This window comes from Quercus lobata, chromosome 8, assembly GCF_001633185.2.
Source record: "Quercus lobata isolate SW786 chromosome 8, ValleyOak3.0 Primary Assembly, whole genome shotgun sequence".
In the NCBI taxonomy this organism is placed as follows: domain Eukaryota; kingdom Viridiplantae; phylum Streptophyta; class Magnoliopsida; order Fagales; family Fagaceae; genus Quercus; species Quercus lobata.
In genome coordinates, this window is record NC_044911.1 from 1,609,118 (window position 1) to 1,670,727 (window position 61,610).

At 33.6% G+C, this 61,610-nt stretch overlaps 2 protein-coding genes, 2 long non-coding RNA genes and 2 other non-coding genes across 7 annotated transcripts; 5 read left to right on the top strand and 1 right to left on the bottom strand.

Annotated features, from left to right (window-relative positions):
• Positions 1 to 2,333: 2,333 nt before the first annotated feature.
• Positions 2,334 to 9,644, top strand: LOC115955819 (protein DNA-DAMAGE INDUCIBLE 1). Its single transcript, XM_031074180.1, has 15 exons — positions 2,334 to 2,606; positions 2,760 to 2,792; positions 3,108 to 3,235; positions 3,897 to 4,005; positions 4,392 to 4,508; positions 4,776 to 4,841; positions 5,786 to 5,848; positions 5,966 to 6,010; positions 6,788 to 6,849; positions 7,373 to 7,466; positions 8,186 to 8,278; positions 8,382 to 8,451; positions 8,632 to 8,702; positions 8,986 to 9,054; positions 9,320 to 9,644. The coding sequence occupies exons 1-15, from the start codon at positions 2,541 to 2,543 to the stop codon at positions 9,446 to 9,448; spliced, it is 1,215 nt and encodes a 404-aa protein (XP_030930040.1). The 5' UTR covers positions 2,334 to 2,540; the 3' UTR covers positions 9,449 to 9,644.
• A 1,878-nt stretch (positions 9,645 to 11,522) lies between these two features.
• LOC115955820 lies at positions 11,523 to 14,239 on the top strand. Of its 2 annotated transcripts, XR_004084199.1 has the most exons (4): positions 11,524 to 11,868; positions 12,003 to 13,314; positions 13,608 to 13,676; positions 13,931 to 14,239. It is a non-coding gene; the product is annotated as an uncharacterized LOC115955820 (long non-coding RNA). The 2 variants fall into 2 exon arrangements; XR_004084198.1 differs by having other exon boundaries at positions 11,523 to 13,314.
• On the top strand, positions 11,633 to 11,850 carry LOC115958719. The gene has a single exon (XR_004084641.1). It is a non-coding gene; the product is annotated as a small nucleolar RNA U3 (small nucleolar RNA).
• A 2,235-nt stretch (positions 14,240 to 16,474) lies between the features above and the next one.
• Positions 16,475 to 16,687, top strand: LOC115958721. Its single transcript, XR_004084643.1, has one exon. It is a non-coding gene; the product is annotated as a small nucleolar RNA U3 (small nucleolar RNA).
• On the top strand, positions 16,482 to 17,283 carry LOC115958360. Its single transcript, XR_004084514.1, has 3 exons — positions 16,482 to 16,705; positions 16,786 to 16,846; positions 17,081 to 17,283. It is a non-coding gene; the product is annotated as an uncharacterized LOC115958360 (long non-coding RNA).
• Positions 17,284 to 28,677: 11,394 nt separating this feature from the next.
• LOC115954528 (RNA-binding protein pno1) lies at positions 28,678 to 30,958 on the bottom strand. The gene is made up of 2 exons (XM_031072400.1): positions 30,829 to 30,958; positions 28,678 to 29,737 (listed from the first exon to the last, which is right to left on the bottom strand). The coding sequence occupies exon 2, from the start codon at positions 29,711 to 29,713 to the stop codon at positions 29,039 to 29,041; it is 675 nt and encodes a 224-aa protein (XP_030928260.1). The 5' UTR covers positions 29,714 to 29,737; positions 30,829 to 30,958; the 3' UTR covers positions 28,678 to 29,038.
• Between the last annotated feature and the right edge of the window lie 30,652 nt (positions 30,959 to 61,610).

The following is a 61,610-nucleotide window of genomic DNA, read 5'->3' on the forward strand; positions in this document are numbered from 1 at the left end:
TAGAGCCTAGTTTTCAAACCTATTCTTTACAAATTCATTGTATTGAGCTCTTTGGGCCTAAATCCTTTAACTCTTTGGGTTGAGGAACTGAATCTTTCCCTTACATTTTGTTATATTCCTGGACTTATTTTTTAGTTAAGTCAAATTTGGTGGGCAAAAATTCACTGTTTCATAGACAATTTTTTTTGTTTTGTTTTGTTTTTTTTATAATGCGTAGTTTAAAGTGGTTGTCCCAATTAAAAATCAATAACAATTTTCCATCTAGGATTTGTTGTGAAAATGTTGTGGATATAGCATTACTCTAAAATAAAATTATAAAATATCATATCAGGGCCAGCCATAGTTAACATAAAGGTTTTGAGAAAAATATCATGACATTTATTGTTCCTGACTTTTTTTTTTTTTTTTTTTTTTTTAGCCAATTTGTTGAGTCAAAATTCATAATTTTACAAATTGTTTTTTTGGGGTTTTTTTTTTTTTTTAACACATTGTTTAAAGTAAAAAAACACATAGGTTTACCAACAAAAAAAAAAAAATTTATAGAAAAAAAAAATACTTTCCTCCATTATGTTTGGAGTAGTTTCATCTCCCAACTTTAAAGTTGAGTAATTTCCTCATTTATATTTTGTACACAAGCATATAGTCCCATGCTGTTATCTCTTAGTTAAATCCTAACAAAATCTTATGATTTCTAGAATATTTCATTGTGCAATATCAAAAATGCCTCACTAAATTTTAATTTCCCAAAAAATTTCTTAGTGTATTTTGAGATTTATGTGTTAGTCATACTTAATATGAAAAAATGGTGATTTATGGTATTCTATTTGTTACCTAGAGAACACTAATTTAATAGAAGTTTAAATCTTCTAGATTTATAATTTTATCTAATAGAAACTTCAATGACATATGTCTTTTGTTATTTCTTAAAAAGGTGTTCATTAAAAATTAAGTAAGCTAAGTATCGTAGTTAAGCTCATAAAATAAAATAATAAAGAAGGTAGAATGTATAACAAAATATTCATTGCAAATGGTTGTAAATATTTAATTTGATGAAGAGTTTTAATTGTAGCATATATTATCATTTCTTGCGGAAATTTAAATATTGTGACAATTGTGGGGCCCAACAATTCGTGGACCAGGCCCATTTGCCCTTAGAGAGTCCGAGGGCCCAATCCGAGGAGAGCTGTGGCCCAAGTTCTATAACGCAGAGCACAAAACAATTCTGGGAGGCAGCCGAGGACAGTTTAGTCCTCGGCAGATCCATAATCCCGCCAGAATAAAGGGGTGAAACTGGTATAGGGACGAATTCGTAAGGAGATCCAAAATACCTTGGGGAGGTTATCCTTACTACCCTTCCAGATAAGACCCAGCGCCTGACAGAGCCGTACTCTGCAGCTTTATCAAACCATCCCCAACAATTCCGGGATTGGACTGATGGGACAAATGTCAGTGTTTGTAAAGACTGACCCTACACGTGGACGAAGGACAGCGAATGCAAGCGAGTATAAAATAAGGAAGTAAGTAAATCTGAAAGGGAGATCCCATCCCCAGAAAAAGAAAGACTACGTGGGGGAAACATCTCCACACCACCGGACCTCACGGAAGAAAGTCCGTCGTCGGGTAACCGGGATAAGACCTCAAAAGGTCCTCAGATCATCTCCGAGGAGCTCCACCCCACGGGGTACGACGCCTTAGAGCTTCCTCTAAAGCCATGACCGGGCATCGCCACTTGCCCAGCGGCTAGCTTTTCAAGCCCACTCTCTACAAATTATATTGTGAGGGACCCTTATTGCGTGAGCCCAAAAATGTTAGTGTGCCGCAAAGGAATCGTGTCCTTACAACAATATTTTATCAAAATTTAGTTGTTTATTGTTGGGAAATGATGACATTTGTTATTATTCTTAGTATAATTTTTTTTTTTTTTGTAAGTAAATATTGTCTTTAGTAAATAGGTTCTAAGAAATTATAATACTAAATAAATAGAGAGTCATATGTTAAATAACTATTCAAAATTAAAAACATGATTTGATTATACTTCAAAACAGATTCTATCTAAAATTTTTTCACTTAAGGGGTAACATGTGTCTTAAACGTGCAAGTGCAAGTTCAAGTTCAAGTGCAAGTGCAACCCTTAATAGTATTAATTAAATTCTAATTACATTGCACATGTTTAGTGACTATTCCTATGCGCTCTTGTGCCTTGATAGTGGATCCCTGTAATGAATGGTCCATGACATGCCACGTGTGCTCTCAAGTCTTCCCTATATCTAGCCGACTGCAGATACACCCTACCACAGAGAATCCCTATATCTCTTCCCTTAAACACAAAGTTGGGTTTTTTGGACTCTTCCATCTAATCTAAAACTTCGAATTCTATTACACTTCCACAAACGAAACCTCGTGGACTAAGTAACCAAACCAGACCCAACAAAGTTTGCATATAAAAACACCCACCTAAAGAAAAACAAAAACAAAATAACTCCGAGAGACAGAGACGCAGATCCATTCAGATAAGAAGAAGAAAGAAGAAGGAGAAGAAGATGAAGATCACTGTAATGACTGCAGATGAGCAAATCATTAGTCTTGACGTGGATCCTCATGAATCTGTAACTCTTCCAAAACACCATCTTATTATTCACATACGTGCATGCATACATGTGTGTGTATATTTATATACATGTGGTTGTAAATAATTCGATGGGTACTAATGTTTTTTTCTCTTTTTTTGGCTTTTTTGAAATCTGGGATTGTTTCAATAGGTTGAGAATGTGAAGGCTTTGCTTGAAGTGGAGGTGAGATCTCTTTAATTTGTTTTTTCTTGTGCTGTTTTGGTTGGTGGGGTAACTCAGGGAGGGAAGGGAATAGATTTAAGTTTTGAGCTTTTACTTTCTAGATTTCCTTCTGCTTCATCAATATTTTTTGCTCAATTTGAGTTTGATACTATTGGATTGTAAACTTTGATTGTGAAATTTAAATTTTTTATATGTATTTGGGGTCAGTTGGTTCTTAGTTGTCTGAGGAACGAAACGGGGTATTGAGGTCTGGAAAGTTAAATTTGAGTATGGATTTATGAACGTTAAATTTGATTTGGCTTTGTATTTGGGCAGACAAGTGTGCCTCTTCAGCAACAGCAGCTGCTGTATAATGGGAAGGAGATGAAGAATATTGAGAAATTGAGTGCATTGGGTGTGAAAGATGAAGATTTGGTGATGATGATTTCTGCTGCTGCATCAAGGTACTTATTTATTTATTCATAGTACATTATGTTGCTTTATTAGGCTATAATGTTGGGCAAACCCATATGACGATTTTTGCGATTTATAAGAATTTTTAAAGATTAGTTTTGTTTCAATAATTAATTCACTAGCGAGGAAGAGTTAATTATTCAAGTTGAGGGAACAAAGAATTGCCGAGGACCTATGTTGATTGAGAAAATTAATATGAGTTATTGTGTTTTAATGATTTAGCAGCCCAGCAACACCTCCTGGTCTTCATTCATGTTGGGTGTTTGTGATTGATGGTCTCAACATTACTAATTTGATATAGATTGATAGGTTGATAGAATAACTTCAGACACAATCTTTTGTGCTCTGAAAAATTATTTTTAATTTCCATGATTATGAGGAATTTAAGGGATGCCAAGATTATGTAGATCTAATACTCGGCAATCCAGTCTGCAAATTACAGTATGGTGACTTGAGATGTTAGATTGAGTTTTTTTTCTGAAAATGTTCCACTTATTCCCTATGCACATTTTAGATCCCAGGCAAAAGCAAATCACTGTCTCAAGATGAAGCACACTAAGATAACTTTTGTAATTTTATCTCAATAATTGTTATGTACTAAACAGGAATCTAAAGCTTTTTTCTGACTCTTATTATTTGAAATTATTTCAGTGCACCTACCAATAATTTGAGCTTCAATCCAGATGGGTCTGCTGTGAACCCTGGAGCTTTCCAGCAGCATATTCGAAGTGATTCTAATCTTATGGCTCAGTTGTTTCAGGTAAAACTGTGGTCTTTTTCTTCAAAGTTATTCTTTGCATTTCAAATTGGGGTTTGAAGCATGTAAATAGGGTTTTTCTGTTAAGAAGAAGTCTGGAATCAGATAAAGTCTGGAAACTTAACTACTTGAGTAATAGGTTGGTTCTAATATTATTTGCACTACCGTACCCTCATGGTGTTCTTGAGCTAGAGCCTATTTGGGAGATGATTTTGAAAATTGGATTATTATCTGAAAATGCCATGCCAATCAGTAGCAGTTGGCATAAAATTATATGTGAAAATAAAAATAAAAATGATTGGATTGTTTGTAATCCATTCTTGATTTCTATGATTTATTTTCTTAACTGGTGAGTTTCTAGCAATCTAAAATTTATGTTGAATTTACAGAATGATCCTGAACTAGCACAAGCTGTTCTAGGAAATGATCTAAATAAACTGCAAGACCTTTTACGAGAGCGTCATCGCCAAAAATCTGATTTACGACGTCAACAAGAAGAGGAGCTCGTAAGTTGCTTATCTGGTGGCTCTAACTCTTTCTCTTCCTTGGCCTTTATAGCTTATGTCATGGTGCTAAGTTTTTACTACATAAAGTACTTTTCAAGTTCTAATATATTGGCCTCTAATATATGTGTGTATTTACGTACTTACCATTAACTGATCAGATGTAGTTAAATTATAACCATTGAGTTTCTTACATAAATAATTTAATTTGATAATGATTATTAGATGGAGAAACTGATACATATACGTTCTTGTTATTGTGTGATATAGGCCCTTCTTTATGCAGATCCTTTTGATGTTGAAGCGCAAAAGAAGATTGAAGCTGCTATTCGCCAGGTCAGTGTTATTTCTTTGTCATATGTGGCATTGATGTATCAATAGAAGCCCTTTATCCCTGATGCTTTGGCTCAGGGGTTCAACAGGTAGGCTGGGTCAGGGTAGGTCATAGGTCTGGGTGTTGTTTAGCATTGGATAGAGGGGGAAAAAAGTGAAAGAAAGAACCTTTCTTTGTACTCTTGATTTTCTGTGTATTTTTCAGTCCATTGAAATCTTAAGTTCATTGTAATTATAGAATCTATAGTAATTTAATTTTTCATTGTGCAAAAATTCTAACCTTATAATGATGTTTGCAAGTGGCTTTGCTATCTTGAAACATCTGTTACTTCTCTTCGAAACTAATTTTTCATTTGTACAAATTCCTTGGACTGGTTAATACTTACTGGTGTGCATTAATAAGTAATAACTGAGAGACTTTTATGCCTTAGGATTCTTTTGTTATTTTAAGTTTCTTCATTGGATTTTTTTGTATGTACGCATTATATTTTCTGTGACCAATAGTAGGCATGGCCCTACATGCTAGAAACTGTGATTATAAATCTTTTCCTTGTAGGATGAATTCATTAAATTCTCAGAAGAGGATTGTGCATTTTGATTTATTGATTTTATTTTTGATGAGGAATGTGATTGCTGATGATAGAAAATGATATTGGACTGTCAAAAAGTGATTCTTTTACAATGTTTACTATAATGATTCATAATATTTGCATAAAATCTTATTCATTAATGTTTACGCCAACTAATTTATTACTTGCAACTTTGAAATTTCTTTCATCCTTTGATAGTTGTGGCATATCTCTTTTTTATTTATTTTTAATATAATCTTAGTACTATTGATATAATCATAAAATTGATTTTTTTTCGATTATCTTTTTTTCCACGCCAAGAAGGAAGATATATTAAATGGGTACTTCGTGTTGACAATACTTCTAAATTATTTGTAGAAAGGAATTGATGAAAATTGGGCCGCTGCCTTGGAACATAACCCTGAAGCTTTTGCAAGGGTGGTATGTATTATCTATTTATCTTCAACCCCAGCTATCACTATTACATACATACATATATATATATATATATATATATTTGTTTTTGTATTGATTTTAAAGTTTCTTATGCAACTTCAGGTTATGTTGTACGTGGACATGGAGGTTAATGGTTTCCCATTAAAGGTAACAACTAGATGGTGAAAAATATCTTAGGAAGAACTTATTCAGTTCAGCGTAATATGAAATTACTGAAGGGCTTATGACGCAGGACAACCAGAACAAAATTGAAATAACTGAAAAATAAAAGATATGACCTAGGAGTCAGCACCTAGGCCTTGCTTGGAGTCAGCACCAAGCGGGGAAACCACTAGGAGTCAGCACCTAGGGTAGACCTGGAGTCAGCACCAGACCAAAGAAAGACCAAACGGCCATTGTTTTCATTCCTCAAAATATCAACTATCTCCTCAAGGAGTACAATAGGTTGCTTATAAAGGATTACTAAACCCTAGTTCTAATTGGCTAGGAAACCCTAATTGCCTTATTACAAAAATACCCTTATTGGCTAGGAAACCCTAATTGCCTTATTACAAAAATACCCTTGCTTCTAAATTAAAATACTAATAACCCAATAAACTAATAAAACCTAAAACATAAAAATACAATTGACTAGCAAACATAAATAATACTAAATAATAATTTTCTTGCGTCTCCCGCATCAGCTTATAGGGTTTCTTGTGTCACTTTTGTGATCCTATATAAAACATCTTACACACTGGGACTGCCCTGGTTTAAAAACACATTTCAATGAGATTTGTGCAGGCATATGATATGCAACCAGATTAATATCCCCATCATTTTGAATTATGCATCCCTCTTTATATTTTATTGTTAGTTCCAGCCCCTCCTGATTGAGAACTAATCACATACACAGTCTGCCAACTAATTTTCACCATGTTTCAGGCATTTGTTGACAGTGGAGCCCAATCAACAATAATATCAAAAAGTTGTGCTGAGCGTTGTGGGTATGTACTGTTTTATATCTGATTGCCTGTTGTTTAATTCAGTCGGTGGTAATATCATTTTTCATTTTACTTGCTATTTGACATGGTTTAATAACTTAGAATATCAAAACCGGTAGATATGGGTATTACACTATTTATAAGTATTGGGGAGCAATTACATATGTGCACTCATACATAATTACCTTTATAGTCTCATGAAACATATGCAGCTTTGAGAAAGTTGATTGTGGATTGCACCAGGGAGAGGGGAGGTGGTTATAAAACCACCTCATACACTTGCTAGTTATTATTTTTAACCTTTACCAGTTTACCTACTCTTCAAATAAATTCTCCTGTTATTGGCATGATCACCCCCCCCCCCCCCTCCTCCTCCTCTCACTCAGATGGAAAGGACAATGTTATTGTTTGACCAAATTCCTAGTATCCTGTAGTTGTGTTTATTAGAAATATAGACCTTACATGCTTTAACATAAGAAGAGTTTGAAATGGGAAAGCCTCTTGTTGTGACTTTGGTGTCTTCCAGATTGTTGAGGCTTATGGATCAACGTTATAAGGGCATTGCTCAAGGAGTCGGTCAATCTGAGATATTGGGTCGCGTTCATGTAGCTCCAATCAAGGTAATATATCTAGCTTTCTAGTAATAGTTTTACACTGCTTGTTGTTGGTAATGTGTTCATGTGTTTGGAGATGCTAGTGTTTGCTTCTCAAATGTATTGGATGCCCTTGTTTGCATATCCATGTGCACTGCACCCATGTGTTTTGACGTATCATATACCTCCATTATATTAAGTTACATTCTGCTCATGAGAGATCAAACTTATCCAAGAAAAGAGACAAAAAGAAAAGACATTAGAGATCACAGTCAAAACCTCTTTATCTTTTATTGAGAAAATATGAACATCAAAGTGAGTAACAATCTTATGTCATGTTATGGGGTTTTTTTTGTCTTAGGTGGTCGACCTCTCTCCCTCTCTCTCCATAAATCTGTATTTATTTTTTTTCTTATAGATGTTTTTTCTGAAACAATGATCAAGAAAATTGGACATGCATCTCCTTCTAGTCACAAGGAGGCCTCCACCTCTGTGTCTCTGTGCCTCTTTGTGTGTGTTCATTTCTTGATGGTCATATGCTTGCTCTTTGTGTCTGCATTTGCTTATGTACATGCAAACTTTGGACTTTGCAGTCTCTTTCTTATTCTGCAGTAGAGTAAGTGTTCCATTGAGGATAAATTTGAATGCACTCTCTTGGGAATTAAACTTTGGTGACATACAAATTGTTTTCTTGATTAAAAAAATGTTGAGTGTAACTATTTTTGTTTAATTCTTTCTTCCTGTAGATTGGGAATATATTTTATCCTTGCTCATTCACAGTATTGGATTCTCCAAATATGGAATTCCTCTTTGGGCTTGATATGCTCCGGAAGCACCAGGTAGCATACTCTGTCTAATATCTGATGTACCTTTCCATTTTCTTGGTTCTAATTGATGTTATTTAGGTTTGTTATTCTTTTCTGACTTAGTCAATGTCCACAGTGCATTATAGATTTAAAGGATAATGTTTTGAGAGTTGGTGGTGGAGAAGTTTCTGTACCATTTTTGCAAGGTTGGCCTTCTAATCTCTCCATGTGCTTGATTGCATAAAATTACTGTTCAATAATTGACCAATTTCTGCAGTTATGCCTGAATTGCTTTATTTACAACTCACTAATTATCTAAATAGCTTTTATGGTCAACCTTTTTGATAAATAGAAAATTAACTAATTAAATTGTGCATTGTTTTCAGAAAAAGACATCCCATCACGCTTTCTTGATGAAGAAAGGTTGTCCAAGCAAGCATCCAGCTCAGGGACCCCAGTAAGTATACTTTTAATCAATTTACTTGTCCTAAAGAAACTTTCCTTGATGATGTACTTTTGACTAAGGATTTACAAGATCTACTATGCAAATGTCTTTATTCTGAATTGAACTGGTGCCTGGAATTTTATTTTCTCATGACTAACTAAAGTGTGTGCCACGTATGCATTGTTTTTTTTTTCTTTTTTATGTGTATATATATTGTATAGTGATGTATATCGGCAATGAGTAGATACCATTTTGCTTTCTGTATTTTTTGTTTTTATTGCTTGTTATTCTTTAGGTGACATCAGGAACAACAGATAGAAGCAATATTGTCCCAACAGGAGGGTCTCGTGGAGATATAAGCCAGGTAAATTTGTTATTAAGAACTAAAAAAAAAAAGTCTGCTGTATTGTGAAATTGGTTAAACTATTGAGAAGTGATTGACTTTTTGGGACTAAGGCTTGGTTGTTGCATTATCTTCACTGACAAGTTGTCACGGTTTGCCATCTTATTGATAGTTGACCCTGTCGATCTGGTCTTTTTAACCAATGGGTGTTACGTTGATTAACGAACAAGATTTGGTAATCGTATTTGATTGATCTGAAGATTTCATGTGATATCTATGGCTGCAGGGACCTGATTTTGAAGCCAAAGTGGCAAAGCTTGTTGAGCTAGGGTTTGGAAGGGAAGCAGTCATACAAGCTCTTAAATTATTCGAAGGAAATGAAGAGCAGGCAGCAGGGTTTCTTTTTGGGGGTTGAAGTTAACATTTATTCTTAGACTTCAATTTTTGTGGAATAATGTTTGGTTCAGTAATTTAATTGCAAATTAACAAATTGAAATTTGTGTACTTGATACTGATAGCATTCCTTTAAAGCTGAACCCTGAAATTGGTGGTGTAGCTTGCAATTCAAATGAGAGAAAGTAAACAAATTTCAAATTTGAGCTTTTAGACTTGGTGTGGTTCTCTTTAGTGTATAATTTCATTATTTTTTCCTTGCAATATATGCCTTTTTAAATTGAGCGCAGATAGAAGTAAGGCTTTTGTTATTATTATTTGGTGGTAATTTGTGAAAATATGACCTATGAATGATTCACCTAGATTTATCTTTATGCTTGATACTGAATATTAGGTTGTTAATAAGTACATGTTCTAAAAATAGGTAAGCACGAATACATAGAAATATAATATTTTAAATGAGGAAATTTGCTTAAAGAATAAAGATGGGGTGATCCTTATTGATGAAAAGATGAGAAAAAATTGCTTGAAATGGTCTAGTTATGCTTGAAATGGTTTAGTTATATCTACAACATTTTTACAACAAATCTTAAATAGAAAGTTGTTATTAATTGTTATTGTTGGGACAAAAAAGTAATCTTAGCGTTAGTTTGAAATTTAAACTAATAACAATTAACCACCTGTGATTTGTTGTAAAAATATTGTAGATGTAGCATCTCTCATTGATGAAAAGATGAGGAAAAATTGCTTGAAATGGTTCAGTTATGTTTAGAAGAGTAATTAATGCATCAATGAAAAAGAGTAGGTATGTTCATTTACCACCTCCACCCAGTTGCTTGCCTTGAAAAAAAAAAAAAAAAAACCATAGCTATAGGATCAAACCATGGTTCCTAGGTAATTAAGAGCCGTCAAAGTGGTCCAAGAATTCGAAGCATTATTACAAATTTTACAATTTTTTTTTTAAATTATATAATAAAATATGATCCCTATAGTTTCAATCATCTAATTAAGATGAAATTATTTTTTCCTCTTTTGTAATTAACTAGCCGGTATCCAGTGCAATGTGTGGTGTATTTTGACAAATTTTGTAAGAAATTATTTGTCTTATTGATTTTATGAATACTATTATTGATAATTTTTGTAAGAAATTATTTATGTTTTATAGATTTTATGAATATTATTATTGTTAGTCACAGTTAATCTATGAAACTTTCTACTAAAACTAAATTTAAACTAAATACATTGGGGGAAAATTCTTCTAATTCATGCAATCAAGAAATGTCATCAAATCACACGGTTCACATTGTCACCTGCAAATTTTAATTGAACTAAAAGCAGGCAAGAACAAATCCTTACCAAGTATATGCGTCATATGAAATATCCAAAATATAGATTGGCACATAATATGAAAAAATAAGCCTAAATACATTACAATGCTACATAAGTGAAAACATATACATAAAATTTAAACAAAATATTTAAAAAGAACATAATATTTTGAAAATTAACATACCTCTTAAAAAGAAAACCAAAGATATTTTGAGAAAAATTATGGAAGTTTAATTTCTAAGTCCAATGAAAATGAGGATTTATATTGGACAAATGTGGAGACAAATAATACTTACCTAATTCATTGAATTTGACTCTTGCAATTCTGCATTGTAGTTAGTTTTATGCACAAAATTGGAAAGTTTTTCTTAATTCTTATATTTCTCATGACTTTTTAGATCCATTTGTATCTATTTAAAGTAATAAGTTATAAAAATATAATTTTTTTTTTTTGCCTTTTCATAAAAAAAAAAAGTCTTTTTCCATTTTAAAAAAAAATTGAAGGGGTTTATCACTTGTTCCGCGACACTAATTGTTGCATACAGCTTGACATAAATGTATTTATCATTACTTAATAGTTTGACATAAATGCTAAACGTAAATAAGGTAGAAGCCTAAAAGAAAAAAATGTCATACAATGTGTCACTTGGTAGAACTTCATGCATTCTCACATAAGATCTCTGCTTTTATATATATATATATATATATATTGATATCAAAGGTGTATAATTTAAAGATTTTGTAGTAAAATTTATAGTATCTTTAGCAATATTAAATTATTCTTGGCACAATTTTACAAACCAAACGAGCTTGTCCCATATCGACCAGATAGTAAGCAAAACTTTACTTTATAATACGCAAAACCGAACCGTCGGTCACGACCTTACTTGAACAGGATCTGTTCTATCGGATCGTACCTCTGTATCCTTGCTCACTAAGGAGACAGGACCCCAAACCTGGTGGATGAACCATGGCCGTGCGATCAGAGCGTGATTAACGGCCTTGATCCTTCTGATAGATGGATCACACTGTAGAGGATCGTTCTCAGCTTGGGCTCGCCCAGCTTGGGATGGTCGTACGGCTGTCTGACAGGTTCCCAAAATCTTTTTGCTAGTGAGTGCAACATTTTTTTGAACACAAGTTGTTTGATAAAATTCCCAAGTGACGTTCTGTTCTTATTTCCATGTTCACAAGTTGTTTGTGTATTATTATTGGTGATTTTTTGTTGCAATTATATTGTGTTATAGACATTCTGCACCTGAGCTGAGCGTTGTGGGTATGTACTGTTTTATATCTGATTGCCTGTTGTTTAATTCAGGTAATATATCTAGTTTTCTAGTAATACTTTTACACTGCTTATTGTTGGCAATGTGTTCATGTGTTTGGAGATGCTAGTGTTTGCTTCTCAAATGTATTGGATGCCCTTGTTTACATATCCATTTGCATGTCTGCACCCATTTGTTTTGACGTATCATATACCTTCATTATATTGAGTTACATTCTGCACATGAGAGATCAAACTTATCCAAAAAAAGAGACAAAGAGAAATGACATTAGAGATCACAGTCAATACCTCTTTTATCTTTTATTGAGAAAAATATGAGCATCAAAGTGAGTAACAATCATATGTCATGCTATGGGGTTTCTTTGTCTTAGGTGGTCGACCTCTCTCCCTCTTTCCATAAATCTGTATTTATTTTGCTTCTTATAGATGTTTTTTTCTGGAACAATGATCAAGAACATTGGATATGCATCTCCTTCTAGTCACAAGGAGGCCTCCACCTGTGTCTCTCTGTGCCTCCCTCTGTCTGTGTTCACTTCTTGATGTTCATATGCTTGCTCTTATGTGTCTGCATTTGCTTATGTACATGCAAACTTTGGACTTTGCAGTCTCTTATTCTGCAGTAGAGTAAGTGTTCCATTGAGGATAAATTTAAATGCACTCTCTTGGGAATTAAACTTTGGTGATATACATATCGTTTTTATGATTAAAAAAATGTTTAGTGTAACTATTTTTGTCTAAATCTTTCTTCCTGCAGATTGGGAATATATTTTATCCTTGCTCATTCACAGTATTGGATTCTCCCAAACCCAATATGGAATTCCTCTTTGGGCTGGATATGCTCCGGAAGCACCAGGAAGCATACCCTTTCTAATAACTGATGAACCTTTTCGTTTTCTTAGTTCTAATTGATGTTATTTAGGTTTGTTATTCTTTTCTGACTTAATCAAAGTCTGCATTGCATTATAGATTTAAAGGATAATGTTTTGAGAGTTGGTTGGGGGGGGGGGGGGGGGGAGTTTCTGCACCATTTTCGCAAGGTTGGCCTTCTAATCTCTCCATGTGCTTACTGTTCAATAATTGAACAATTTCTGCAGTTATTCCTGAATTGCTTTATTTACAATTCACCAATTATCTAAATAACTTTTATGGACAACCTTTTTGATAAATAGAAAATTAACTAATTAAATAGTGCATTGTTTTCCGAAAAAGTCATCCCATTACACTTTCTTGATGAAGAAAGGTTGTCCAAGCAAGCATCCAGCTCAGGGACCCCAGTAAGTATACTTTTAATCAATTTGCTTATCCTAAAGAAACTTTCCTTGATGATGTACTTTTGACTAAGGATTTACAAGATCTACTATGAAAATGTCTTTATTCTGAATGGAACTGGTGCCTGGAATTTTATTTTCTCATGACTAACTAAAGCGTGTGCCACATATGCACTGTTTGTTTTCTTTTTTACGTATATATATATATATATATATATTATATAGTGATGTATATTGGTAATGAGTAGATACCATTTTGCTTTATGTAATTTTTGTTTTTATTGCTTGTTATTCTTTAGATGACATCAGGAACAACAGATAGAAGCCACATTGTCCCAACAGGGGGGTCTCATGGTGATACGAACCTGGTAAATTTGTTATTAAGAACTGTCTCAGCTTTCTGTTAGCTTCCTTGTAGGAAAAAAAAAATATTCTGTGCTGTATTGTGAAATTGGTTAAACCATTAGTGTGATTGCCAAGTTGTCATGGTTTGCCATCTTATTGATAGTTGACCCTGTCGATCTGGTCTTTTTAACCAATGGGTGTTACGTTGATTAACAAACAAGATTTAGTAATCGTATTTGATTGATCTGAGGATTTCATGTGATTTATATGGCTGCAGGGACCTGATTTTGAAGTCAAAGTGGCAAAGCTTGTTGAGCTAGGGTTTAGAAGGGAAGCTGTCATACAAGCTCTTAAATTATTTGATGGAAATGAAGATCAGGCAGCAAAGTTTCTTTTTGGGGGTTGAAGTTAACATTTATTTTTAGACTTCATTTTTTCTGGAATAATGTTTGGTTCGGTAATGTAATTACAAATTAACAAATTGAAATTTGTGTACTTGATACTGACAGCATTCCTTTAAAGCTATTTTGAACCCTGAAATTGGTGTTGTAACTTGCAATTCAAATGAGAGAGTAAACAAATTTCAAACTTGAGCTTCTAGACTTGGAGTGGTTCTCTTTGGTCTAATTTTTTTTTTTATCTTGCATTATATTTGTAAGGACACGATTTAGTAGCGAACCTGAACAGTATTGGGTTCGTACGTAAAAGGCCCAGACAATATTTTTAAAGCTATTTTGAACCCGTGGGAATGAGGTTAATTGGTGAACCCTCCTTTTGTAACTTGCTGAGATCTTCGCAACTACGTCCCGATCGTCCTCGGACGTTTAACGTTCTCGGACGCATACTGCCGAGGATTATAATGTCCTCGGACGGGCACGCGTCCTCGGATAGGCCACGGGCCCAACAATCTTGAAACAATTCTGAGCCCGACTGGCCCATTAATCGAACGGTCTCCACAATTAACCAAACTAGTGGTACTCTTCATCCATTGGTTCATGCCTTATATGGCATGAAGAGGGAAGCTTTCCTTCCAATGTGGGACAAGGGAATTCTAGCCAAGGCAAAGGCAAGACAATCAAGCCAAAGCCAAAAGCCAAAAACCAAAGGCAAAAAATTCTTAAGCTCCTACAATATTCCTATTGAGCGCAGCTAGAAGTAAGGCTTTTATCATTACTACTACTATTATTTGGTGGTAATTTGTGAAATTTTGACCTATTAATGATTCACCTAGATTTGTCTTTATGCCTGGAATTGAATATTAGGTTGTTAATAAGTACGTGTTCTAAAAATAGGTAAGTACAAATACATGGAAAGATATTATTTGAAATGATGAAATATGGTTAAAGAATAAAGATAGGGGTGATCCTTCTTGATGAAAAGACGAGAAAAAATTGCTTGAAATGGTTTAGTTATGTTTAGAAGAGTGCAACTAATGCACTGTTGAAAAAGTGTAGGTTGATTTAAGTTGGGGAAATGAAAAAATGTAGAGGAGGGCCAAACGAAAAAAATAAAAAATAAAAAATTGGTAGTAGTAGTAAAAAAGGATAAGCGAATTAAGAAAGTAATAAATTGTATGATTTTAAATAAAATAGAATCACTGAAAAGAATATATGCAATTGATCCTGATAATTTGTTGAGAATTTATAATCGATCAAAAATTTGGGATTAAAATTTTGTTGTTATAGAATTTATTGATCAATAGAAGTAGAAAGAGAAATAATTGATAAAGTAATGATTTTCTGTAAGGTGTATCTAGCAAGAGTGATGAAAAAAGGTGTGCGAATCTATTGATCTATAGAAGTAGAAAGAGAAATGACAGAGGAAGTAATGAATTTTCTATAATATTCCATAGAAGTAGAAAGAGAAATGAAAGAGGAAGTAATGAATTTTTTATAATTTATATGTAGCAGGAGTGATGAAAAAAAGATGAGAGGATTTTTTTTTTTTTTTTCCCATCATAATACCATTTTGAAAATAATAATATTAAATATTAAGAGAACGATGAGTAAATTTGTAACAACGCATCACTCTCATCATTTTCGTCATTTAATTTTATCTCAATTATAAGCCGATCTTGAGCTCATCAAAGTAGTAAATTATGTGTTAAAAGTTTTTTATTTTTTATTTTTTTATTTTATCAAACAAACTTTAATATGTTTGGGAGCTTCTTAATAATATTTTACAACCTGTCCTTATTGAATTTAATCTCATATATATATATATATATATATATATATATACACTCATAAGCTTATTTGTAATTATGAATACATATTATTATGTTTAAACTTGACTTGCTTAATAGTGAGTTTAAACTTGAGCTTTACTTATTATTAAATTTTTTTGAGCTTTGCTTATTTGCTAAATAAACCAACCTAAACTAATTTTTTTCTAGTCGAGTTTTAGCTATTAAAAAATGCATATTTGTTTACCACCTCGAACTGGCTGCTTAGCCTTGAAAAAAAAAAAAAAAAAAAACTCATAGCCGTAGGATCAGGCCATGGCTCCTAGGTAATTAAGAGGTGTCGAAGCGGTCCAAAGAACCCAAAGCATTATTACAAATTTTACTCCATAAATTTTTTAAATTGATATAATAAAATATGATCGATGAGTTTTTGTCATCTAATAAATATGAAATTATTTTTTCCTTTTTTTGTAATTAATGGTGTTTAATGTAAAGATTTTGTAGTAAAATTTATAGTAGATTTAGCATTAATAGTATATTCTTGGTATGATTCTATAAACCAAACGAGTTAGTCCCATATCGACCGGATAGAAAGCAAAACTTCACTTTATAATACGCAAAAGACAACCATTGGTCACGACCTTACTTGAACAGGATCTGTTCTATAGGATCGTACCTCTGTATCCTTGATCACTAAGGAGACAGGACCTAAACCTGGTTGAAGAACCATGGCTGTGCGATCAGAGCGTGATTAACGAACCTGATCCTTTGCGAAGGATCAGGCTGTAGAGGATCGTTCCCAGCTTAGGTTCGCCCAGCTGGGATGGTCGTACGGTTGTCTGACAGGTTCCCGAAATCTTTTTGCTAGTGAGTGCAACATTTTTTTGAACACGAGTTGTTTGATAAAATTCCCAAATGACGTTCTGTTCCTATTTCCATATTCACAGATATCTCGTCCTGGCCTGCATGGCTTCCGAGTCCCTTATGAAATTGTTTTTGGCTCTTTAGGTATGTATAGCTTAGAGGATCGTTCTCAGCTTAGGTTCGCCCAGCTGGGATGGTCGTACGGTTGTCTGACAGGTTCCCGAAATCTTTTTGCTAGTGAGTGCAACATTTTTTTGAACACAAGTTGTTTGATAAAATTCCCAAATGACGTTCTGTTCCTATTTCCATATTCACAGATATCTCGTCCTGGCCTGCATGGCTTCCGAGTCCCTTATGAAATTGTTTTTGGCTCTTTAGGCATGTATAGCTTTTAATCTGTAAAGTGCTGTTAGGCTAGTCTGGTATATATCCCTTTGATGTACCCAAAAAAATGTCCTTAACATTAGAAACATATGTACTTGGGACTAATGTTCTTGATATGCTCTGACTTGAATGTAAAGTTAATGTCATCGTGTAGTCCTGTTTATCTTATTCGAATCTGGCACATCTTTTATGCCCAAGTTAGCCAGGTTGCCCAACTTTTTAGTTTGAGTACAACCACATATACAAGTGAAGGGCACATACAAGAAGGCCTCATCTATCATCTATGTACTTATTCATTAAGCCCCGATCTCATGCTGTTATAAAAATTACACTAGCTTGAAACAGTGGCATCTGCATATGATTTTAGGTTGAATTCTCATCTTTATTTAAAGCAAATCAATCATCTACGCTGACAAACAACCATGCATTAGGTCCGTGCAGGAGTGAATTCGAGCGTTATGTCTTGACTTCAAGCAAAAACTGTCACCTTAACTTTCAATTAGTGGAATGAAATCTGGAATAACTTAGAAAAGAACACTCAGGAATATAAATTAGTATTGGATGTAGTAACACTGCTTGCAAGTTCTATGGAATTTTGACATAAACTATTAGTAGTATCATGCCAGCACAAATCACAGCATATACCAGTAATTGCTGAAATCTATAATTGAAAGATAAAAAACACATCTAATAATGAATGCAATCCTCATAATGTTAGCATATTGAAGGTTATGCTGTACATTGACATGGTGGTTAATGGAGCTCATTGAAGATAACCATATGGTGAAAAATATCTTTGGATGAACTTATTCTGTTCAGACTTCAGGGTAATATGAGATCACCAAAGATAGTGTTAGCTAGGAAGGTGATCAGAATCTTCTCACCACGTGAAAAGATTTGATCAACACTGTTATATGCGCATTGGTTTTTTTATATCACAGATTCACAATCTTCTTGTGGAGTGTTAGTTTTGAAAATAAGATGCAAGTTGTTAATTTTTCTCAAACCTCGAGAGAAATTAGTGTAATTTAACACTGCCTTGCATGCAATCTATGAAATGATGGATGAGATTTTTAAATTGCAGATGATGATGTTGTCTAAGGGAAAAGACCTGTTCTTATAGAGTCGGACATCATGATCCAAGAAGAAGGCATGTTATATGATCAGTCTGTGTTAAGGATGAGAGCTAACTCACATCTCATCCATCCGTATTACAGAATTCAAGGAATTGGGATAATGTGATGACTGGACAACACATTTCATCTTATCCCATGAATTTATTAACTCTCTTTGTGGCCTTGACCTACGGCTAAGTATATGTTTAATCCTGATGGTGCTAATAGTGGTAGAAATGTACCAGACAAAGATAAAATCTCAAATCTTCCATGTGATAAGATGAACCATGTTGTGCAGTTGTCACATTATCCCAATTGCTTGAATTCTGTAATAAAGATGGATGGGATGTGAGTTGGCTCTCATCCTTAACACAGACTGATCATATAACATGCCTTCTTCTTGGATCACAATGTCCGACTCCACAAGAATTGGTCTTTTCCCTGTAGACAACATCATCATCTACAATTTAAAAATTTCATCCATCATTTCATAGATTGCTTGTAAGAGAGTGTTAAATTACACTAATTTCTCTCGAGGTTTGAGAAAATTTAACAATTTGCATCTTATATTCAAAACTAGAACTCCACAAGAAGATTGCAAATCTATGATATAAATAAACCTATGCATGTATAAGTATTGATCAAATCTAGAAGATGTCAAATTTGCTGGCAAAACTAGAAGTTGTTGAGTTCATGATATTATGCGTAAGGTTATTCGAAACTAAGAGTGGTATCTGCTTAGATTGGTAGAAAGTTTATGAAAGAGTTAGATTTTGATAAGGGCTAAGACAGGTCCTTGATAGAGTATATATTGAGGACAAGAATATGCAGATGATGAAATGGGAAATGATGGGTGGTGTGGATTTCAGGAAAACATTGGCTTTGGGTTTGGGGTTGTTGATGTTGTTGGTATTGGTATTGAATTTGAGGATAGTTCCAGGAACAAAAGGAGTGGAAGTGAGAAGAGAGGGAGTTCTGGGTGGCTGAGATAAGAGACTTTAGACAGAAGGAAAAGTGTTTTCCCAACTGAGTTTTTTGACAGTATAAATAGAGATGGCTTGTGGGTGTGCTATACTATCTACTTCTTAGCCATGTTAACACGTGTCTTGAATGCCTATTATAGGCTTGTGGTTTTTGAGAAAATTTTGGATACAACTTTTGCCACAACTTTGATATGATAGATTGTGAGCAGTGAGAAAAAATTATGGATTCATGTGAAAGTGATAGGTTGTCATTCACAATTTGCGACATTAGAGTTGTGCCAAAAGTTGGGATCCTTGTGCCGACAATATTAAAGTGCCGTGATGGGATCCTGTGTGATGATGATTTGGTGGCAAAGATGGAAGAATGTGAGCAGAAAAGACTGGGTATGGTTGTAGTTGGCACTTATAAGCAATGTCAATAATGCTTTCCTTTTTAAGAGAGCTCAGATTGCTCAGTATCATTCACTGAAGAGAGCTATGATATTCTACTCCTTCCCATTGGTTTCTTCTTCAAATCAGGAGTCAGTGTCCTGTCACTTGTATGGTATTAGTGGTATACTTTCCTTTTCAGTTTTCAAATCAAAGTGTGAGTGTGGTTGTACTCAAAAGGACATGAGCAATGAAATTTCAGTAGACCAAGCTCTCTATGGGGCAATACTTAGTCCTGGAGCACTGCTCCGGGACTACCTAAGTTTTTTCCCTCTCTATGTTTGTGCTGTGTTTAATGGGTTCAGGTCTCTGCCAGCACATGCAATGTTTTTTCTGCGTTGTCGTGAGACTAGTTTTCACGCTTTCAAGTTGTTTAGTATTATGAATAAATTTTCTACCGATTATTATATATAAAAAAAAAAAGGTTTCTGAGTGCTGCCATATTAAGTTGACATGAGTTTTTCTTTTTAGCAATTGTTGCTATGTATTTCAATTTCAAAAATTTTCAACTTGCTGCCTTTGTGAGTTTTAGCCCAATTCATATATGCAGGTGATTATATGAATGTTTTCAGTTATACTTCCTATCTTGTTAGTTTCTTTATCAAAGAGGAATTTGATGGAATCTGCTAAAATTAGTATAGGGTCAGTGACTGCTGAAATGATCTCTCAACCAATCCTGCATCTGCATAGCTTGAATGTGGAACCTTGCTTTTGTGCCTGCTCAGTGCTCACTAATAAATGGGGCTTTTCTAGTTATCTGATCAATGGCCACACGTTGGAGAGCCCACTGGTTTCCATTTCTATGTTTCACATGGCAAGATTGGTTGTTTCTTGTAATTCATGCATATCCTTCTTTTTATACTTTGTTAATTCTACAATGTTTGTTAATGGTGCAGTAAGTTTCCTTTCAACCAAACTAAAGATGTGTTGAGATAGCGAGATTTTAATAAAAACTAGTATTATGTCTATCTGATGCACAACTTAATTAAAAATAATGTATATATGATACCATTTAATATTTAGTAAGTTACTTGAAATTTAATAAAGTTTTACCTAAAGTAAATTAACTATCTTAACATGTCACATGACAAAAAATAAAAATAAAATCATTAATTTTATGATGTGTAATACATACATATATTAATTATTAAGTCACTTGTGGCAAGCATGGTGTGTGGTGTGTAAATTTCTCTATATTAAAACATATAATTAATATTTAAAATATATAAAAAAAGAAAGAAAGTACAACTGTTCAAGCTAATTTTGTTTATATGTTTGGGTGTTGAGATAGCAAAGAGAACAGATAACAAATTATCTTTTGAAAATCTTATTTATTTATTTATTGGTTAGTAAAATGATGATTGTTTCGATAAAGTCAAACTGAATACACAATTTTCACCTCAAATTATTTAATTTTTACATTTTCTCAAAGTTATGTTTTTATTTTTATCATTATAGTTATCAAATTACCCTTTTTTGTTTTGTTTTTTATATATACAATTTTTTAGTGTTGTTAATTTTTTTTTTTTTTTTTTTGGGATTAGAGTAAGGTGTCAAATAGGATATGACAATATAATTATATTTATATAATATAAGAGAATATATGATAGCCTTTAACTTTAGAGTCAAGTGCCTTGCTAGATGATTAACTTGAAATAGTATTAAGAAAAAATATTGTATCTTTTCTTTAAGTAATATTTCATTAATGCTGAATAGGGTGCGATTATTATTTTTTATGTATTAATTTATTCTTTAATTTATGTGTATTTTATGTTATTATATGATGATATGTATTTTGTGTTCAAACCCAGACTTAAAGCACTCACATCAGCCATGGTAAAATGGCAAAAGGGCCAAATTTCGTTTATCTAACCCCAAAAATCAACCACATTAGCTTATTTATACATTGTGCAAAATGCATTTTTGCTATAGTACTTGTGCAACTATACACAAGCATTTTAGTTGTACATTTTAATTTTTATTCTTTCTTTAGGATGAAGGAAGAGACAAAGTTTTGAATATCGTTCTACTTTGGCTAGAAAATCTTGTATCAATATGCAAACCGAAACGATAACCCTTATGTTTCAGATGTTTTGGTCAATACCGGTTGAAGTTAAAGATTCGACTGGAATGAATTTTGTACTGATACATATGAAGTTATGAATAGATCTAGAGGAGGTAGAAAAAAATAAGAGCAATTGAACCATTGAACAAGATGAAGTGAGCACAAAATGATAAAATATAAACATAAAGAACCCACAACAATAAAATATGTTTGCAAAGTTTTAAATACCATTCTACTTTGTTTACTTTGTTCAGAAAATATTGTATCAGTATGCAAACGGAAACGGTAACCCCTATGTTTCATTTCAGGTGTTTTGGTCAATACCAGTTGAAGTTAATGATCCGACTAAAATGAATTTTGTGCTGATATATATGAAGTTATGAATAGATCTAGAGGAGGTGGAAAAAAATAATGAAGAACAATTGAACAAGATGAAGTGAGCACAAAATCATAAAATATAAACAAAAAGAACCCACAATAATAAAGCATGTTTGCAAAGAGAGGGGTAAAGATCAGAACGTGATCCTTAATAATTTTGTGAGGGAGATGATTAATCTTTCTTTTTTTGAGGTTAAATAGAATAAAATGAGTTCATATATTAAAATAGATATAAATTGTTGATCGAATTGATGTATGCACTTGGAGATAAAGTACTGGTTCCATCCTTACAACAGTTACAAATTCTCTCTTTACTTTCTTTTTTTTATTTTATTTTTTGTGGCTAAGTTTTTTTGATGAATATTTTTTTGACTAGTTAAATGAATATCACTTATTTTAATTAATGCCATTCTTTAATTCTTATACCATATTTGTCCTTGGGTAGGGAAGTACGAAGGTTTAAAGGGTACTATTGTCAATCAGCAAGTAGTATGACTCTGTAAACCAAACGAGCTTGTCCCATATCGACTAGATAGAAACTAAAACAACGCTTTATATTGCAATAAACAATACCATTTATTGCGGCCTAACCTGAACAGGATATGTTTAATAGAGTCGTGTCTCTGTATTCCTGCGCTCACTGGGCCTCCAGCCTGATAGGATGAATCATGGCCGCTCTTAGAGCGTGATCAAAAAGTCTATGATCCTTCTATCCGGTGGATCATACTGTAGATGATCGTTCTCAGCTTGGCGCGCCAGCTAGCTGGGATGGTCGTGCGGCTGTCTCTGAACGGGCTAGTTGGGAAAAAACCCTTTTTGCATTTTGGACAATTTGCTTTTCTGTTCTTATTTCGATGTACACAAGTTGTTTGATAAATTTCCCAAGTGGTGTTTTGTTCTTATTTTTTATGTCCTAAGACATGAAAAGGGGTTTAGTGGGAAGGGAGGTGAAGAGGGTGATGCTGTTTTTTTGCGGTGAGGTGTGGTTGTAGACCCTTGAACGTTGCTCTTATGATTCCATGATACTTAGCTGCCAATGGCATTGGTAAAATGAGTCTGCTATTAGTCATCAGATTGTTGCAGCCTACAAAGAGTTTCTGTCCCTTTCTTGACTTCGCAACAATGGCCATTCCTCCCTGAGTCCCTTCTTATGTACCCAAAGAATATGTCCTTAACGTGAAGGCATGCTAGGTAGGGACTTATGTTCTGATTATGATCCGTTAATTGTTGAATGTAAAAGTTGAAAAGATTTATGTCAATGTACTAATCTTATATATCTTATTCTAATCTGGTGTGAGGTCTTTTATGCTCAAGTTTTTCCCAACTTGTTAATATGGTTACAATTAATTACACAAGTGAAAGGTTATGCATCAAAGCCTCTATCCTCATGCTGTTATAAAAGATTTTACTAGCTTAGTCAAATAGAATGAGACAGTGACATCTGCTTTTGATTTCAGAAACACATGTAATTCCCAATTTTCTACTTGTCTTTGGTAAACTAAACGAGAACCTATAAAGACCTAATGAAAGTGAGTCCTAGTAATTGTTTCTGTAGCAAGGAGCTTTAGGAGATTGAAAAGTGGGAGGGCATGAAAGACGCAAGGATTTATCTAAAATAATAGACAGGGAATGATTCTGGTTAACAAAATTCGTACTAATTTAGCGGCAAGGAAAGGATGGAAGCCTCAAGGAAAAAAGAAACACAGCTAATAATGAATGTAATCCTCATAATTCTAGTCTTTTTATTTTTCCTGAGCAAAAGTAAAAAAGAAAAAGAAACACATAGTCGATTGAAGGCTGTGTTGTACATTGACATGGAGGTTAATGGTGTCCCATTGAAGGTATCTAGATGGTGAAATATATCTTTGGATGAACCTATTCATTTCAGAGTAATGTGAAATCACTAAAGGCTATAGGGTATCTTGTCACTCTTGTTATCCTATTTATAACATCTTACTCTCCTGGACTGCCTTACTTTCAAACACATTTCAATGAGATTTATGAAGGCATATGATGTGTAACTGAAAAATATTGGTCATGATTTATGCATCCCCCCTTTACACCTTCTTGTAAGTTCCATTCCACCCGTTGATTCAGAACTAAGTAAATACTTGCTCTGCAAACTTATCTTTACCATGTTGCAGGCATTTGTTGACAGTTGAGCCCAATCAACAATAATATGGAAAAGCTGTGCTGAGCATTATGAATTATGTTTCCTACAAAAAGTCTTTCTCCCATCCTTTACTTAAATCTTTGCCGGACTCCTTCCACCAATAAAACCATCTTTCATTCTGTAATGCCATTGGAAAAAAAAGTGTCCATGGCACACATCTTATTTGGTTGAAGAGATTCTGCAGCTTAAGGAAGGAGAAATGAAGATATCTTTCCATTAGTACAGAAAATAAAATTTTCGGAGATCTCTGTCCTGGTCAGCATGGCTTCCAAATCTCTTATGAATTGTTTTGGTTCCCTTGGCATGTTTGGGCTTTGAGCTGTTAGTTTTGTTAGGCTGGTCTATTCTATTCTTTATCCTTCTGATTTATCAGAAAAAAAAAATGACCTTAACAAAATGATGAACAATTGAACCATTGAACAAGATGAAGTGAGCACAAAATTATCAGATATAAACAAAAAGAATCAGCAACAATAAGACATAGAGGGGTAAAAATCAGAAGGTGATCCTTAATAATTTTTTGAGGTAGATGATTAATCTTTATCTTCAGTGCTTCACTGATTCATAATCATGAAATTTGCTGCAGAGAGAGTTAAAAGACAAAGGTGTTTGGAGTATAAACAAGAGGAAAAAAAATGAGGGAGAATATGGGAAAAAAAGAAAGAAAAGAAAGAAAGAAAGAGAAGTGGGGATGCCACGTTTTGCATTACTACAAGTGTACTGCGTGTGTTTTGAAAGGTGGTTAAGTAAAATAGAAAAAATTAGGACTGCAAACGAGCTGAGTTTTGTTAAGTAGTAAGTGTTCAAGTTTAGCTCGACAACAAAACTAGAATGTTCAAGCTTGGCTTGAGCTTGAATCAAGTTTACAATTAATGTTCAAGCTTGAGCTTGTTATAAAGTATAAAAGTTTGAGCTCGGCTTTGTTTGGCTTGATTCATTAGTCAAGCCAAGTTCGAGCTCAATATCATGCTTTTGAGCTTGAGATCCAACACAAGTATATTATTAAGTCTATATCAAGCTTATTATCTAGCTTATTTGGTTTGGACCTGTGATCTCAACTCCTAATTAATTATTTTTTTTGAAAGACATGAGTTTATTTGTCAAAACTCATATCAATTTCATTATCAAGCCAAGTTCGAGCTCAATATCATGTTTTTGAGTTTGAGATCCAACACAAGTATATTATTAAGTCTATATCAAGCTTATTATCTATCCTATTTGGTTTGGATCGGTGATCTCAACTCCTAATTAATTAAATTTTTTGAAAGACATGAGTTTATTTGTCAAAACTCATATCAATTTCATTACCAAACCTATAAAATAAGGCTAAACTCAACTTGTTTTGTATCGAGTCCTAATGTTTATGAGCTTGTTCATGAACAATTTTTTTTTACTTGGGTTTAGCTCGCATAATAAATAAGCCTAAAACTAGAGTTTAATCTTGGCTTGTTTATAAATAAACAAATATGAATGATTTTTTTATCAAGCCAAGTTTGAGTTGTTTATGAATGGCTTGGATCATTTATAACCCTAGAAAAAATAGGCTCTTAGCTTATAATAGATATGAATTTTTGATTGAATTGATGAATTCTCTTTGGAGATGAAGTAGTGGTTCCATCCTTACAACAGTTACAAATTCTCTCTTTACTTTCTTATTTTATTTGTTGGGATTAAGTTAAACGAATATCACTTTTTTTTTAATAGATGCCACTATTTAATTCTTATACCATATTTGTCCTTGCATAGACAGCAATGAATGAAGTGGGAACTAGGAAGGTTTAAAGGGGTACTATAATCATTAATCAATCAGCAAGTAGTATGATTCTGCAAACCAAACGAGCTTGTCCCATATCGACTAGATAGAAACTAAAACATCAATGTATATTACATTAAACGATATCGTCGGTCACGACCTTACTTGAATAGGATTTGTTCTATAGGATCATATCTCTGTGTCCTTTACAGGGCCTTAAGCCAGATAGGATGAACTATGGCCATGCGATTTGAGCGTGATTAACGGTCTTGATCCTTCTGTTTCTCAAGTGGTGTTTTGATGAAATTCAATTGCAATGTTTTGTTCTTATTTCCATGTACACAAGTCGTTTGATAAAATTTCCCAAGTGGTGTTTTGGTTGTTGACCCTTGAACATTGTTCTTATAATACCATGATACTTAGCTGCCAATGGTAATGAGTCTGCTATTTGCCATCAGATTGTTGCAGCCTACAATGAGTCTCTGTTCCATTCTTGACTTTGCAGCAATCACAATTCCTCCCCGAGTCCCTTCTTATGTACCCAAAATATATGTCCTTAACATTAAGGCATACTAGGGACTTATGTTCTGATTATGATTCATTAGTTGTTGAATGTAAAAATTATGTCAATGTACTTGTCTTATATATCTTATTCTAATCTGGTGTGAGGTCTTTTATGCCCAAGTTTTTCCCAACTTTTTAATTTGGGTACAACTAAATACACCAGTGAAAGGTTATGCATCAAGCCTCTATCCTAATGCTGTTATAAAAGATTTTACTAGCTTCGTCAAATAGAATGAGACAGTGACATCTGCTTTTGATTTCAGAAACACATGTAATTCTCAATTTTCTACATGCATTTGTAAACTAAATGGGAGCCTATAAAGGCCTAATGAAAGTGAGTCCTAGTTGTTTCTGTAGCAATGAGCTTTGGGAGATTGAAAAGTGGGAGTGCATGAAAGAAGCAAGACTTTATCTAAAATAATAGACACGGAATGATTCTGCTTCACAAAATTTGTACTAATTTAGCAGCAAGGAAAAGAAGGAAGCCTCAAGGAAAAAAGAAACACAGCTAATAATGAATGTAATCCTCATAATTCTAGTCTTTTTATTTTTCCTGAGCAAAAGTAAAAAAGAAAAAGAAACACGTAGTCTATTGAAGGTTGTGTTGTACATTGACATGGAGGTTAATGGTGTCCCATTGAAGGTATCTAGATGGTGAAATATATCTTTGGAAGAACCTATTCATTTCAGAGCAATGTGAGATCACTAAGGCTATAGGGTATCTTGTCACTTGTTATCCTTTTTATAACATCTTACTTTCCTGGACTGCCTTACTTTTAAACACATTTCAATGAGATTTATGCAGGCATTTGATATGTAACAAAAAAATATTGGTCATTTTGAATTATGCATCCGGCCTTTACACTTTCTTGTTATTTCTATTCCCCCCGTTGATTGAAAACTGAGCAAACACTTACTCTGCAAACTAATCTTTACCATGTTGCAGGCATTTGTTGACAGTGGAGCCTATTCGACAATAATATGGAAAGCTGTGCTAAGCATTTTGAATTATGTTTCCTGCAAAAAGTCTTTCTCCCTTTCTTTACTTAAATCTTTGCCAGACTCCTTCCACAAATAAAACCACCTTTCATTCTGTAATGCCATTGGAAAAAAAGTGTGTCCAATGGCACACTTCTTTTTTGGTTGAAGAGATTCTGCAGCTTAAGGAAGGAGTCATGAAGATATATTTCCAACAAGTACAGAAAAGAAAATTTTCAGATATCTCTGTCCTGGTCAGCATGGCTTCCAAATCTCTTATGAATTGTTTCGGTTCTCTTGGCATGTTTAGCCTTTGAGCTGTTAGTTTTGTTAGGCTGGTCTAGTATGTTCTTTATCCTTATGATGTATCAAAAAAAAAATGTTCTTATCACTAAAGAGGACTTGTGTATATGCTCCATTAATCGCTGAACGCAACAGTTAAAAAAAGAAACTGTTTTTCTTTTTCCCTTACCGGGTCGGTAAATGTACTGGTACTATTTATCTTATTCTAATCTGACACAAGGTTATTTATACCCAAGTTTGTTTGAGTACAGCTGCCTGCATAAGTGAAGGAACATATAAGAAGCGCCTCATATCGTCATCCATCAAGCCAAAATCCTCATGCAGTTAAAATTTTTTTTACTGGCTTAACCTATTTGTATGAAGCAATGGCGTTGGTGTATGATTTCGCCTATATATGTATCACTTAACTATTATACTTGGCCTTGCCTTAACAAATGAGCAGCTGTAAAGAATTAATGAAGGTGGTCTGATTTGTTTCTGTAGCAATGAGCTTTGGCTGAAGTGGGAGAGCATGAGAGAAGCAAGAGTTTTTTTTTGCATAATATTAAACAGGGAATGAATCCAGTTGACAAGCCCAATTGGGGACCAGGAATTCCTATCATGCACTTACCAGATAGAATCCTAACTTTCCTGTTCATTTAAAGCAAACCGACCATCTAGCGTGACAAACAACCATGCCTTAAGTCCATCAGTGATCCATCAGTGTGACTCAAGCATGAAGGCTATTTCCTTAACTTCCAATTAATTAATGTTTAAATTTGGAATAACTTCAAAAAAATAAAATAAAAATAAAGATCATGACTGGAAAGAAAACTAGAAAAGTAAAAGAGAAATATAAAGGAACTCAATATTCAATGGAATTAAAACTGCTTGCATGTTTTAAGAAATTTTGAGATGCGGTTACATGGTATTATCCACCAGCAAATCATGGCAAATACAAATAGTAGCAAATAGGAAAAAAAAAGAAAAAAAAAAAAAGAAAAAAAAGAAAAAGAAAAGAAAAGAGAAAGAGACTATAACCTTAGGGAAAAAAACAAGTCTAGTAGGGAATGTAATTCTCATAATGGTAGACTACTGGAAGTTGACAAAAAGGTCAAAATTGATACCAAATTACAATCACACTCAGCATAGTTGAGCTAATAATGAACTATAAAATGTCCATGTCTCAGGAAAGACTTTCCAAGTATCACAAGCATGAGAAAACAACTCTTTCATAAACTTTCTGCCAATCTTGCAGATACTGCTCTCAGTTTTGAATATACTTTTCCAGCTGGGGACCCTAAAATAAGGTTGCAAAGAGAATCCCTTGCAACTCTGATGTTTTTATAGGAACCTAACATGTGAATCTTGGAATCAGCAATCACAATCCTTGTCTTCGTAGCGTTTTCAATTGCAAACTTCGTTTTACCACCTTTACCAGATAGTCTTCCTATGGCTCGAGACAAATGTTCTCCTCGAAGGGTTTTAACATCCTTGATCTCAAAAGATTCAACATAGAGCTCATCCAAACGCAAAAGTGCAATGGCATCAATGACATCAAAACCCAACATGAATGCATGCACAAAATCTGCACACTTCTGTAGGTTACTAATGTCTGGTGTGTCAGTTCTGGTCTTCAACTCAACTCTTCGAGCTTTGAGATTCATTCGAATGTCAATCTTCATTTGCTCATATACCGGAGTGTAGATTTCCATCCATGCTTTCTTGAGAGGTGAGAACCTGTGTGGTGGCACGTTGACCTTTCTAAACTGAACTTGACCATCAGACATCTCATGAGCACTCAAAGGCTTAAACTTTGGCTTCATTGGCAAAGACCCAAATTCAGCCTTTGGTTCAGATGGAACTGCTTCAACATCCATGGAAGTAGGGGCTTCTTTGGACTGCATTTTGTGCTTGTGCTAACTTCCAACCTAATAAGTAAATTGACAAAGCTTAATTCACATCTAGAACATGAACTATATAAAAGGATTGTATTATTTATAAGCTTATAGCTGTACAATCACAAAGTACTAAGAAATTACTAACTATGAAACATTCGTAAAACAGTTATTGGGGAACTATTTCAAGCAAATGCACATTCGCCCCTTTTTTGAATTATTAATCTATTACACCAAAGTCAAAACTAACATGCTCTGTTTGAGGGGAAAAAATCCACTAAGATATTTACTTGGGTTGAAAAAAAAACCATTTTTGAGGAAAAATCCTGATTCTGCAGAAATATAATTGAGGATAGGCATAATCTTTTCTTCGAGTGCCCTCGGTCTAAAAGAGAGGGTGGAAAACTATTAAGGGTTGGCGCTTCTATTAGGAATCCTAAATTCCATTGTCAAGATATCATGTTGTGGCCTGTGGGGGGTGAAAATCAGTTTGAAGGGAACGAGTTTGAGATTTATCATATACAAAACTGCCTTATGGTTTGCTTTCTATCACCAGTGGCGGCTCAGAATTGGTGTTCTTCATCGAGGCAGGATTAATTCTGATGATATTATCATCAAAACTGTTAAATGGGAAGTTAAGGTAAGGGTTGCTATTGGGTCATCTCTAGTTCAGCTCTTGGATCCTTTGTTTGACTGTTTAGATTTTCCTATCCTTGCCTAAAGTGGGTCGTTTCTTTTGAATGAATTTGCTCATTCATAAAAAAAAAAAAAAAAAAAAAAAAAAAAAAAAATCATTCCTGGGTTTTAAGATTAGTATTGTCCTAAGCAAATTGGCAACAACAAAAAACGAAATTTACATATCAATAAAAACAAACCCAAAAAAAAAGAAAAAAAAGAAATAATCGCAGCCTTGAGAACCCAATTGGTTCTTCTACACGAAAATCAATTCAAGTTTGAATATTTCTGGATTAGATTCAAAAAAGCATCAAACTTTACATTCAAAAAAGTAAAACCCTCGGTTAAGGAAAATTTTCAGAGAAAACAGAGGAAGAACAAAATTAAGATTATGAATTTTGGAATCATAGATAAGTCATAAAGAAAAAGCATAGAGAGAGAGAGCGTACCTGATCTTCCTCCTCTGTTGGTGTTGGTGCACTGTGAACACTGAGAAGGAGGCTCAGAAGAGGAAGAGAGAGCTAGCTAGGGTTTTGAGCGTGGATTGTCTTGCGTGTCTATATCATATACTACCCCCTCACGTTCAGTAAAAAAAATACACAACTAAATAGTCATGTTTCTCAAAAAAAAAAAAAAAAAAATGTCACGTTTCTAATATTTTATTCTAAAAAAAAAAGAAAAAAAGAAAAAAAGAAAAAAAACACAACTAATGAAATACCCTAATTTAATACTACTTCCGTTCCAGTTTGTTTATCCTTTATTCTATTTTAAAACGTTTCAAAATATTTTATTGTTTCTAAAAATAAAAATTATTAGTTTATAAATATTCCTATCATACCCCTACTTTATTTTCAAAATTAGTTGAAAAGAAAACTAACTAATAATTAAAAAAATCAATTTAATTGAGACACCTTTTTAGTTGTCTCATTAAGAATAACTTTTTTTAAAAAAAAATTGATAAATTTATTTAAGGGTAATTTTGTAAACTTATACATTCTTATAAGGCAACCAAGACAATAAATGAAATTTCTTTAAAAAGTTTGACTTTTTAAATAGGACAAACAAATTGGGATGGAGAGAGTATAAACTTATCTTTATCTCTAAATCATAAGAAATGGTTTAAAATCTTAAATTGATAAAAATTAAAAAAAAAAATCTAATGAAAAAAGCCACATTGTATCAAGAAAATTATCATAAGAAATGGTTTAAAATCTTAAATTGGTAAAAATTAAAAACAAAAAACCTAATGAAAAAATCCACGTTGTATCAAAAAAATTATCTACCACGCTACTATTTAGAAAAAAAAAAAAAATCCTACGTTTTATAGAAAAAAAAACTACCCCGGCCAACCCCCCCCCCCCTTTTTTTTTCAAATTCAAAGTTTCCATAATCACAAGTTAACAAAAAGAATTTAATTGTAGTATAGATTAAAAAAAAAATTAATTGTTCAAAATTCTTTCTTATTGCTTAACTAACCACCAATATTTCCTTCAAAAAAAGAAAAAAAGAAAAAGAAAAAGTTAACAATTGGATAAGATAAACTACAATGAACTATCGCTTTAAAAAAAAATTCGCTTACAAATTCTCACAAACACAACTTCAAACTTCCACCCATTATCATTAAACTGTTATAATGTTCTTCCTCCATCGCTATCCTCTGTAGCAACAACTATTTTTGTATGTAGCCTCTATAATGAACATTGTTTTATGTTTTCAGGATAAAAGTTTGCAATCAACGGGTAGGGGATGTGAAGTCGGTGCTAAAAATGATATGCCACCATTTTGAAGTCCCTTCATATTGACAACCCGGTTGGTAAAGTTCATTATGGAGTCTACATTCCTAATATAGCAACATCATCTCTAGATGTAACTATTTCATGTTGTTTGGATCTAAATATATGTTAGAATGTATTGTGGGAGTTGGATTTGGGAAGTGCCTTCCTAATTTTAGTAAGCCCAGAGTCACATGTTTAATTTTTTAGTGCATTCTGTGTAAGAGATCAAAAAATTATTAAAATTTACCCAAACAACGCGTGCTCAGAGGTTAGTATACTATATATAATGAGAAATGCCACATCCATAACAATTTTACAACATTTTCACAACATTGCTTACCGTCACTGCTAGAGTCTTTTGGCTAAATATTGCAAAAAATGGAGTTTATTATTGTTATAGGCACTGTTCAAAGTTATTTAGCAAAATGAGGAAAGAGATTGAATTTTGGCAACACCATTGCCGAAATTATGAGAAAAAGCATGAGAGAGAAGAAAGCTAAGTGATGTGACTGGGAGGGAGAAAAATGAATTTCGGTAATGGCATTGTCGAAATTCATTCCACTGCCCAGCCTCTACCCGTGAAGTGCCCTAGTGGGAGTGCGCGAATGATTTACCAATTGTGGCAATCAAGTTGCCGAAATTGAAGGGAATTGAGGAGAGAGAAAATATGAATTGTGGCAACCAAGTTGCCGAAAATGGGAGGGAAAAAAAAAAGTGGTTGCCGAAATCTGGGGAGGAATTAAAATAAAAAAAGTGCTACGTCCACAATATTTTTACAACATTTTCACAACAAATTACATGTGATTAGTTGTTATTAGTTCAAATTTGAATTTAACACTGAGATTACTTTTTAATCCAACAATAACAACTAGTAATAACCTGCCATTTAGGATTTGTTGTAAAAATGTTATAAAAATGATGCGCACATATCATTTCTCAAAAAAAAAAAAAAAATTGTGGAATGGATTTGTAGTAATGACATTACCGAAATAGAAGGAAAAAAAATTTGTGGGAATGAATTTGTGGCAATGGTATTGCCAAAATAGGAGGGAAAAAAAAATTGTTGCAATTGGTTTGTGGCAATGACATTGCCGAAATAGAGGGAAAAAAAAATTGTGGGAGTGAATTTGTGATAATGGCATTGCCAAAATAGGAGGGAAAAAAAATTGTTGCAATTGGTTTGTGGCAATGGCATTGTCGAAATAGAAGGGAAATTTTTTTTCGTGGGAATGAATTTGTGGCAATGGCATTGCCGAAATAGGAGGGAATGAATTTGTGGCAATGGCAATGTCATTGCCACAAATTCATTCCCACGAATTTTCCCCCCTCTATTTCGGCAATGCCATTGCCACAAACCAATTGCAACAATTTTTTTTCCCTCCTATTTCGGCAATGCCATTGTCACAAATTCATTCCCACAAAATTTTTTTCCCCTCTATTTCGACAATGCCATTACCACAAACCAATTGCAACAATTTTTTTCCCTCCTATTATGACAATGCCATTGCCACGAATTCATTCCCACAATTTTTTCCCCTCTATTTTGGCAATGCCATCAGCCCATTGCTACAAACCAATTGCAACAATTTTTTTTCCCTCCTATTTCAGCAATGCCATTGCCATAAATTCATTCCTACAATTTTTTTTCCCTTCTATTTTGGCAATGCCATTGCTACAAATCCATTCCACATTTTTTTTTTTTTTGAGGAATGATATGTGCACACCATTTTTGCAACAAATCCTAAATGACAGGTTGTTACTAGTTGTTATTGTTGGATTAAAAAAGTAATCTCAGTGTTAAATTCAAATTTGAACTAATAACAACTAATCACATTTGATTTGTTGTGAAAATGTTGTAAAAATATTGTGGACGTAGTACTTTTATTATTATTTTAATTCCTCCCTAGATTTCGGCAATCACTTTTTTTTCCCCTCCCATTTTCGGCAACTTGGTTGCCACAATTCATATTTTCTCTCTCCTCAATTCCCTACAATTTTGGCAACTTAATTGCCACAATTGGTAAATTATTCAGGCACTCTCGCTAGGGCAGTTCATGGGCAGAGGCTGGGCAGTGGAATGAATTTCGGCAATGCCATTACCGAAATTCATTTTTTCTCCCTCCTAGCCACATCACTCAGCTTTCTTCTCTCTCATGCTTTTTCTCACACCGTTGCCGAAATTCAGTCTCTCTCCTCATTTTACTAAATAACTTTGAACAGTGCCTATAACAACAATAAACTCCATTTTTTACAATATTTAGCCAAAAGACTCATGACTGCTAAGTCACAAAACACAACTTAAATAATCTGACTAGGAAAAGAAAAGAAAAAAATAAAAATAAAAAGATTAAGAAAACAAAACAAACAATTAGATGAAATTCAAAACACTAGTATATTTCGGTGAGGAGGGAAAGATGGGGTTTTGGAGAAGAATCTAGCTCTCACACACTGGGGGCAGAGGGCAGAAGGCAGGGGCACTTGACTTCTTCTCCCTGCTGTCGCCCATTGTCGCTTCTTTATCTTCCTCAAAATGGTGAGACCCACATCTCTCTACCTTTCTCCGATTTTGTTTCTTATTGTAATTACTGTGTTGTGATTGTAATTTTGTTGTTTCTTGCTTTGTAACTTTTCATTCTCATTGAAAAAAAGCTAGACTTCTTTGTATTTGACACAATTTAAAAAAAAATAAAATCAAATCAATGATTGGGGTGGGAGGATTGAAACTTGAGGTATAAATAATACTCGCAAAGTGTTTGATACAATTCTTGAAAGAAATCTTCACCATACTGTTATACTTGACCATGCTTTAATGGAAATCTTGACCATGCTTTAATAGATAAGTATAATATTGTTATACTTTGTTTTGGAATATTGTGCATTATATAATTTAGATTGCAGAAACATGGAATAAGAAATAAAAAGTGGTTCTAGGCTTGTAGAGTTGAATGAGCACAATAGTGATAATGAAATGGAGGATACAATGGAATTTCAATGCACGTGGAGGGTCTTGTGTGTTTCTCTCTTCAATCTTTTTAAAACAATAATACCAATTTATGTTTCTAATTGATGAGCTTTCTCTTTTCATTTGTGCATTGTAAAACAATATATTTTATCATTATTATTAATCAATATTCAATATATTACTAAAAGCTGAAGCGTAGCATTTAATGTTGCTACGCTTCCATTGAGCCACGTCAGCAGCCATGTCATTATCAATTTTTTCCAATTTTTTTATACAATTTTTTAACATTTAAAGTGAATTAAAAACTCTATTATATTACAATCAAAATATCATATTTAATTTATCTTATTTTTAATTATTCTTATTTATTATTAAATTTTCAATTCCATTTTAACTTTTCATATCCCCACTACTCTCTACCTTAACTTTCTTCAACCTTTCTCATTCCATTTCAACTTTTCATATCCCCACTACTCTCAATATTAATATTATTCTATCTTTTTATCTTCCTTTATTTTTGACTCTTCTTATTCTTATCCTCATGCTATAAAATTGTCATTCTCCCTCTTATTCCATGCATAATTTCTATTTTTCCACCCACAAAAGCCCCTCTCTCTCTCTCTCTCTATATATATATATATATATATATAGTTTCCTTCAATTTTTGGTATATATATATATACATATATATATATTTTTTAATTTTAGTGTAACAGGTTGACCATCAAAACATACTAATGCAGTATTGAAAGCTCCACCAAATGCATCGCAGAAATCAGTTTTAGACTACTAGAAGTCAGTTAGTTTGCTAAAATTGGAATTGACAGGTAATCCAGCTTGATATGATTTAGTTTTATATTTTATGTTGTTATCTTTTTTATTCTCATTGGTTGTTAAATGTTATATTATTGCATTATAAAGATAGTATATAAAAATATAATATTATTTTATTACATAGCATAACTAAAATAATATGGTGTTTATTGCTATACATTTCATTTTTATTATTTTATTCTCATTTTATTTTATTCAACATTTAAATTTAGCAACATCCTCCATATCATAATTATTTATATTTTGTCTCATTTTTTTTAAAATTAAACGTATAATATTTTAATCAATAAATAAAAATTGTTCTTATAAAGTCTTCCCATGAAATGTTACAATGCATCAATGGAAAAATGAAATACAAAACAAATATCAATTTAGAAAGACTCAATTTAAAAAAAAAAAAAAGAATAAACAATTTTCTTATAAAGTATTCCCATAAAACGTTACAATGCATTAATAGAAAAAGAGAATACAAAACACATGCTATTTTAGAAACACTAAATTTATAATAATAATAATAACAATAATAATATCAAACCAACATATCATAAAATAACAAACTAATAGTTATGGATGTACTAACTTCATGGCAGCAAAATGGAGTAAAATAAAAATAAAAATAAACATTACAATATGCATATTTAGTACATTAGAATTATCATCAAATTTGGGAAAACAATACGATGTTAACAACGAGGGAGAGAAAGAGATTAGTAAAAGAAATCAAACGTCAATTAAATAAATTAATTAGTAACCGTTAATTGGAAAACAAAGAGACCGACGGCTAAAGGAGTAAAAAATTAATTAAAGATGACCCTACGAATGTTATTATAAACTTTACAATGCAAATAAATAAATCGTTAAATTCACTTAATTAAATCATATAATCAACAATTAAATAAAATCATACAAAATTTAAACTTGAAACTAATCAAACTCTAATCTAGAAAATCATATTTATTATCAAAACTAAAAGGAAAACGTTCTTTAGTAATAATAGAAATAGAGATGAAAATTTTCAAAATTTTTTTTTTTTTTTTGGACATTTCATTTAACATTATTTATAAATAATAAAATATTTAAAAAAGTCCTTAAATGCTTATATTCTTCACACACCATGACTTTTAAAATCTAATGAAAGGTTCGAAGAATTTAACTCTAATTTAATGCCTCTATTATGAAAATCAACAGCCAGTAAAATATGATAATAGTAAGAAACGTTATAAATGAGAACATGAAAAAACTAATTAGCCACTATTATTATGGAATAAATGTCTTTTTTTTTTTATGCATCTAAGAAAATGAAATGTATAGGGTTTACTTATTAAGGTATATGTAAAGATTCACATTAAAAAAAAATGTAAAGGTTTTTTGAAAAATAAAAAAGTAGATGTAAGGTTTTTATTAACTTAAAAGACAATGAAAAACCAATTTTTAATTACTACAATTGTCACTACTCTATAAATCACACACAACACTATATTCAATATCCTAAACAACATAGTTAGGCCATTTTGGATATACACCACCATATTCAACTTATAAATTACAACCCAAATCAATCATACAATTATACAATCAAAGCATGAACATGTAACATGTATTACCTTCTCAATTATTGCTTGGAATTTTCACAATTATTGAAAGAGAATCTCCAAATTTAATTTTTAGAAAACATCAAGATAAGGTGAATTTTATTCTTTTTAACTTCCATAGAAAAAAAAAAATATTACGCACATTATTTCAATCCTTATGGAAAAGAAGGTTTACATGTAGCATGCAAAACATGTTTAATTGACTTAGAGATGTAAAAATTAGTCAACCAACTATGGTAGAATTAAGGTTTCAAATTTTAAATAAAACAATTCTACAATGATAAAAAATTATTTTGTGATAAATATGATTAAGAAATGCATTACTTTTCATTAAATTAGTTCAAATTACAAAATAATAATAATAATAATAATAATAATAATGATGATGATGATGATGAGATCACCATAAAAAATAATCACGCGCAACGCGCAGGTCTGTAACTAGTGGTAAATAGTACATCTGTCTCGCATGGGAAATTATATATGTATATGAAACAAAGGACAGAAGAGACAAAAATATTTCATGCCTCTTTACAACAGCTTTAGAGGCCAAAATTGGGCCATTTACATGTAATTGGCCTAAATTTAGGCATGTTTAGTTAGCTAATGGAACACAACCAGGCAATCCAAGGGCCAAAGGGGCCTAAAGTTCTTTGAATTTCATGGAAATTATAGCCTTTGGAAAGAGGTTGGAGATGGTCATAGAAATGACTCTCCCTTTTTGCCCTTTATTTCAGTGTGTGTAAATGTCCATGTGAGGTACAGATACTATTTACCAACAATAGTAATGGAAAATGTCATGATTATCACTAAAGCACGAGTATATGGATTTGTGTGTCAGACTTAAAAGTTCTGAGGTCTTTGTGTTTTATAGGCAAACTGCAAGGGGGTTTTCTGCATTTTCCGCATTATAGATTTTAAGGGCTTGTAAAGTGAACTTGTTTCTAATTGTTGATTGTATATGTATCCTAAATATGTAGTGTTTTGATAAGTTCATCCTAAATATGAAGTGTTTTGATCAAAAGTTTGAAATGCTATATTTAGTCCAGGGTATATAATGTTTTCTTCTTCTTTATTTTCTTTCGTCCTCAACATTTATTTGATTTTTCTCATGTTGCTTTTTGGTCCTTCACATGTTAATGATATATATTTGCAATAAATTATCTAAACTTGAGCCAAATAATATCTAGTCCTCAATATTTTGAATTAGTGGAAGCAAATGTTTTTCAGATACTATGATTTATCATATTTTAGCTTTTACTAAGCACACAAATCCAAATTGCCATCAACCATATCTTAGTGCATTCAAATATTAGTTATTCCTAGCTATATGATATTAATAATACGTGTTGCTTCTCTGTGAAGGAAACTAGCTGACAAGGTTGCAGCAGGTAGCTTCTTTGTGGTAGTTCATGATTTTTTCCATGGTGACCCTGTCACTAATTTTAGTGACCCTAAATTCGATCATGACACCTAGATGAAAGCTCACAACATGGTTAGTTTCTTGCTTCTTAGTTGCAATCTTCAGGATGGGCATATGAAAAATTGTGCAAGAATCAAGAAAATAAGTAGGGCACACATCGAATTGTGTTAAGTCATTGAGTAGCATCACAGAAGAAAGACAAGAGAAGCCCATCTCCTTTGTAACCCTTGTCAATGTCCTAAACCATATGCTTTTTAGAATGTATCTAAGAATACCTTCATGGAAAGAAATATAAGGTCATATGAAGATGACGCTGCTTATATATCTAATTGTTTGATAGAGATATTGGAGTGGGTAGATATTAGTGTTGCTCATCTTGTAGGTGTTATAAGTCTGACAGCTTGTCTACTGATGTGGATGACATCACTTTATCCAATGAGAAGGAACAAGTTTGAGTTGTTCATCTAGTCATCAACTATATGTCATCTTTATTGTTTTTTTTGCTTTGCATGCTGGGCATTTCATTTTTTGTGTACCTGCTAGAGGAATATTTCCTTTCATTTTAGATCGCTTTTTGTGATTTTGCCAATCACTTGGGATCTATTTCACCTCAAAATATTAAATTGCTTTTTTGTATATGGTACAATTAGATATGTTGGAAACTAGTTGGAAAATTCTATTATGGTGTTGTCTAAAATGTACTTCCTTTTGTAGATCTCCTAAAGCATGGAAGCTTAAATTTTGGGTTTGGAAGGCAATGATGCTACTATTAGCACCAATTCAAGTGGGGTTTTGTTCAAGATGTACTTCCTCTAGTGGATATCATAAAGCATGGTTGCTCAAGTGTTGGCTTTGGAAATTGGAATGCAATGTAGCCAAAGCTACTATTTGCAATCATTTGATGTATTTGTTTCTTTTGGGTGTTGCTGTATATTTTGGTCACCTATTGTATTGTATACTTACCGTTTCTTTGTAACAAGAGTCTATATTAGTCATAGAATTAGTCTATTAGATTTTTTTGTTAATTAGTTATTATAATATTAAGTGGATATTGTAAAATCAGTTGTGGTTAATAAAGTTCTGGAAGATTGTTTTTGTTTTTTTCTTTTCTTTGTTGTGATATGACATATATTATTTCTATGATAACTAACTACCACAACTTTGTCAAAGATAGGCAATACTAGCAATGATGCTTTTGTTTGGTTTCAAAATCTACCGCCTATGGTGGATCATCTTTGCACCTCAATAAAGAGATTATTTTGTAACAGACTTATTGCTTCTTAATATTAGCCAACCTATGTTAGCAAAGGAGAAAGAAATTATGTACAAACAAATGATGATGAAAAATGATTTGCATATAAAAAGAACTTTTACATTAATGTTCTAGAGTTTGAGAAGGTTCCTACCTTATTACAAAAGGTTGCCCAATGGGTTACATTATGAGACAAAAATATTAACAGTCAAGTTTCCATGTTTAAACTAATCTTATGACCCTATCTATCATAAACAAACAAATTGCCCTTGTCATCTTCGTGTAATTTTGGATTTTCAACCTTTGTCACATCATTGGTACCAAACTTCCCAATAGAATTGCTTGGATGCTTATTTGACAAATCATAACATGCCTTTTGGAGTGGAGAATTATCCTAAAAAAAAAAAATGAAAACATTTTGTTTCACTATAGAATCCACTAGTCGCTAACCCATATGATACACGTAATAGTTTAATAAAATTACATATATGAGAAGCAATTGAATAAAGAAAAAACAAAAATGCCTAATTTATTTAAATCCAATTGCATATTAAAAGGATATTATTCTCAGCAATACCATGCTTTACAAATCTATCAACAAAATTCACAAAATATATTATATACATTTACACAATTAAATTTATTAAATCAATGAGGCTAAGTTAAAACTTCAAATAGTCAAGATGACTGCTATAACAACATATAGGGCCTGTTTGGATAGGCTGTTCATAAAGGTGCGTTTTTAAAACGAGCGTTTTTAAAACGTGCGTTTTGAAAACATCATTTTAAAAACCACAGATAAGCGTTTGGTAAAAATGTGAAAATATGCGTTTTTTATTTTTAAAACTACATTAAGCATTTGGATAAGCTGTTTTAAAAATGGCTGTTTGGAGTGTAAATTCCAAAAAAGGACTTAACTATTTTGTTAAGGTTATTTTGTCATTTTTCTTTTAATTAGTGTTTTTTTAATTATTTTTAAAAATATATAATTAAGCCTGACAATTACATTAATAATAATAACAATAATGATGTTGTCGTTGTTGGAATCATGGAGAGAAATTTATATAATTTAAAATTGAAAAAAAAAACCGTCAAGAGGAAGATATTAAAATGATTAAGAAAATAATTATATTAAAATAATTACTAAAAAAAAATAAGCAGAGCTAATTGGTATAACTCAAGGGAATCAAACAAGTATTAAAATAAATTTAAGATCATGAAATAAGTAGAGCTCATCAAAGTCATTGAGAAAGAGTTGAAACTTGAAAATGAAGGTAGATAATGTTATCATTAAGTCATCTATTTTTTTTTTTAAGATAAACAAGTTTTGGCCTCAAAGAAGAACTCAAGGGAATCAAACAAGTATTAAAATAAATTTAAGATCATGAAATAAGTAGAGCTCATCAAAGTCATTGACAAAGAGTTGAAACTTGAAAATGAAGGTAGATAATGTTATCATTAAGTCATCTATTTTTTTTTTAAGATAAACAAGTTTTGGCCCCAAAGAAGAGGAACAGTAGTGACCTCCACTTCATGAGGCAAATGTTCCTAACTAATTATGCTACTCCCTTTGGCTCTTCGGGTTGTTATTAAGTTATCCATATGATTTCAAAAAAAGTGAGTATTCAAGGTTGTCATGTTTTTTTTTTTTTTTTTTTTTATCAACCTCATCAAAGAATCTATACTTCTACCAACAATGGTAAAGTTTTTTTCCCAAAATCTCTGAGCAGCAATGAGCTAATAACGATCATTGTTGACAAATATCTGATACTATTTAACTAATGTACAGAATATATAGTTTATTATAATATATATATTTTTGATAACCAATATATATATACTATTGTACTTTTTTTTTTTTTGAGTTAAAGAGTAATACCATAACACAGTTAAAGGGAATAAAAAATACACCAGGCCACGTGAATGACATGACCATTTGGATGGGTAAAAAGTGAACTTGAAGACTTTCCTTTCTCTCCCATTACTGACCACAAGTTTCAAAATTTTGCATTGAGATTCACAGCCGGATAAAACAAAGAAAAAGAAAAAGTGGGATAGAAGGAAGTTGCTAGAAGTAAAAGAAAGAGAAGAAGTTCATGAGGTAGCATCAGGGAAATGAGAAGAAGCAGCAGCTTTGCAACGACAGGTGATTTTTTTTTTCAAAGATTCACAAAAGCCTCAACTGCTTCTTCGATTTTTATTCTTCTTCAAAGACCTTCAATTTCTTAGAAATCCAGTTTCCAAAATTCGGTATTCGCTTCGGTATTGCCGGAATGACTCCGGTACGGCCGGTATTTAAACCGGAACGAATTATTAGCGTTCCTGTACCGACCAAGGTTCCGGTACGGTATACATGGGGGAAGGGATAAAGCTGGTATTTCTTATGGTATTGGCGATATTTTTATTTTCTGAAGAAAAAAATAGCGGTTAGCCCATCTGCTTCTCTGAAAAGGCAAACCTTTGCAGTGTTTTGTAAACGTGAAAAATCTGGATTTTGAAAACGCAAACGTGCTGATTTTGTGGAGCCAAACGATTTGGCAAATCACGTTTTGTCTAAAACGCGCGTTAAGGTTCTGTGAACAGCCTATCCAAACGGGCTCATACTATTCGGAAAGAAACTTACTTGTTCCTATTGAAAAGAATGATACAAAAATAAATATGAACAAAATTTTGTTCATATTTATTTTTGTATCATTCTTTTCATTAGGAACAAGTAAGAATAAAAAGAGGAGGTGTGGGCCATAAGAATAAAAAGATTCAAAATAATTGGAAATAATAATTAAAAAATAAAAAATATGTCAGTTATAAACAAAATCGTAGGCTCTTTTGATTACCATAACAAACAAAGAAAGAAAAAAAAAGCTATACCTTCTGCCAAGAGTTTAAAGTAAAAATTGTGTGTGCTTTGTTTTAAAAACAGTTTAATATATATATCAAAAGATTCGCTGTCTTTTAACCGGCTGTTCTTCTTTGTCAACGCTACTAAAGACCTACATTAGTAGATTAGGGAAAACAGAAAATGCTCTAAACCACAAACTATTTATTTGAAACCGGTTTGAATTTCAAATGAGTAATTATAGAAGCATCACTATGTAGATTTTCTATTTTCTTTTGTTTCTATATGTCTTTAGTACTAACCTGCATCAGTATGTAGCTTTTCAATATTCCTTTGTTTCAATATGTCTTTAGTACCCACCTTCATGACTCTTTTAGAATTTTTTTTGGATTATGTTTTTCAATTCCTCTTGATTTTAAACACACAACTATTGGGTCTTAACAATATACCAATGCAATTATTAATTACTTAAAATCCAAAAAAAAAAAAAATTATTTAAACACGATAAGTTACAATTCAAATTGAGTCTCATGAGTTCTTTAAATGTAAAGAGAACACTACAATATTTAGAAATTAGGTGTAGATAGATAAACAGTTAACCCTATACTTAAAAAAAAAAAAAAAAAAATTCAGAAACACATAAGAACAGCAAAGTAAATAAGTACATGCCTAAGATGTGTTTTCATGGTAACTAAATGGTTGCATTCCAACCACTTGTCTAATCATACTTGACTGAAATGGCGAGTTTCCTCCTTGTAGCATATTTGGCAGCCCATAATATGGACTCATCTCAATGATATTAGGAGGGAAATTAATGTATGGGCACATGAGAGATTCTTCATCACTCTCTTTAACAATTTGTTGTGATTGTTACAGTTCCAACTCCTACATTATGTACAATATAAAATTCAATATACTTAAATGATTAAACCAAATCCTAATTTCCTTGTGATACAAAATAAAGATTCCTACATTAAAGTTAAAACTCTTTTGTACTCCAAGCACACTAGTCGCGAATATGTGAGGGCCACCATAAACTTCATTCTTTATTGATTTTTTTTTTTCTTCGTTTGGGCACATGTATTTTTAATGGGCTGGGCCATGTTTTACCAAACTTTTCCATTACAGATGTGAACTTGGGTTGTTCAATGGGTTCTCAACAAAAATAAACCAAAAAAAAAAAAGAATTTAAACATGAAATAATCGTAGCCTTGAGAACCCATTTGGTTCTTCTACACAAAAATCAATTCAAGTTTGAATATTTTTGGATTATATTCAATAAAGTATCAAACTTTACACTCAAAAAATTAAAACTCGGTTCAAGAAAATTTTCAAAGAAAACAGAGGAAGAACAAAATTAAGGTTATGAATTTTGGAGTCATAGATAAATCATAAGGAAAAAGTATAGAGAGAGAGAGAGAGAGAGAGAGAGAGAGAGAGAGAGAGAGAGTGTACCCGATCTTCTATGGCCTCCTTTGTTGGTGTTGGTGCACTGTGAAAATAGAGAGGGAGGCTCAAAAGAGGAAGAGAGAAAGAGAGAGAGCTAGGGTTTTGGGTTTGGTTTTGTTATAGTCCTGTCGAAAGGGATTGTCTTGCGTGTGAGTACTAACAGCTCATACACTATGAGCAATACACATAGCAGATATGTGGAGGCCACCATAAACTTCATTCTTTATTGATTTTTTTTTGTTTGGGTACATGTATTTTTAATGGGTTGGGCCATGTTTTACCAAACTTTTTCATTACAGATGCGAACTTGGGCTGTTCAATGAGTTCTCATTGGTAGGCCTTGGATGGGCCCTACTTGATAATGGACTAGATGGGATTACAAGTTTTGAAAGTTGGACATAGCTTGGTCCATTGCCCTAGTGCATTAATAGATCTCTAAGGATGAAGACACGTATTGCATGAGATTAGAATATTGGACCCAAGTTAAGTCTTTCAGTTTAGGGATGCAAAGTACAAAAGATCCCATAGTTTAGGAGAAAATATACCTTGTTACATGAGTCATCTTTCTCACAGTTGGTGGGTCCCACTAAGTTATGAGAGAGAGGACTCATATATCCATAACAGTGTATACCTCTTTAGAGTTTAGAGTGATTTTATATAATTGTGGTAGTCTTTTCCCACGAACTTGGGCTTTTTGGCCTAGACCCCAAATTTACTTGTACTATGGGTTGGGGCTTATCCCATAAGTGGAAGGTCTTGCGTGTTATAATCCTATTGAAAGGAATTGTCATGCGTGTGAGTAATAACAGCTCATAACGTACGAGCAGTACACACAGCAAATATGTGGGGCCAACATAAACTTCATTCTTTATTGATTTTTTTTTTTTGTTTGGGTACATGTATTTTTAATGGGTTGGGACATGTTTTACCAAACTTTTTCATTACAGATGTGAACTTGGGTTGACCAACGGGTTCTCCTTAGTGGGCCTTTGATGGGCCCTACTTGATAATGGACCAGATGAGATTGCAAGTTTTGAAAGTCTGACATAGCTTAGTCCATTGCCTAGTGCATTAATAGATTTGTAAGGATGAAGACATGTATTGCATTAGATTAAAATATTTGACCCAAGGTTAGTCTTTCAAAGTTTAGGGATGCAAAGTACAAAAGATCCCACAGTTTATGAGAAAATATACCTTGTTACATGAGTCCTTTTTCTCACAATTGGTGGGTCCCACTAAGTTATGAGAGAGAGGACTCATATATCCATAACAATGTATACTTGTTTATAGTTTAGAGTGATTTTATATAATTGTGGTGGTCTTTTCCCATGAACTTAGGCTTTTGGGCCTAGACCCTCAATTTACTTGTACTCTGGGTTGGGGCTTATCACACAAGTGGAAGGTCTTGCATGTTATTGTCCTATTGAAAGGGATTGTCTTGCATGTGAGTACTAATAACTCATAACTTACGAGCAATGCACACAACATATATGTGGGGGCCGTTATAAATTTCATTCTTTATTGGTTTTTTGTTTTTGTTTGGGTACATGTATTTTTAATGGGCTGGGCCATGTTTTACCAAAATTTTCTATTATAGATGTGAACTTGGGCTATTCAATGGGTTCTCAACAAAAGCAAACCAAAATAAGAAAAAAGAAAAAAGAATTTATACATGAAATAATTGCGGCCTTGAGAACTCATTTGGTTCTTCTACAAGAAAATCAATTCAAGTTTGAATATTTCTAGATTAGATTCAATAAGCATCAAACCTTACAGTCAAAAAATTAAAACTCGGTTCAGGAAAATTTTCAAGGAAAACAGAGGAAGAACAAAATTAATGTTATGAATTTTGAAATCATAGATAAATCATAAAGAAAAAGGAGAGAGAGAGAGAGAGAGAGAGAGAGAGAGAGAGAGAGAGAGAGAGAGAGAGAGAGAGAGCGTGCTTGATCTTTTATGGCCTCCTTTGTTGTTGTTGGTGCACCGTGAAAACAGAGCAGGAGGCTTAGAGGAGGAAGAGAGAGAGAGGGAGCTCCACTTTTGGGTTTGGTTTTGTTATAGTCCTACTGAAAGGGATTGTTTTGCGTGTGAGTACTAATAGCTCATACCCTACGAGCTATTAGGACATATGTGATTTGATGTTAGGAATTATGTCAATTTAGAATTGGCTAATCCTTTAACAAAACACACTTTACTTGTAATTGGGTAGATTTAGGATGTGTTTAATGCTTTAAGGAACAAGGTTTTAAGTTCAAGTGTTAAAGTCATGCAAGTCTGTCCAAGAAATAAGTGAAGATGTGCTGAATTTTAAAGCTCGACAGCTAACATCTATCGAGGTTTAAAAAGCTACTGAAGTCCAAAGCTCGACAGCTAGCGTGATAGATACCCTATCTGTCGAGGTTTATGAAAAATAGATTTTCAGTTCTGTTTTGCATCCAATCGGTGGGTATATGTTTGGGTTTTCTTTTCTTACAACCCTAAACATATATAAGGATTATTTTAAGGGCTGTAAAAGGTTGCACAAGTGTGAAGAAAAGTTGTGTTCATGCAAATTGTGACCGGAGACAGAATTTGCCCTAATTCATCTTTCTCTTGAAGAAGCAACTGTGTTTGTAAATATTAGGGTTTTGTGGCCAAGGAGTTTCATGATCTTTATCGTGTGATGAATTGAAGAACTTTGTAGCCAATATCTTTCTCAAGTTAGTGATCAAGTCGCATACTGGGATCTGTGCATCTATTGGTTAGTAACGTACTAGGAGCCATGCATTGAAAATGAGAGATTGTCACTATAGAATAAGTCCAATTAGGTATTGGGGTAAGGGTTCCATTGTAAGTTGGTATAAGGTACTGGGATTCCTTTATTTGTAACCACTTATTTTGATAATAGTAGATTTTCGGGAGTGGTGAACTTAAAATCACCTAATGAGGTTTTTTCTGTGTAGGTTTTCCCCATTCGTAAATAAATTACCGTGTCAATTTAATTTCTGCTGTATTTAGTTAATTGGTGATTTTTTTGTACTACCATGCGTTTTACATGTTAATTGAATTAATTAATTAACTTGGCTAAATCAATTGGTTAATTTATCACAAGGGGTTAATACATTCTTGGCCTATTAAGTGGTATCAAAGCAGGCACACTTTGATTAGGTTTTAATCTTTGTCGTGTGATCTATTGACCCCTGTTGTCATGGTTGCAATTGGCTTGAAGAGATCTTTGTTCTCAAATACAACTTATTTTTCTAATCTCTACTTGTTTGAGTGTATCAGAAAATGCAAGTCTAAAAATTATTTGAATTCTATTATGATGACTATTGAAAAGGATCTTAGCTTGACAAAGAAGAAACTAGACTGTCTCAAAATGAAAATGTGCAAAGGAGTTTGTCTGAGAAGAGTGAAAGTTAAAGGTTTAGTTTGTAAAAGGCAGATGAGAGAAAACACCATTCCCACTGATCTGTCATCTAAGCACGAAGTGTGCTTTATGATGAAGTCCGCATTTAAGGTTATAGACTTGTGTTTGTGGTACCTTGATAGCGGTTGCTCAAGACACATGACTGGAGACCGATCTCTCTTTAAGGTTTTCGAGTCTAAGAAAGGTGGTAATGTCACTTTTGGTGATAGGAGAAAATCACAGATTAAAGGAAAGGGGATCATCTCTCTACCTAGACTGCCAGACATTGTAAATGTTCTGTATGTAGAAGGTCTGAGAGTGAATCTGTTGAGCATAAGTTAGATATGTGGTTAAGACTTCATGGTATTATTCTCAAAGGAAAAATGCCTTGTCATGGATGAGTCTGGAAAGAAACTCATAAGTGGTGTTCGCACTCTAGATAATTGTTATGGCTTGGTTCATGATGCTGATATTGTGTGCAATAACATTCGTTTACCAAATGAAGATTTATGGCACCAAAGGATGGGACATGCTAGTTACAAACATGTTTCAATTGTATCTAAGCATGAGTCAGTTTTTGGGATACCAAAGCTCAGCAGAGTGAGTAATGTGGTGTGTGGACCATGTCAGCATGGGAAACAGATGAAAGCTAAACATCCGAGCACTCAGACATCTGCTATATCCAGACCATTGGAGCTACTACATCTGGATCTTATGGGTCCAACTAGAACCTAGTCTCTTGGTGGAAAGAGATATATCATGGTGGTGGTAGATGACTTCACTAGGTACATTTGGGTCATCCTCCTACGATTCAAGTCTGATGTTCCTGAGTATATTGAAGCCTTGTGCACAAGATTACAGAATGAAGAGCCTGAAAATTGATTGAATTCAAAGTGATCATGGTAAGAAATTCGAGAACTCATATATGAAGTCCTTTTGCATGAGATTAGGTATATCTCAAGAATTCTCTGCTTCTATTACTCCTCAACAGAATGGTGTAGTAGAAAGGAAAAACATAGTTATTCAAGAGATGGCCAGAGCCATGTTGCACAACAAGGATGTAGCTAGAAACCTGTGGGGAGAAGCCGTTAACATTGCATGTCATACGGTAAATAGGGTGTACTTTAGACCCGGTACCAAGAAGACTCCATATGAGTTATGGAAAGGAAGAAAGCCAAATGTGAAGTATTTCAGAATTTTTGGAAGTACTTGTTTCATTCTCAAGGATAGAGAGAATGTGGGGAAATTTGACTCCCGAAGCGATGAAGGAATATTTTTGGGATACTCCTTTACAAGCAAGGCTTATCGGGTATACAACAAAAGAACCATGAAGGTAATGGAAACAGTAAATGTTGTTATTGATGAATCTTCAGATTCTGGTTCTGAGAAATTTAGTGAGGAAATCCTTAAAGAAATTCTTCCTCCCGAGCCCAAGGAAGTTCAAGAAATTGTTGAACAAGAGCCTGCATCCCCTAGTACTCCTGATACTCCAAGTGTTGTAGAAGATTCAGCAAACATATCTACTTCACTTGATTATGAAACCCATGAAGAGAAAGGGCCCTCCTCCAGCATCAAATTGAATCATCCTCCTGAAGTTATTGTGGGAAACATGAATGAACTTATACTAAGGAAGCATACAGTTGATAAATGCGTTGCTAATTTTGTGTTTTATTCTTGTTACTTGTCGCAGGTTGAACCCACTAAAGTTGAGGAAGCTCTTTAGGATGAAAGCTGGGTTGAAGCTATGCATGATGAACTACTTCAGTTTCAGAGGAATGATGTCTGGAATCTAGTACCTAGACCGGAGGGTGAGCACATCATCGACACCAAGTGGATATTCTGCAATAAGACTGATGAGGAGGGTAATGTGATCCACAACAAGGCTTGTCTTATAGCTCAAGGATATTCTCAAATGGAAGGAATAGACTATGACGAGACATTTGCTCCAGTAGCCCGCATGGAGTCCATCAGAATTCTCTTAGCCCTAGCATGTCACTTGAAGTTCAAGCTATACCAAATGGACATAAAGACTGCTTTCTTGAATGGGTTCCTTAAAGAAGATGTCTATGTGGCTCAACCAAAAGGATTCATTGATCCATACTTTCTGGATCATGTGTTGTACTCCTAGAGCTTGGTATGATCGGCTCACACAATACTTGGTGTCACATGGGTTCACAAGAGGAAAAGCTGATCAAACTCTTTTCATTAAAAGGGAAGACGACGAGTTGATAGTTGTTCAAGTCTATGTTGATGATATCATCTTTGGGTTGACTAAGGATGAACTTGCTCATAATTTCTCAAAACTCATGGAAGGCGAGTTCGAGATAAGCATGATTGGAGAGCTAACTCATTTCCTTGGCTTGCAGATTCGTCAATAAGATTCAGGTATATTCCTATCTCAATCTAAATATGTAAGGAATCTTGTGAAAAAGTTTGGTTTGGAATTTGCTAGTTTTGTTAAACCCCTATGAGCCAAAATGTTAAACTCATTGTTGACTTGTTAGGTAAAAATGTAGATTCATCTCTTTATAGAAGCATGATAGGTAGTCTTCTTTACCTTATTGCCAGTAGACTTGGCATTAGTTACAGTGTAGGAGTGTTTGCTAGATATCAGGCTAATCCCAAAGAGTCTTATATGATTGCTTTGAAAAGAATCATATAATATGTCAAAACCACTGCTGACTTTGGTATGTGGTACAGCAAGGACACAGATGATGTCGTAGTTGGGTATACTGATGCTGACTGGGCTGGGAATGCTGATGATAAAAAGAGTACATCGGGTGGTTGTTTCTATGTGGGTAATAATCTTTACTCTTGGATGAGTAAAAAGTAGAATTCCATCTCATTATCCACTGCAGATATTGAGTACATCATTGCAGGTAGCTATTGCACCCAACTTCTATGGATGCAAAAACTTCTCCATGATTACGGTATTTCTCAAGAACACCTCACTTACTACAGTGACAATACCAATGCCATCAACATCTCTAAGAACCTAGTTCAACATTCTTGAACCAAATACATAGAGATTCAACATCACTTCATTTGAGAGCTTGTCGAAGATGGTACGCTCACTCTTGAATTCATTCACACTGATGACTAGAAGGCTAACTTGTTCACCAAACCTCTTGATAGCAAACGGTTTGAATTCCTTTGCCAAAACATTGATGTTATCTCCATGGATTGATCTCCTCTTCTCCTCCTCCTTCGTCATGCATTTGCATCAGTTTTATGCATTTCTTTGCTTAACATGTTTTTGTTTGTTTATTTTTCATTTTTGCTTTATTTCGTTTTTCATATAAAAAAAATTGAAAAATAAGAAAAATACAAAAAACAATGTGTGTTTGTGTACATTGGTACTTGTGTACCTTGGATGGCCATTGAAACAAAGTTTTCTAAATTTTGTATCTTTTGTAGCTTAAATGAGCATCTTTATGCACAACTAAGTAAGTAAGCTTTGTGGCTCATGTTTGTGATGAGTAAGGTTAAGTAATCTGTTGTGCTTAACACTTGTATCACTCTTTTTGATGGGAAGGACTAGAAAATCTTAAGAGAAAGACATAAATAACCATCTCACCACTGTTGCCCACCAATCATGAAATGACATTTGTATGCTTCGGCATAGCGAAAGTGCAATGTCAAAAGCTTAACATCATTGGGTATTTTTTTCCTCTTTCCTATATGGCCATGCATGATATGCTTATTAAAAGAAAAATATGCAAAGAAAAATAAAAGCAAAAAGATCAAAATGCTTTATATATGATTGCAAACATGTCTTCTAGGAGATGTAGGAGTTATAGGATGTACCTCGAAGGTGATAGTCCCCATCAAATAATTATGATTGTGTGTGAGTTAAAGTGATTTTCTCATATCTCAAATCGTCATAACATGTAGATACTTATGCAATCTTGCGATGTTTTTCACACATAACACGCAAAATTCTTTGCTACTTTTGATACATGTGCAGGTACAATATGATTTGATCATCACAAGGAATACTTGTGTAAATATATGCTTACTAAACTGTCTTAACTTGTTTTTGAAATATAAAATTGGTTGGACGTGTTTAGTGTGTGTGTTTTGAATCTATGTCCTTAACATTTTTCTTGATAAGAGATGATTTTGAGAGCTTAAAATGTTGTTTGGATCATTGGTTGTATAGCATGCTTGATTGCATTCATTTTTTTTTTCCTTCTTGAAAAACTATTTTTAAACTATCTTCTTGAAAAACTATTTTTAAACTATCTCAACAGTTGCTCGACACCTCTCAACAGCTAGGCTATCTATCGATATTCTTCAGCTACTTTTTATCGCATTCTCGACAGCTTTTTGATAGCTACTTGATCCATCGAGATACTTTTTGGTTGCTCAATAGCTCCTTGACAGCGAACTCGATCCATCGAGCTCCTTTGCTATGAAAACCTTTGGATAGCTCCTCGATAGCTAGTTCGATAGCTATTTCTCGCGCTTTTTTATTCTCAACAGCTCTTGATAGCTCTCGATCTGTTGAGAATTATGATTTCCTATATATAGGATCCTTGGGATTTCAGATCATTTCTCCTCGATCTCTCTCGATAATTTTTGACCTCTCAACTTCCTAAACATCTCTCTCTCACATTGAAATTCACTTTCCCACTCAATCTTTAGTCTCAAGATCAACTCTTCTCTCTGGTATGATTCTTTTTCATCCTTTAATCATGCATTTCATATCTTTTGACCTAAAATTTGGGGTTTTTGAAAATTTTTGGGATTTTTCAAATTTGTTGAGGTTTTTGCAAAATTTTTGGGATGGGTTTGTGTTCAAATGATGTCAAATCATCATACATAGCATTTCATGAGAATTTTAAATATATTGTCATGCATTTTAGATGTGTGCTATGTTGTTTCATTATGTGCTGCTAGGTTTGGATTGGGCTGAGCCCATGATGTATTTAAGTTTGCACATCACATGCTCATGCATTTTCATGCATACGTACCTTCATTTCTTTACATTCTTATATACTGCTATTGTTGGTACTTTTCTAATGGTCTCTTTCTCTCTCTCTCTCTTTCTTGCGTTAGTCTGCTCTATGGCACCTAAACGTAAATCTACTCCGTCCTAGAACCCTCTGCGTTCTGGGGCATCTTCTTCTTCCTTTGACCCCACTCCATCTTACATTCAGTTTCATGATGATAAAGCTCGAAAGGACTTTTCAAAGAACTTTTGTAGACGAGGCATTCATTCAGAACGCCCCATTGTTCTGTCGGACTTTTTCGACACTGACCTACTCACTGTCATTCATAGTAGGGATTGGGAGTCGCTTTGTGACATCCCGTTCACTTGTCCCTCTGTGATCATATAGGAGTTTTACTCCAATATGTACAGAATTGATACTTTTGTACCGCATTTCTTCTCTTGCGTTTGAGGTATGCACATCATAGTTACTTCGGAGATTGTCTCTGAGGTACTACACATTCCTAGGGGAGCACATCCTGACTACCTTGGCTATGAGCGACTGTGGACAGTGTCCAAAGACGAACTCTCGTCTCACTTCTATGAGACACCTTCTTCTTAGGGTGACCGTCAAAACACCCCTTACTTGGGCTTTGCAAAAGGTCCGAGGTTCCTTAACATAGTGATGACATTCCTTCTTCATCCTTTGTCTCACTATAACTCCATTACAGAGCCTCGTGCTCGATTTTTGTTGTCCCTCTTAGAGGATCTTTCTATTGACTTCCTTTCTCACTTTATTCTATCCTTTATAGATGTTTATAGGGATACGATGACTCGTTATAAGCTTATTTTTCTTTCGGCTATCACACAAATACTTTGCCATTTTTCCATCTCCTATCCCGAGTCTCCTCATTTTTTCGTGATAGGCGCCATAGACGCTGCTACTGTCAGACAAAGTATGGCACAACTTAGACTAAGGTAGCCCCAAACACAGACGGCAGCTCCTCCAACTTCTACGGCTCCATCCACTTCCATTCCTTTGACTTCTGTGGGTGGAGTGACACTTGAGACTATCATGGCACAACTTTTGCACATTGATGCTCGCCTTGACACTCTTAGTGATGAGTTGTGTCAGGTGAACACCCGTGTTGGTTGTATCATGCTACGACAGGCTGTTATGGGTGGTTTCACTGTTGCTTCCTCTCCATCTCCACCAGCCTCTAAGGATGAGAGTGACGATGGTTCCGACAATGAGGATGCTAATAAGGATGATGATACTAGCTCTCCTAATGATGATGAAATGATGAGATGTCTACTTGATGTACTTTCCCTTTGTCACTCGTAACAAAAAGGGGTAGTAATTTTAAGATGAGAGTAGTCATACTTATAGGGGGGAGGGTTACTATAGGAGATTTGTGTATATAAGGGATGTAGTGAGGATTTTTGTATCTTTTCTTTCCTTTTTATTTTAGATACATTATATCTTGTACATTGGTCTTGTGACCACCTAGTGATAGCACACCTTGTACTTATGATTGATATATATATATATATATATATTGAGGTTGTTATTATATATATTTATATATATATATATATATATATATATATTGAGGTTGTTATTACTTTCTTTCCCCTATCTTTACATGTGTTGTTTCTTTCTCTCTTTATGCACATGCTTCTTATATAATGTATGCAATTTTATATTTTTGTTTCACACTAGGATGCCTTGATGAGTAAAGTGTTTCAGAAATACAAGTTGACAAAGTCTACTTACCATAAACTCTCTTCTTGCAAAGTTTTTCAAGAGTTTGTGTTAGGATAGATTTTATTATATTCAACAAGTGAATATGAGTTGAGTGATTTATGACTTCTCTTATATGCTCATTTGTTTGTTGTGGTTTTATCATGGGTTGCCAAAGGGGGAGATTGTTAGGAAATATATAATTCGATATTAGGAACATATGTTAATTTAGAATTGGCTAATCCTTTGACAAAACACGCTTTACTTGTAATTGAGTAGATCTAGGATGTGTTTAATACTTCAAAGAACAAGGTTTCAAGTTCAAGTATTAAAGTCATGCAAGTCTGTCCCAGAAACAAGTGAAGAAGTGCTATATTTTAAAGCTCGACAGCTGGTATCTATCAAGGTTTAAAAAGCTGCTGAAGCCCAAAGCTTGACAGCTAGCTTGATAGATATCCTATCTATAGAGGTTTATGAAAAACAGATTTTCAGTTCTATTTTGCATCCAATCCGTGGGTATATGTTTGGGTTTTCTTTTCTCACAACTCTAAACATATATAAGGATTATTTTAAGGGTTGTAAAAGGTTGTGCAAGTGTGAAGAAAAGTTATGTTCATGCAAATTGTGACCGGCGACAAAATTTACCCTAGTTCATCTTTCTCTTGAAGAAGCTGCTTTGTTTGTATACCTTAGGGTTTTGTGACCAAGGAGCTTCGTGATTTTTATCGTGTGATGAATTGAAGAACTATGCAGCCAACATTTTTCTCAAATTGGTGATCAAGTCGAGTACTGGGATTTGCGCATCTATTGGTTAGTCACGTACTAGGAGCCGTGCATTGAAAAAGAGAGATTGTCATTAGAAAACAAGTCTAATTAAGTATTGGGGTAAGGGTTCAATTGTAGGTTGGTATAAGGTACTGAGATTCCTTTACTTGTAACCGCTTTTTTTGATAATAGTTGATTCTCGGAAGTGGTGACCTTAAAATCACCCGGTGGAGTTTTTGCTATGTAGGTTTTCCCCATTCGTAAAAAAATCACTGCATCAATTTAATTTCTACTGCATTTAGTTAATTAGTGATTTGTTTGTGCTACCATGCGTTTTACATGTTAATTGAATTAATTAATTAACTTGGTTAAATCAATTGGTTAATTTATCACAAGGGTCAATACATTCTTGGCTTATCACGAGCAATACATACAACAAATATGTGGGGGCCACCGAAAACTTCATTCTTTATTATTTATTTATTTATTGTTTGGGTACATGTATTTTTAATGGGCTGGGCCATGTTTTACCAAACTTTTTCATCATAGATGTGAACTTGGACTGTTCAACGGGTTCTCATTGGTGGGCCTTTGATGGGCCCATGACAATGGACTAGATGAGATTGCAAGTTTTGAAAGTTGGACATAGCTTGGTCCATTGCCCTAGTGCATTAATAGATCTGTAAGGATGAAGACACATATTGCATGAGATTAGAATATTGGACCCAAGGTAATTCTTTTAAAGTTTAGGAATGCAAAGTACAAAAGATCCCATAGTTTAGGAGAAAATATACCCTGTTACATGAGTCCTCTTTCTCACAATTAGTGGATCCCACTAAGTTATGAGAGAGAGGACTCATATATCCGTAACAGTGTACACCTTCTTATAGTTTAGAGTAATTTTATATAATTGTGGTGGTCTTTTCCCATGAAATTGGGCTTTTCAACCTAGACCCCCAAATTACTTGTATTCTGGGTTGGGGCTTATCCCACAAGTGGAAGGTCTTGCGTGTTATAGTTCTATTGAAAGTGATTGTCTTGCGTGTGAGTACTAACAGCTCATACCCTATGAGCAATACACAAAGCAAATAAAAGGGGCCACCATAAACTTCATTCTTTTTTGATTTTTTTTATTTGGGTACATGTATTTTAAATGGGCTAGGCCATGTTTTTCCAAAATTTTCCATTACAGATGTGAACTTGGGCTGTTCAACAGTTCTTAACAAAAATAAACCAAAAAAAGAAAAGAATTTAAACATGAAATAATCACAGCCTTGAGAACCCATTTGGTTCTTCTACATGAAAATCAATTCAAGTTTGAATATTTCTGGATTAGATTTAATAAAGAATGAAACTTCACACTCAAAAAATTAAAACTCGGTTCAGGAAAATTTTCAGAGAAAATAGAGAAAGACCAAAATTAAGGTTATGAATTTTGGAATCATAGATAAATCATAAAGAAAAAGGAGAGATAGAGAGAGAGAGAGCGTACCTGATCTTCTATGGCCTCCTTTCTTAGTGTTGGTGCATTGTGAAAACAGAGAGGGAGGGTTAAAAGAGGGGGAGAGAGAGAGAGCTAGGGTTTTGGGTTTGGTTTTGGTTTTGTTATAGTCCTGTTGAAATGGATTGTCTTGCGTGTGAGTACTAACAGCTCATATCCTATGAGCAATACATTGTAGATATGTGGGGGCCACCATAAATTTCATTCTTTATTGATTTTTTGTTTTGTTTTGTTTTTTGTTTTTTTTTTTGGTTTTGTTTTGTTTTGTTTTTGTTTTTGTTTGGCTATATGTAATTTAATGGGTTGGGCCATGTTTTACCAAACTTTTTCATTACAGATGTGAACTTGGGCTGTTCAACGAGTTCTCATTGGTGGGCCTTTGATGGGCCTTTCTTGATAATAAACTAGATGAGATTGCAAGTTTTGGAAGTTGGACATAGCTTGGTCCATTGCACTACTGCATTAATAGATTTGTAAGGATGAAGGCACATATTGCATAAGATTAGAATACTGGACTCAAGGTAAGTCCTTCAAAGTTTAGGGATGCAAATTACAAAGGATCTCATAGTTTAGGAGAAAATATACCCTGTTACATGAGTCCTCTTTCTCACAATTGGTGGGTCCCACTAAGTTATGAGAGAAAGGACTCATATATCCATAACAGTGTATACCTTCTCATAGTTTAGAGTGATTTTATATAATTGTGGTGGTCTTTTCCCAAGAACTTGGACTTTTGGTCCTAGACCCCCAATTTACTTGTACTCTTGGTTGGGGCTTATCCCACAAGTAGAAGGTCTTGTGTGTTATAGTCTTATTGAAAGGAATTGTCTTGTGTGTGAGTACTAACAGCTCAACCCTATGAGCAATACACACAGCAAATATGTGAGGGTCATCATAAACTTCCTTCTTTATTGATTTTTTTTGTTTTGTTTGGGTACATGTATTTTTAATGTGTTAGGCCATGTTTTACCAAACTTTTCCATTATGGATAGATGTGAACTTGGGCTGTTCAATGGGTTCTCATAGGTAGGCCTTTGATGGGCCCTACTTGATAAAGGACTAGATGAGATTGCAAGTTTTGAAAGTTGGACATAGCTTGATCCATTGCCCTAGTGCATTAATTTGTAAGGATGAAGACACGTATTGCATAAGATTAGAATATCGAACCCAATGTTTCAAAATTTAGGGGATGCAAAGTACAAAGGATCCCATAACATGAGTCCTCTTTCTCACAATTGGTGGGTCCCACCAAGTTATGAAAGAGAGGACTCATATGTCCATAACAGTGTATACTTCCTCATAGTTTAGAGTGATTTTATATAAAATCGGCTTTTCGGCCTAGACTCCCAATTTGCTTGTACTTTGAGTTTGGGCTTATCCCACAAGTGGAAGGTCTAAGAAATGACTTGAAAGATAGCTGAAAGAGGCAAATTGTTGTCTATGACCCTAAACTTCTTTGATATTGGCCCAGCCGAGGCTATGGTTGCATAGTTGAGTCTCTACCCTATAATCCGAATAGGATTCCCTTTCTCTAGGGTTAAGGCTTTTCTCACTGCTCTCGTGTTTCTCTCCCCCCAAATTTTTCCAACCCTTGATCCCTATCCTTTTTTTTTTTTCCTTTCTGTTTATAGTCTCTCTTTAGTGGGGTTGTCATGATGAAAGGTTTTTTTCCCATGTTAGTGAGTCCCTTTGCATGATATTCCTGACTAAATAGGACCCACCGCCTACTACTGATAGGGCGGAGCCAAGGGGGTTCAAGGGGGGGGGGGGGGCGATTGCCCCCCCTGGCCAGCCAAAAAAAAAAAAACCTTTAGTACTTAGCCAATACTTATTAAAAACCTTTGCCTACTTTTTCTTTAGATAGAATTAGCAATCTAGATCAAAGTAATACATTAGCTTGGATTATCTTCCTTAACCTAGGAGGAATTTCATCTAACCAAAAGTTCTACTCACTCATACTTAATGATAATTTGGCCAACTAAAATTCCACTCTGTTTCTTTGGTCTTGAAATAGAGTATAACTCTACCTTCTAAATGAACCAATAAGCAACTATAAGTCCTCCACTAGCATGCCTTACACATAAGTTTTAGTGAGTCCCTACCCTACCTTAGTAAAAAAAAGCCCTGATCAATCCCTTCAAAAATGCACTCTTGCATACCAACGTAGAAATCAAAGTTCACCGCTTGGAAAGCCACAATCCATCATGAATCTTGATAGAGCCCCTCTGTACCTAGCAATTACAATATTTGAATTTTTTTAAATCTTTTTCTTTTGTGAAAGTTTCTTGTTCATATAGTTAATTATATATTAAAATTTTAAAAATAGTTAATTTCTATTACGGTTTAGAAACTAAATATATATAAAACATATTAGGGAAACAAAACATTATCATTTGCTTTAAGATAATCTAAAAATGATAATATGATCTCAATTTTTTGTAATGATTTATTCAACTTTATAAAAATTTGTGTATAAATAATAAAAAGTAACATAAATTTACTAGATATATAGAATATGATGAATAATTGAATATGCTTTCTTTTTGTGAAAATGTTTACATAATTACATTAAAATCTCACTTAGTTAGTATACAAATGAATAATTTTAAAATTTTAAAATTAGTTTCCAACATTATATATTCACACAATGTGCATATATCATATACATATTTTGCCCCTCCCCCTCAACTCAAATCCTAGCTTTGCCACTGACTACTAATACGACCTCCTTGGAACTTGCACAAGACGTTGTTTAATATGTTTGACAGGCGGATTCCCCCAATGCATTATTCCATGCTCACACGTGCCCCAGGGTGGGGGGGGGGGTTTACACCGTCTAAATGTTTGGCTGGGCTTAACTGGGCTCAGTTTAGTGTCGAAATAGACCAAGGCCACTTGTTGAATGGGCCACCAACTCGGTAATGGGCCTGTATTCTTGGTCCGTATGATAATTAACGTAGGTTTTCATCTAAATTGGTTTGAAATAAACTCCTTCAACCTTTGAATAGATTTTATACATACATACATACATACATACATATATATATATATATATATATATATATCAATGAGATGATTTTTAGATCAAAACTACTGTTCGGATACATTTATAAAAAGTTTTCTTCTAAACTGGGTTGAAACAATATCCTTCAACCTATTATTGAAAATTTTGTTATTGTTAATTAGATAATTTTTAGATTAAAGTATTAAAATAGTATCTGTAAATATATGTATACCTTCTATATTTTGATTCCAAACAATGAAATCAAATCTAAATTTTTACTCAAAATTTAATGGTGCATCATAATAGTTATTTATTTATTATTTTTTTTTAAGATAGAATTTGATTTATAGGAAAGTTTCTTTAACTTATTATGTGGTGACTCAAATAAATTTCATTTTTTTTTGAAGAGAAAAAAAAAAAAAGAAATTTATTTGAGTCACCACATACTTTATATTTAGACTTTTCACATGATCTATTTCATAGACGTAGTTTATTTAAATAATTTAATGAAGTATTGAAAACATTTATCTTCAAATTGGTTTGGATGAAAATTCTTCCAACCCACTATGTGTTAATTGGTAAAACTATTCATGTATACTTTTAGCCACACGACCTATTTGATGAGTGATATGATTTGCTCAAACAATAAACATGTATGATTTTATGAATGACCACCTAACGCTGAGGCTTGAAAATTTTGTCCAATAGTATTTGCACCGTCAGGTAATTCTGTCGGTTGCAGAATTTAACATAAATAAAATCAAAAGGTTAATACTTAAAAGAATAGTATTAGCAGAGAGTTATCTGTAATCCACCATCAAGATTGATATTTAATAGAGAATAGCGTCCAATAATGGCCAACAAGTCATATAATATTGTCATTCTTTGGTTTGTGACTTTACAGTTTTGTGTGCTTTCTGGGTGTAGGAGAGATTCCTATTGGCAACATGTGAACCGTAAGACAAGAAGTTTTTGGAATGGAACCACAAGCAAACAAATAAATAAATAATCTGTCTCTCTTCCTTTTTCTTTACCTTTGTTGCTAAAGAGAAATTCGGATAGGCAAACACGTAGACTTTCAACCAAAGTTGATGGAAAACTTTACCGAACAAATGAATGGACAAGATCAATATTCACCTAACAAAAAACTCTTCAATCCAACGGCTACTGACACAACTTTAGCACTGACACACCCCTATATAATGCTTAGTGCATGAAAGGGTATTATTATGTGTAATGTAAGCTAAGGTAGGTGTAGAACTAGCTAGTCAAAGACTCAAAGTGCATTGGCACTCACATACATACATGAGTGGAGCTACCAAAGTGGTGTTTGTCATTGGAGAAAATGGAGAGAGAGAGTTTGGATTTTCGGAAGGTTGTGGCATGGGCGAGTAGGGAGGACAACATACTTTATATGTGGTTTCATTGCTCTTTGTTTTGGTTAAGAACCATAACAAAAGTCGCAAAAACAAAGTTTGTCTTCCCTACTCCGCCCATGCCATAAGTTTCCGATTCTTCCTCCCTCTCCTTACCTTCTCTTAATTTTTTATCTGCAAGGATGTAGGCTTCTGAGATCGAACCACGTTAATTACTGCGTTTTCTATACTTTCTTTATTTTCTTTTTCATATTTTCTCATGCGTATCAGAGTTATGTTTTATCTTTTTTAATATGGTACTCATGTCTATACTTAATTCCTAATAGATCTAATCTTATTGGTTTATAAGCTTATTTATGATTTTGCCTATGTATGTATGTATATATAGGTAAGTAGG

What these genes read in the sequence shown, in the direction of transcription:
- LOC115955819 (XM_031074180.1), top strand. Translation starts at nt 2,541, where the DNA reads ATGAAGATCACTGTAATGACTGCAGATGAGCAAATCATTAGTCTTGAC. An exon ending in TTATGGCTCAGTTGTTTCAG is followed by an intron (nt 4,006 to 4,391) that starts GTAAAACTGTGG and finishes TTGAATTTACAG; the next exon opens with AATGATCCTGAACTAGCACA. An exon ending in ATATGCTCCGGAAGCACCAG is followed by an intron (nt 8,279 to 8,381) that starts GTAGCATACTCT and finishes CAATGTCCACAG; the next exon opens with TGCATTATAGATTTAAAGGA.
- LOC115954528 (XM_031072400.1), bottom strand. Translation starts at nt 29,713, where the DNA reads ATGCAGTCCAAAGAAGCCCCTACTTCCATGGATGTTGAAGCAGTTCCA.